General features: G+C 42.8%; 1 long non-coding RNA gene and 1 pseudogene across 1 annotated transcript; one reads left to right on the top strand and one right to left on the bottom strand.

The window, feature by feature from the left end:
* The first annotated feature begins 45,756 nt into the window (after positions 1-45,756).
* LOC122900079 lies at positions 45,757-49,976 on the top strand. The gene is made up of 3 exons (XR_006383171.1): positions 45,757-45,934; positions 47,788-47,902; positions 48,991-49,976. It is a non-coding gene; the product is annotated as an uncharacterized LOC122900079 (long non-coding RNA).
* Positions 49,977-55,247: 5,271 nt separating this feature from the next.
* LOC122907402 lies at positions 55,248-55,592 on the bottom strand (annotated as a pseudogene).
* Positions 55,593-72,089: the final 16,497 nt, after the last annotated feature.

Genomic DNA, 72,089 nt, shown 5'->3' with positions numbered 1-72,089 from the left:
GGACTGGGAAGAGATTATGCTGATTAAAATAAGTCAAACAGAGAAAGTCAATTATCATATGGTTTCACTTATTTGTGGAACATACAGAATAGCATGGAGGACATTAGGAGAAGGGAAAAATGAAGGGGGGAGAAATCGGACTGAGAGATGAACCAGGAGAGACTATGAACTCTGGGAAACAAACAGAGAGTTTTAGAAGGGAGGGGGATAGGAGGATGGGTGAGCCTGGTAATGGGTACTAAGGAGGGGATGGTTTGCCTGGAGCATTGTGTGTTAAATGCAAACAACTAATCATGGAGCTCTACATCAAAAACTAATGATGTACTGTATGGTGACTAACATAACACAATTAAAAAAAAAAAGGAGTTACCAAAAAAAAAAAAAAAGAAGTAACCTGTGTTCTTACCCTCTAGGCTATGCTGTCCCCCCTGCCCCCTTCCACAACATTTGTTTGCAAATTCCTTCACCTTTTCTGCCTCTTGGTAAGATCCTTTATGGTGATTTTTTAAAATGATCTAATTGGCTTTATTCAACAGTTCATGAGTAGGGCAGCATCCCACTCACAAACAGAAAGGATCTCCACTGCCCTATCCTGCCACCACCCCACTCCTTCCACCAGAAAGGTCTTTTTTTTCTTTTTTCTTTTTTTTAGTGTGCTCCTAAGGCTTTATTTAATTTATTAATTTATTTATTTATTCATTCAAATATTTGAAGATCATTTATTTATTTATTTGACTTTATTTATTTACTTATTTAAATCCTTACGTTTATTTATGTTTATTTATTTATTTAATTTTTTGTTTATTTATTTATTTGAATTTTAAATGTCTATTTATTTTTATTTCTTTATTTAAATAATTATGTTTATTTATTTATTTAAATCTTAAAAACATTTTTACTTATTTAAATTTTATGTTTATTTATTTATTTAAAATTTTTAAAAGTTTTTTTATGTTTATTTATTTATTTAAATTAAAAAAAATTTTTTAAAATTTCTTTTCAGTCATTGTTTATGCACCACACCCAGTGCTCCATGCAATATGTGCCCTCCACAACACCCACAACCAGGCTCACCCACCCTCCCGCCCCCACCCCTTCAAAACCCTCAGATTGTTTTTCAGAGTCCATAGTCTCCCATGGTTTATCTCCCCCTCCAATTTCCCCCAACTCCCTTCTCTTCCCCATCTCCCAATGTCCTCCTTGTTATTCCTTATGTTCCACAAATAAATGAAACCATACGATAATTGACTCTCTCTGCTTGACTTATTTCACTCAGCATAATCTCTTCCAGTCCTGTCCATGTTGGTACAAAAGTTAGGTATTCATCCTTTCTGATGGAGACATAATACTCCATAGTGTATATGGACCATATCTTCCTTATCCATTCATCCATTGAAGGGAATCTTTGTTCTTTCCACAGTTTGGTGAATGCAGCCATTGCTGTTATGAACATTGGGGTATAGAGGGCCTTTCTTTTCACTACATCTGTACCTTTGGGGTTAAATACTCAGTAACGCAAATTGCAGGGTCATAGGGAAGCTCTATTTTTAATGTCTTAAGGAATCTCCACACTGTTTACCAAAGTGGCTGCAACAACTTGTGTTCCCACCAATGGTGTAAGAGGGTTCCGCTTTCTCCACATCCTCTCCAACAGTTGTTGTTTACTGTCTTGTTAATTTTGGTCATTCTAACTGGTGTGAGATGGTATCTCAGTGTGGTTTTGATTTGAATCTCCCTGATGGCTAGTGATGATGAACATTTTTTTCATGTGTCTGATAGCCATTTGTATGTCTTCATTGAAGAAGTGTCTGTTCATGTCTTCTGCCCATTTTTTGACATTATTATCTGTTTTATGGGTGTTGAGTTTGAGAAGTTCTTTATAGAGCCTGGATATCAGCCTTTTGTCTGTATTGTCATTTGCAAATATCTTCTCCCATTCCATGGGTTGCCTCTTTGTTTTGTTGACTGTTTCCTTTGCTGTGCAAAAGCTTTTCATCTTAATGAAGTCCCAAAAATTCATTTTCACTTTTGTTTCCTTTGCCTTTGGAGACATATCCTGAAACATAAGCAGTAACCTCTTCGATATCAGCCACAGCAATTTCTTTCAAGATATGGTGATTTTCAAGGCCACTGTAAGTGGCCTGTTCTCTGTGGGCTCTTTCCCAAACCTCATTTCTTCCTATTTCTGGCCTCTAAGGCATTCATTTTTCCCTTCCACATGACCTCAGAGCACTTGGTTCATATGTACTGTTGATGCATTTAGGATGTTACAGTTATTTATTTATTAATTTGTTTGAGAGAGAGAGAAGATGAACAGGGGGAGGGGCAGAGGCAGAGGGAGAAGCAGGCTCCTCGCTGAGCAGGGAGCCCAACATGGAGCTCAATCCCAGGACCTTGAGATCATGACCTGAGCTGAAGTCAGACACTTAACCATCTGAGCCACCTAGGCACCCCAGGACGTTATATTCTCAGTGCTAGATTACAAGTGTCTTGATTGAAGAAACCATGTTTTACTTACCCTCAGTGCTTGAAACAGCACTGGTAACTGTGGTAGATGTCCCTCCCTGTTTCCTGCCTGGCTTTAGACTACAGTCTACTTTACTTTGGTGCTGTTCGGGACCCCTATGGCATTGCAGACTATGGAAAGAAGGGGAAGGTACAGGAAATTATGGCAGTGGTTCATGGGGTCCTGGACTGCTGCTTGTTGATGTTCAAGATCCAGCAGAGGTTGGAGGGAACTGATAGCACCTCTGGTGACCACACCCTTTGCTTCTTCCCTCGAAATAGGTGTTGTCTTTACCTCAGTGACTTCACTCACCTTGGAAACAAATGTCTCCATTCTCTTCTGTTTCTGTCTGTGTTTTACACATGGATGGTTGACTCTCTTTAGCCTAGAGTCAGACTGTTGAAGAGGAGATCTGACTGCCTTGGTTAGTCAGTATGCAGTGCAGAGTGTCTCTCTCAATGTACTTCTCATGCCTGGTTCCCTCCCAGACCACTATGGCCCAGGCATCTATTCCTGGATTTGGTGAGTCTTGGCAGAAGATAGAATTTTCCTGGTGTGTGTGTGTGTGTGTGTGTGTGTGTGTATGTACATGGAGAGAAATATTTGATACAATTTCTACTTAGTTGAATGTCCAATTTACTAATCTTCAAACCCATCAACTTTCATCTAAATATTCAGACACTAGCTACACAATGATTAAATGAAAAAGAACTTACAAATTTAACAAATTAGATCTTCCCCACATTTAAATATTGATTACAAATTTCATTTAGGTGCTCACAAATCTAATATTATTAAGTGCTCTGGTCATTTTAAATGACTGAAGAAGGCGACAAAACTTGCAAACAATATTTCAAAGATTACAAAGCTAAGTGGTACTTGATTTAAAAATGCCTATCCCCTCCAAAAAATGCCTACCATAAATGCTAATAATATGAATTCAAATTTGCTACTCCACTTTATTCCTTTGTTTTATTCTTATTACCACCCTTACCTATTATTGTTTCATTACTCACCAGGACTGATAATGAGCCAGTACTTTTGTGTGAATGAGAGAGCAGTGGTCATCTCTTGAGAAAGAAAAAAAAGTAAGTATATTTCTCATTAATAATAATTACCAGTAATACTTGCAACAAAGTCATTTTAAGCAAATTACACAAATCAGATTATTGAACATAAAGATGGCTCAAACTTTAAATTATAATAATTAGACATTTTTGAGTTAAATTCTTTGTTTATAAAATAGTTACATGTCTCGCTATCACGAAAACCATTTCTGTGGGACATTTTCAATGTTTACTACTTTCAATATTTTGCTTTCTGTAGAAATGGTTGCCATCTTTTATAGTCTTTCTTAGGACATTGTAGACCTTAAGTCATTTTAAAATGCATTTTAATGTTGAGATGCTTTTGTTCTTCACTGATGACATATGTTGGCAAAATTAAATAAAGTCTGAGAGCTACAAAGTTTTGTAAATATATACTACTGATTATTGCTGGAAATGAATTGCAGGACTTGAGTAGGAGACATCCTAGGTTTCAGAAAACAAGTTAAGAAGTCCTATCAACATCCTATCCCTCCCTATATTCCTCAGTCAATTTCAGGGCTGTATTTTTGTGTAGTTGTCTCACATGCTTTTGTTGTTATTCTTTATACTATGTAAATTACTTAAAACACTGAAAGGGTCACGTTATCCTATGGATTTAAAAAAAATTTTTTTTGTTTCCAATATAGAAGAAAATGCTTTTAAGATATTTTTATTTTGGGGGTGCCTGGGTGGCTCAGTGGGTTAGGCCTCTGCCTTCGGCTCAGGTCATGATCTCAGGGTCCTGGGATCGAGCCCCGCATCAGGCTCTCTGCTCAGCAGGGAGCCTGCTTTCCCCTCTCTTTCTGCCTGCCTCTCTGCCTACTTGTGATCTCTGTCTGTCAAATAAATAAATAAAATCTTTAAAAAAAAAGATATTTTTATTTTGTAATTTCAAACATACAGAAAAGTTGAAAGAATAATACCATGAATACCAAAAAACCTTTTACCCAGATTCATCAGTTGTTAACATCTTACCTCATTCACTTCTGTCACCCTATTATTTGTTGAAACATTTGAAAACTGCAGATGTCATGATGTACCCTCTTATTCGTTTCGACTCCTACATGCTAAGAACACTGACAGTCTCCCACATGTCCTCAATGTCATGATCACACCTAAGAAATCCAGTAATTTGATAAAGCCTCATGTACACTTCATATTCAGATTTTCTTAATTGTCTCCCAATGATCCCTTGTAGATTTCTCTTCTAGAATTCAATGGAGTTTCATTCCTTGTATTTGATTATTACATTTCCTTGCTTTTCTTTGATCTACATTATTCTCCTCCTCTTTTTTGTTGTTCATGATACTGACATTTTTGAGAAGTTCAGGCCAGTTGTTTTGCAAAATGCACCACAATGTGGATTTATCTGACAGTATCCTCACAATTAGATTCAAGTACAACAGTTTTGGCAAAAATACCTGTGAGGTGAAGTTTGAATTTCCCAATGAGTCACACCAGGAAACTTGTGATGTCAGCTTCTCTCTTGGTGATGTAACATGTGACCAAGAAATCTATTTTGGAAATCAGCTTGGATTGTAATTGGACAGAACATGAAATTTTCAATTGAGATGAGTCTTCTTTCTAGAATTTTCTACATTGGAGAAGTTGGCATCAACATCAAGAGACTCTGAGGTTTGGGACGCCTGGGTGGCTCATTCGGTGAAACCACTGCCTTTGGCTCAGGTCATGATCCCAGGGTTTTGGGATTGAGTCCTGCATTGGGCTCCTTGCTCAGCGGGGAGCCTGCTTCTCTCTCTGCCTCTGCCTGCCACTCTGCCTTTTCTGCTCTTTCTCTCTCTCTGACAAATAAATGAATAAATAAAATCTTAAGAATAAGACTCTGAGGTTCATTGAGTGTCTTCATAAATGGAAGTGAGAGAGAACATTATGGGATATCTTATAGACGGGCATGGCAGACAGGAAAATAGTAAGCGCAAAGGCCCTGCAGCAAGACTGTGGTTGACATGCTTGGGGAACAACAAGGAGGCCAGGGCTGAAGAGCCATTTTCAGGGAGGAGGGTTATGGATGAGACCAAGAGTAAGGAATCAGATCCTGAACGCCTGGAGGCCCCAGTAAGAACTTTAATTTGTGGCTCGATATGATGGGAAACAACTGAGAAGTACTCAAGAGAGAGAAAAGTGGTCAAACTTACCTGTTTTTCTTGTCATGTAGAATTTTTTGTACTTATTAAAAGAGATCCTTCAGACCAGAACAGATTTTTGTGATATATTCCTCTTGTGAATACATAAAATAGGAAGCTGTTAGTGACAGAAATTGGATAAGGTATTTCCAAGACAACACAAGTACATTACAACTGCCTCCTGGCTGACAGCAAATTAAAGACCATCCTGACCTCAGGGATATTAAAATGTAAAAAGATATGAGAGGAAACACCTGTGTACCAGCACTTTGCCTTAGAAATGCAGTCCCCAGCTCTGCTGACGCACTTGTGTGTGCCTCTCTGGTCACGTCTCCCTCCTCCCAGTCCTGCAGACGTCTCCACTCTGGGCTCCTATGTTTCCTGTGCCCTCATTTCCTCTCTGTAATTCCAAACATGGGCCCTTGACATACATTTTCTGTCTGAACTGTTCTGTGTATTTTTGTATTTTCTTCTGTGACTTGCTTTTTCACTCAACGTTTGGTGAGGTGCAGCCTGGCTTCTGTGTGCGGCTGTGCTCAGTGTCATGGCGGTCTGTGTCCCACTGCATGTGTTTCCCTACTTCCTCTGTCCTTCTCTTCAGGGATGTTGGTGCTCCCAGGTTTTGTCACCATAAACTACTTTTCAGCGAGCATTTCCCACTGGTCTCCCAGAGCATGCAGAGCATTCCTCCAAATCAGGACTTCTGGAATCGCTGGGGCTACATGAGAGATGATTTGGTTCTGTCTGCTGACAGTTCAGATGCACCCCTTCCCTCCCTGACCATCTCAAGGGGACAGGAGTCCTGTCCTTGCTTGTGGCCTGAATGTCTACGGTCAGGGGCCCCGGGACAACGAGGAGGAGGAGGAGAGGCAGTGTGGACGGGTCTTCCCACCAGCAGCCCAGGGAGGCAAAGTGGGGACAGGGAGGCCAGGTGGGGCCCTGGTGCCTGCTCTCAGACTAGCTGGAGACTGGGGACTTGGGCAGCAGTGTGGCCACATCATGGAATCCACAGTGTGGTCACCGCTGGGCTGTGGAACACGGACTCCCACCGAGGACGAGTTCCATTCAGAGGTTCTTTGACCTCGGTTCCTTCACGGACCCACAGTAAGGAAAGTGGAGTGGCTATGGGGACAGTCTGACCCCAGTCGCCGCTGTGTCCGACTCTGGCTCCTGTTGCGGGGTCCAAGGTCACTGCCTCTGATCCCAGATGTCAGCCCTGGCCACCCTCTGCTGTCGCTTTGCTGGCCTGTGTGCAGTCACCCAGCCCCCAAGCTCACAGTGGGCCCATGAACGCTTTGCCCTGGACTGGCTTTGACTTTCCTCGAAGAGGAGCTGGTGCTACTGGCCTGTCACTGGCAGAGCCTTGATGGGTGGTGTCAGCAGCACCCCTCCCCCTGGGGCTGGGGAATGGCCAGACTCAGGGGGCAGGGGGAACTGTGGACAGGTGAGTCGTTTCAGCTTTCCCTGGGCTGCTCCAGCCTTTCCCTTTATCATCATTGAGGGGGCAGCCAGAGGAGGACTTCATGGGTAGTGTGCACCCCTACCCTGTGGCTGAGGGGAGCTCCCCATCCGGGGATCCCCATTTCCCCCTGCTTCCCTCCTGGGCCTCGGCTCTGGGCTGAGACTCCTGGCTTCTACCTCACTGCTCTGGTCGCCTCCCTCTGCTAGGGGTCATGTGGCTTCCGCTCCTGACCTTCAGCTGTTTCCGCCCAATGTCTTGCCCCATCTTGCTGCCCCTGTGGAGGGCCTGGTGTGCAGCCCATGGCCACCATGTGAGGACCCCTGGCAGTGCTGCCTCAGCTCCTTCCTGGGCCTGGGTGGCTGCCCTTGTCCCTGTTGCCCTTTTCCATCCTGTGTGGGCCGAAGTGGGGGCCAGGGGCCCATGGCCGCTCCTGCTGTGGCTCACGTGTGGACCCATGGCCATGTACTCGGTGATAGCAGGTGGGGTGGATTTGCTGGGCATCCGTGCGCAGAGTCTGTGTGGGGGCATGTGGATTCTCTCACTACAGTGCTCCCAGGAAAGGTGGCCCCAGACACGTTGGGAACATGATGATTCCTCAAGCTGACCTGATCTTGACCCTTCTCAGGGATGCTGGTTTCTTTCCAGCGTCTGACGCAATCCACCTACGTCCATCGAGTCCCTGACTGGGGTGGCCTTGGTTCTGCTGCACTTACCTCAAGGTCTCAGGAGCTCATGAGGTCTTTCTTGGTGACTGAAGGGGACACAGCTGAGGATAAAAGGCACAGCCAGCGGTTAAGTGTCAGGCATTGCTCCTGTTTACCCAAACCATGGGCAGACCTGGACCAAGTCCTAGGGAAGGGGCGTCTTGTCCTGTCGCTGGTCGCTTGCACTGTACTGCTCAGGGCGGGGTCTGGTCGGGCTAGCAGCATGAACCTGTGTGGGCGACGGGGCTTGCCATGCCTTGTCCGTGGGATTCACATCAGTCTCTTCTCTGCTGATCTAGAGAAAGTCAAACACCAGTAAGTACATGAAGACATCAGTCTCCCTGGAAGGGCTGTCATTGCTGGTCCTCGGGGAGGTGCATGGTCACGGGGCCTGAGTGATGCAGCAACATCCATCCATTGCTGGTGCTACTTGTGCTGTTCTTTTTGTTTGTTTGTTTTGTTTTGTTTTCCTTTTATTGTAAGGATACCTCTGTCCCTGGTGCTTGATTCATGTGGAGGTTTCTCAGAATGCAGCCCAAGCAAGAGGAGTGACTGCAACCACTTGTGTCCCTTGGGGCTGCTGCCTGGGCTCAACATCCCCTTTTACTCAGCCACTTTTCTCCCTTTACTGTCCCCTGTGATCTCCAATCAACACTAGCCCCTTTGTCCTTGTGTCCTTGTCCTATAGCTAGCTGACCCCTCTGAACAGGATCACTGTCCCCTCCTCCAAAATGCACCAACACCTTCACCGGGGGCAGACCCACCCTCTCAGGGGAACAGATGAGAGACCCACTTATATTTTAATAGCCTTGTTGTGGCCGCTTCATGGGGAACAGACGTGGGGGAGTGAAGTGAAAGGACGGTTATCTGGGAGGCTTTGCAATAGTCCAGGAAGGAGATGAGGGCAGCTCACACTCAGAGCTGGTTGTGGTGCTCAGGGAGGTGCTGTTGATTGGGTTGGAAATCTATTTTGGAAAGAGCTCAAACTGAACTTGCCGGTGGACTGGATGGGGGTGAGTGTCCAAAGTCAAGGATGACTCCAGTATTCTGACTCAGTAAATGGATGAATGGTGGTGGTGTTTGCTGGGACATGACAATTGGAGTAGGCACAAGTCAGAGATGATGTGGGATCCGGAACTCAACAATGGACAACTGAAGCTTGAGCTGCCCATTAGACAGCCAAGGGAAGCATCACTCAGCCTTGGCAGCCTGAGATGCAGGGACGGGTGCAGAGTGGAAATACAAATTTGGGGCTCTTCGGTGTATAAATGGCATTTGAATGCATGAAGGATTAAGACCATTTAAGTGAGTGTAGATAGAGAAGAGGTCTGAGGATGATCCCAGGGGCACCTCTGATCCTGAGAGGTCAGGAAATGGGAAGACCCAGCAACAGGAGTCTGATAAGGGGCAGCCATCAAATTAGGACAGAGTCAGGAAGGGGTGGTGGCCTGGAAGCCAAGCTAAGCCAAGCCAAGCCAAGCCGCTTCAACTCGGAAATGCTGTGGAGAGCAACGCACACCACATTTGGCCATTTGGAGGTGCTGGAGTCTATGTAAGAGCAGGGCTAGGAGAAGCCCTGGCTGGCGTGGGCTGGGAGAATGGAACTGAGAGTGTGGGGTGGTGGGTTGCATAGCACTCTGGAGGGGTTTGGAGCTGAGAAACAGGGGGCGAGTTGTAGAGGAAAGGGGATTAGCGGAGATTTTAAATACTTTAAAAATCATCTTTTCAACACAATATAATTGTGCTTATTTTATTTTAAACACGTCTGATGAGGTATTCTTTGCATACCGTAATATTCAACCCTTTTAAATGTGCAACTCAATGACATTTAGTAAATTTATCCTTTTATTCAACCATCGTTGAATCAAAAAATTGAAAAAAATAAAATCTAAGCTCATCTTAGCATATTTCTGACCCTCAAATAAAACCCTTGTACCCATTTACAGTTAATCCAGTTCCTTCTTTCAGCCTCAGGCAAAACACTACTATGCTTTTTGTCTCTGTAGATTTGCCTTTTCTGGGAATTTCCTAGAAATGAAATCATACAATATTGTCTTTCACATTGAACTTCTTTCACTTAGCATAGCACTCATTCATGTTGTAGCATGTATCGTTATTTGTTTCTTTTTATTGCCAAATGGTATTCTATCGGAAGGATATACCGCATTTTGTTTTTCCGTTCACCATTTGCTGTGCATTTGGATTATGGAAGATGGTTACCGAAGACAGGGGATTGTATCAATGTGCTCAGGCTGCTGTAACAAGATACCACAGCCAGGGTGGTTAAACAACAGAAATTTATTTTCTCACAGTTCTGGAGGCTGGAAGTCTAAGATCAAGGTGCTGGAGAGGTTGGTATATGGTGAGACCTTTCTTCCTGACTTGTAGATGCCACTTTCTCATTATGTCCTCATGTGACCTTTTCTCTGTGCAGAGAGAGAGAGAGAGAGATCTGGTGTCTCTTTCCCCTCTTATAAGATAGCTGTCCTATCAGATTATGGCTCTACCCTTAGGACCTCATTTAATCCTAATTACCTCCCTAAAGACCCTATTTCCAAATGCAGTCATATTGCAGGGGTTAGGGCTTCAGCATGTGAATTTGGGGGTGGGGAGCATGATTCAGTCCATAATAGGGAAATTACATCATATTTATGTGCTGAATGAGAATGATCTAAGACAGGGTTTCTCAACCTTGGCACTCTTAACCCCCCTATATCCGAGTAGCACTCCTCACTGGTCATGACAACCAAACATGTTCCCGGGCATCTTCAAATGTTTCTTGGGGGGTGAACAATCACTCTTGGCTGAGAAACACTGATAGAGGAGTAAGAAAATTGATCATTCAGGAAAGAGAAGAGGTAACTGCAAGAGCAAAGTCCTTGAGTAGGCAAGAGGAGATGGGGTTCAGCAGTGAGTGGCCCTGGATGGCAGCAGAAAGAATTCATCCACTGGGCAGGAGGGAGGACACAGAGGCAGGTTGGGTGGTAGATTTGCTGATGGAAAGAGGTGCTAGTTTTCTCCTTACACTTGTCTTTCTCAGTGAAATCAACCATCTGTGTGGGGGCAGGATTGTGTAGGACATACATGAGTTCTGGAGAACCAACCATGTTCTATTGAGAACATTCCAAGAGAAAAATTTATTTTCTTAGGAGCTAACGCCTGCTGCATTCTTCTTTCTTTGAATGCACAGCACATTGTTTAACCCACCTACCATAGTTCAACACATGTTAGAATTCTTGATGTATGCACACTACGTGATTGTAAATTACTCAAAGATGGAAAGTGTCTTGTGTATATTTGTATGTCCTACAACAAACAGCTCAGTCCACAGTACTCAATAAATGTTGATTTAAATGAATTTTCATCAGAACTATATAATCTTTACTTTCTAATGAATTTGCCTTATAAAAATAATAACATTCCAAGAACTGACTGGTAGAACTAGAATGTGGACAAAAACATAGATGCACTATTAGCTATGATTCAGTAAACATTTCCAATTTCTTCCAAAATAGATTATATCAATAAAACTGTAATATAAACCAGTACCTTTCAAACTTCAATCTCTGTATGAATCAGCTGATAGCATTGTTAAAATAAAGATTCTGACTCAGTAGCTCTGGGGTGGGGCCTGAGATTCTGCATTTTTCACAAGTTTCCAAGTAAAGAGGATACTTTTTATCCATGGACAACAATCTGACTAGCAAACTTCTAGGTCCACAAAAGATTGTGTCACATAAAGAATTGAAGAGCTCAGACAAAGAGCTAACAAGGTCATTGCTGAAGGTGGGAGTGCATTCTCAGGGAGAAAGTGGTAAAAGAGAAAGCATACCTCACAAGTACCATGTGACTTCTGCAAGTGGGGATAGGGGACTTTAAGAATCAGCATCATGTTATGGGTTCAGAATCCAAAGTGGCCTTGGTAGCTTGGAGACGTGGAAAGAAACCAATAAAAGCAAAGCTCAGAAGTGACAAAGGGCATTGTGTTTGTAGAGGAAAAAACCCAACCTGTTGAATCTATGGTGAACAATGATAGCGTAGATGCATGTAGAGCTGAAAAATATCTAAAAATCATGTGGCTCTTGGGTTGATCATGAACTGGCAAGAGAAGTGCTCTGGTTTTGAAATCAGATAGAAGAGTAGACCACAGAATCAGAAACCACAGAGCAGGCCCCATTACATTTAGCACTGTTCAGAACTGGTAGAATACTGCATCTAGAGTTGAGTTGTATGAATCGAGAAAGATGGAGAGAACACAGAGAAGTTCAGGTAAGAGCTTCAAGAATGATTAAAGGATTGAGAAATAGGATTTAGTGGTTAGAGGAGAAGGCTGCATGGTGATTTAATAATAGTGGTTTTTTTTTTTTTTTCCAAAAAAGGGATGTGTTTTGCAGGGACTGGTGAGTAGTACTTCCCTATTTCTCTTGATTGACTAAGACAAAATGCCTTTGATCTGCTCCAAGGGTGATTTTGGATATGAAAATAATCCCTCATAAAGCAGGAGGATTGTCAAGCATTGGAATTTGCTATCAAGGGAAGTTCTTGAATATTTTCCTCTTAGAAGACTTTTCCTGTTGGTTTGGAATTTCTAGTGGAGCCCAACTTGAAGACAGAGAGATGGCAAAGCTGAAATTGTGAGTGCCTCCACCATTGGCGCTCTGGGCCCCTGAGGACCAAAATGGTTCATAAAGTTCAAAAATGGTTACATTCCTTCTCAGGAGGTCCTGGGGATTCCTGAAGGTCCCAAGGATAAGGGAATACTCACTGGTGTCATTGCTGAGAGCTGCTAAGCCTGTTGAGCACAGTCAATGGGACAAGGACTATGGGGTATGTGTGATAGAGTTCAGGTAGGCTTTCAGGTGCTTCAGACTTGTGATCTCTGGTCTGGTGTCTGAGAGTCAGCCAACAACATCCCCCCAGTGAAGTGGAGTCCTCCCTGGTGGACAGCTCACCTGAAACACGGAGACCAAATCAGTGTTCCATGGCAGGATTTACATACAGTATATTCATATGGGTACACAGAAAGTAATGCACATGTATGAAATGGTCAGATGGGTGAAAAACAGGGTGTGGTGTGAGATGGAGAGCTCATTCTAAAGGAGATAACAACTTATCAGACCCAAATGGTTGCTGCTGTTCAGGAGTGATGGCCCCCACATCATCAAATCTCCTGAGCCTTCGAGAGAAGTCACATGCTTTGGATATTTAATACAGATACCTTAATTTAAAAAGGTATCTTCAAATAATATGGGGTGCCTGGGTGGCTCAGTTGGTTGAACATGAAGCCCTTGATTTCTGCTCAGGTCATGATCTCCGGGTCTTGGGATTGAGCCCTGCGTCTTGCTCCAAGCTCAGCCGGGAGTTTGCTTGAGGATACTTTCTCCTTCTTCCTCTGCCCCTCCCCCTCTAAAATAAATGAATAAATCTTTTAAAAAACACATTGGTAAATAATAATATTCTGGAGATCCCCACATGGGCCAATATTGGGCAGACCAAGCAAATGCAGCTGTATCTGGATTTGATCTATAGGCTCTGGGTTGGATGCCTCCAGAGTAAACTGAGAACTGATCTGTGATTCATAAGAGACAACCAAGGGTAGCTCAAACCCAGAGGGACAGTGCCAGCCACAGTATCATGGTTTTGTGCATGTGGCTCGCCCAGAGCCAATATTACAGAGGTTCTCTGGTATGATGACTTTTATTAGTTGGGTGAGGTACTTAAACCACATGTTTCACTCTGAATTAACTGGATAGGGACAGCTGTGTAATGTGTCTTAGAGTTCACCCCTAAGATGTCACCCAACTGCCCATTCCCACATAAAAGACACAAAACAATGTCCAATGATCAGAGAAATCCAAGCTTCGGTCTGCTAACATCATCTTCTCTTTAGTTTGGTCATTGTCATGGCAACATGCATCAGGCTTCTTCTTGAAGGCCTGTGGACATGTTTGGGATGAGAAAGCCCCACCTTGTCAAGAGAAGGCTTTTCTGAGCAAAAACAGGTAGAAGCTGAGGGCTGCTCATCATCATAAACTGAGTGCCTTATGGGAGAAATGCTGCCAAGTTCTTGCTCATAGGACATGTTGAGGTGGTGGTTGTTGGCTGCCTCTCTGGGTATAGGGTGCACTGGGGAAGAGGTGTGAAAGGGGGAGGAAGCTAAGCTTGCTTTCTCAGGGCTCTTGCATACAATGGTGATGCACTGGTTTTTGTTTGTTGTTGTTTTATTTTATGAATGGCCATTAAATACTGAGATTTTACCGAGGATTGCTTCTTGAGGTCTATGGTGGATTGATAGTTTGCTGGATGCTGGGAGTCCGACGTCACAGGAACTCCATGATTCCTGCTTCCAAATTATTTGCCTTGGGAGGAACTGGACAAGTGAGACAACAATTTCTATTCTGCTCGGTTCTTTAACACAGTTGGAGTTCATGGCAATGGAACATTTGAAGTGTTTTATTTTCGTTTGTTTTCTTTTCCACGTATTTTATGAAATCAAAACGAGGCAAAGAACCTGGTAGGATGTCTCTGAGTGTTCTTTCTTCTATTAGAAAAGAAATTCATTTTATTTCTGAGTTCAGTAGAAATAATTGTAAATTCGGATCTGAACGGAATGCTCTCACAAATGACAGGTTCAAGAATAATTCTATCATGGTTACATAGTTTTCTTTGGCCTGAAAAATATCTAATTAGTTAAATGCTAGCCTGTTGCTAAAATGGACATACCAGTGGATGATTTTTTGGGAAGAAACTGTTCCGCACAATTACATAATTATAGAATTATTTCTTTATTCACGAAATATCTGAGTGTCTAGACATTGACCTGTATTTTCTGAGGACATAAAGTCTTTGTTCTCAAAAGTATATAGTACTAATAACTGTTATTATTATTATTATTGAAGTCTTATCTTATGCCAGATCCTATACACACAATTTTGTTTAATTGTCCCAACAACCCTTTTTGAAATAATCAAGGTTATTATTTCCATTTTATGTATGAAATCTGAGACTGCAAGAAGATGCCTAAGGCCACATAACTAGCCAAGTGGCTGGACATGGATACTTCGCCATCAAGGCTTATAATTCAACCATTGCTCTATCCTGTTCCCTTTAGGTATAAGATGAGAGATGAAATTTGCACACAAGTAGAAACAAAGCATGTCTGTCTGACAGGTCCAATCATATGTAACCTCTTGTTCTCAGAGTCAGATTTTTCAGCTATCTTCGAAACTGGCAGTGTTTATCCTCTGATGGGGATCTTGACTTTTGAAAACAACCCAACGTCCTTGGCACCAAGCCTAGTGAATATGATGTTTAATACCACTTCTAGTTTAAAATGTGGTGAGACTGAAGTATTATCACTGGCTTGAAAATGTTGCCAAATGAGGTGTTTAGAAATATTTTATTTGATGATAGAAGGAAGTCTCAACTCTCTGGAGGCAGCTATTGTGAAGGGAATTTGAAGATGTATGCATGGTCCATGCCAGTGAGGGTTTTCCCCTTTTTGCTCCAGCTTCTTCACATCCCTGGCCTTAAAGGACTGAATGACCTCTCCACGTGCTGGGTACAGCATTGTGGTTCCATAAGCAGTGTATTGATGGATGGATTGCGTGTTGGCATGACATCATGTGAGTCAGAGAGTACTGACTCACTTCTTTTTTTATTCTTTGGAGCAAGATCTGGGCTCTGGCCCAGGGTTCAAAACTTCCATATTAGCCTGTGGTTCTCATAAGTCTCTCCTGCAGCTCCTTCTTACTCGCATTGCCTGGGAGTCAGGGCTCTTTCTAGACTTCTGAAGCTGCTCTAGGGTCATGGCAAAAGGACAGTGCTAATTGTAGTTTTCCTTCCCTCTGCATCCCACCAGAGAGAAACAAATACTTCAAGTGGCAAGCCAGATGTGAAGTCTTTTGCTTCAAAAACTTCCCTACAGGTATGCCTTACTTGGGATGTCAGAGCATCTACCTTCTGTCCTGACTTTTTGTCAAAAGTTCTTAATCTGTGATTCACATGGCTTATGGAAAGTTTCTTAAACTTCCAAAACTATACCTCTACGACTTCATCTGTAAGATGGTGGTGGTGATGGAGGTGGGGTCATAATGATATCTATCTCCTCTAGTTGTTTATATGAAATGTACATATTTGGCTGCTTGGCTTGGCTGGAATCCACCTTCTAATTTGGGCAAGCAACTTTTTCTGAACCTGTTTCCTTATCTATATAATTGAAACAATGCTTTATATATTATTGTTTTGTTGTAAAGATCAAAGGAAAGAATATATGGACCGAATTAATTCAGATTCTGATATACAGAAAATGCTCAATATTAATTGTGTTCTCTTACATATCCATTGATAGCTTCAGAAGGAAACAATCCATGAATCTTCTGAAATTATATGCAAATATTTATGTGTGTATTACATGTACATTTTCTGAGACAGGTTTCCTTAACATTCATCTGATTCTCAAAGAGTTCAAACGTTTTCCCTCTAGACTACTGAAGTTGAGAACCACTGCTCTAAATGGTTAAAAATGAAAAGCTCCCAAATAGCCTAGTCACAACCTCCAGAATGGGGTTGAAAATCGACCCTGTCCATGTTCTCTCTTTTGTGATTGAACTTAAAACCTTGATATTCATTCCATTCTCAGCCTATGTCCAGCTCCCAAGTCAATGAATTTTCTTTGTGGCCATTTATTATTTGGGTGTCTATTGTGTATTGTGACCATCTGCCTTTCTGATGAGACTATAAGCTCCTTGAAGGCAGGCACTTGGTCATCCTTGTGTTCCCAACAAAGGGAGGCTAAGCAGAGCTCTAAACCAGGTGGGTACTTTGAAAACCCATCTAAGATGACTGAAGGTGATGTAACCAGAGGTCTGGGTTCATCAGAGCATGGAGAAACCTCCAGGAGCCATCACTCTATAGCCCGAGTTGAGAGAAGGATTGAGAGAAGACTTGAAACATTCAGACCCAGATTCCAGTTTTAGGCTGAACTAATTTCCATTCCCTGGTGGGACAACAAGTTTCTCTCCAGTGTGATCGCTGGTACAGGTTGAGACAGGTTGGTAAAATGATGAAATAACAACTTGACTTGCAGATGCATTGGCTAGCTTTGCTTAGGCAATTTTCGTGGAAAGAGAAGAAGGCAGAACAAGTAATGCCTGTTCTGCATTGAAAAATACAATGGTAAGTTGGGCTAAAAGGTTATCTTTTTCTTGGGTTGCCTAAATGATTCAGGGGAAAGTGGTGGCTTTTTGGCCAGTAAATCTGGATGTTGCCATAGTATTCTTCTCAACTTTGGGACTTAAGAATTTAAGTAGAGGGAAAAGAGCTTTTTAAGGGAAAAGAGCTGTTTAAGGAAAATAGTTTAAATTAAAAGTGAATGCTACTAACTTGTGTAAAATTCAGAGCAAGCATTACCTTTTCTGTTTTTATCTCTTCCTACCCTTTCTTCTGAGCCATAGCAGTGAAACGACTTATTTCTTGTTATTTTTTCCCCCAGAATTTATATCTCACAGCAGGAAAGGTAAATTACCTCATGAAACCCTTGATTTCCCTACATTTTTGAATTATAAATTAATTTTCCACTAAGAAGCTATATAAACATTCATAAAAATCTGAAGACTAAGAAAAAAATTCACTTAAAGTCTGACCACCTATAGTCATGTAATTTCTTACTCACTATTAACATTTTTAAAGTATTTCTTCCTTGTGCATTTAACTTAAATATTGTAATGATAGTTTATGTATAACTTTGTATCTTGCAATTTCCACTTAACCATTCACCAACACATGTTTCTTGATGAGAAATGGTCTTTATAACCATCATGGTTAGTGGTTGTATAACATTTTATTGAGTATAAATACCATATTCTCTTACTGATGAATATTTAGACTGTTTCCCTGGTGTGCTCTTATATCAAATGCCACAATGAACATCTCAGTGCATGAACGTTTTCTGCAGTTTGAATGATTTTCCTAGTATGGTTCCCAGAAGTAAAATCGGAGTCTTGGATCAGTGAGTGTAAAGGTTTCAATGCTCTTGATGTGACTTCCCCACTTCTTCCCAAAAGGTTTGTTCCAGCTTATCCTGGCAGCAGCAGCAGATGAAGGTTCCAGGATTTTCAGCAGAGTTTTTATTTAAATGGTGATATAAACTACCTGAACTGGTCTCCCAATGAGCTATGCCCTGTAGGGAACAGGTAGGAAGAGATAGGAATACCTCATGGGTCACCAAAAAATCTGGAATTGTGACCTCACCTTCTTTCCTCCAAGAGGATCCTCTTTGCTTGTGGATCAAAGTTACAGCATTCTAAAGCACTAAACCAGAGAAGGAAGGGGGAGACTATAATTCGGGCTGCAATTGGGCTCTTGAGACAAGCTGTTACCCATTGTTGCTTCTTGTGTGGTCTCCTGAATGAGGAAGGGAAGCCTCTGTTTTGTATCAGCTCTCAGTTTTTCTAGGACCACTTTATGGGGCTAGTGGTCCAAGGCAATCAATATTTATTGTTCTGCCAATTATATCCATAGATATGTAGTACTGCATCCCAGTGCCAGAAGACTGTCTGGAGAGAGAAGGCATTCAACATGTATTTGTTGAGTGCAAGAATGAATGAATAGTAGAATGGGAACTAGCAGGGTCCTTATTTCTCTTGAGGTATGTGGCTGACATTGCTGTTTACCAACCAAACATATATTTCCCTCTTCTTCTTTATCAGTTGAACTTCCATTTTATTTGTGGCTACAGGGTACCAGTGAAATGGCTCATTTCCCCAGGATCCTTGCATCTAGGGAAGGTGAGTCTGAGGGCCATGTGACACAGTTTGGATCAATGCGTTGTGCAGATGTAATCTCAGAGTTTCTGAGGAAGCTGTTTTTCTTCTTTCTTGTTTTTCTCCTCTTTCTTTTTTTGTGAGCTTGGAGGTGGAAGGGCTGGCTATCTTACCACCAAAAGATGACAAAGGTGAGGATGAAGTCATGAGCTAAAGAAGACAGAGAATAGAAAGATGGCAAGCTGGGATGTCATTGTGTGGTAGCTGCAGCTGCCCCAAGTATAATATTTTTGAGAAAGTTAAACCCTTTCTCGATAAGCCAAGGTGGTTGGGTTTTAGTGACGCATAGCTGAATGCCATGGAGTTTCATCTTGCCTAAGGTCACAATGACAGTGTAGGACAGAAATAGGACCAGAATCCAGGTCTGCTTAGTTAAACCAACCCTCTGATTTCCCCCAGCACTTCTTTCTGGTGGTACCAGTTTTAGATTGGAAGTGCTCTCAAAAGTACATTGAGATTAAATGATTAAATGCATTTTCAAGTATTTTTGGAAGAGATTTGATAACTATCTTGATAAATATTGATTTCTGATGGATTTGGTGGAGAAAGCGTATGTGAAGACACTTCTGAACACAGAGTTTTATTTTTCTAATATATGCTCTAGTCTAACTGTAAGCTCTTCATCAAGGGCTATTTACTAGTAGAAGAGAAAATAAAATACCAAGAGTGTTTTCTTTTTTTTTCTTAAGAGTTTATTTATTTATTTATTTGACAGAGGGAGAGTGAGCACAAGCAGAGTGAGCAGCAGGCAGAGGAAAAGTGGACTCCCTGCTCAGAACCCTGGGATCATGACCTGAGCCGAAGGCAGACTCTTAACCTACTGAATCACGCAGGCACCCCAAAGGATTTCCTTCAGATTCCCATTACCTATGTTAACTCTGCCCTCATCTTTCATAGAAAATTGGAAATAAATTCTGATAAATTTGATTTGGGATTTTGATATTTCAAACTTTGACAAGGCCTTCCCTATGTTTTTTTTTAATTATTATTTTTAGAGAAGTCAGAAAAGGCTGGGGCTACAAGTGTCAGTGTGTATTTTCTTGATCTCCCACTGTGTTAAAGTATGGGCCCTTTGGCAATATTTCTTGAAGAGTTGCTTTTAAATGACATTTGAAAAGCACCTACACTGTTCACAGAGTTTAGTGCCTGGGTAAATAGTCCTTTACCTTATGGAAGTGACTTATGGAAGAGAACAGATAAAAGAGAGAATGAGGGTCAAGTTCATGTGTGTCTTATACGCTGAGATGACCCAGCAGGGAAGCATTTCCATAAATCAGTGTTTATAAACCACAGAGAAAACTGCTCCTGAGTCTTGCACTTGGTGCATTTGTCAGCAACAGGTAATTTCCCAAAGGTAGGATAAAGAAAACCAAATGTTTTAGTCCATTCTTTGGGAGTCATACTAAATTTTGGAAAACAGTGTAAGAATGTGGTGCAGACAGTCCCATTAACACCTTACTCTTTACTATAGTCATTAATCAATTTCAATTTTTAAAATGTACTTGCAATCATTTGCACTGTGAGGGTTTGTATATTAATACGTATGTCAGATAACTTCTTCCAGCTGCATGTTTAGTCAATCTGTTCTTCTTTTCTTCTTCGTCACTGGCCACAAGTCCAAAGTCATGGGACACTGAATAACTCTTTATCTTTGTCCTGTTCTTCCACTATACCTGAGATATTGTGCCAATAATGAGACCATGTTTGGGAGTGACACTGGTGTTGCTGCTGCCATCTTGCTCTCAGCCATGGATACAGTTAACATGGAGAATGGCAAAGTGCACAAGCAGAAAACCTTGAGGACATACACCACTGATCACACTGCATCTGGAACATGGCTTGTCTCTGGATTCCCAGTTATGGGGGACAATAAATGTTCTTCTAGTTAAACCAATTGAATCAGTTGTGTATATGTGGCAGCCAAGAGCACTGATACATTTAGGAAGGGATGAACAAATCCTTGAATCAGCCCAGCCAACCATCTGTGATGTCACATTATCTGGCAGCCCACAGGAACAGCCTGTCCAAACCATATCCATTCCTTACAACTTAAAAAATGACAACTGCTGGTAGCCCTGCAGGCTAGGGCCCCCAGATTTAACAGGTAAATACAGAGAATGCCCAGTTAAACTTGGATTTCAGATACACAAGGAATAATTTTTATAGCATCAGCATGTCCCAAATATTGTATTGGACATGCTGATTCTAAAAAAATTATTCCTTGTGTACCTGAAATCCAAATTTATCTTTGCATTCTGTATTTTGTCTTTCAACCCAACTGCAGACTCCTAGGAGAACTTCTGAGATGCTTGAAGGGTGCATGAGTCCTGGCCATCCTGGGGTCCTAAACCCATATTTGTCTGGGACTCATTTTTAAAGACCATTCTCTAGGTGAGCCATTTCCCAAGTTAACAAAGAATGACAGTGTTTCTCATTGGACATTGGGCCCTTCCTTGGTGGGGCCAAGTGAGTCTTCTGCTTCCTGTCCCTCCTTCTCTGCTCCACTCTTCACTTTTTGTCACATGCCCTTCCCCAGTTTCCAGGAACCTAGAGCTTTTTCTGATCTTCTTCAGCCACAGAAACTCTCTTGGGCTCCAGCATTACTTCTTTCTTCCTTCCTCGCACAACCTACCTTCATCTCAGATGATCACCAGGGGACATGAGGCTGTGAATGGCAGACAGATGGACCAGTCCCCTCTGGGAGTATCTTCTCTTTGGCTTCTTTGTGGGAATGCTTCACCGACTGGCCTCATGGAATGCAGCATGGAAAAGTGAAGCCTTCTGGGCAGTAAGTGGGCATTTTATTGCCCCCAAAACTCTCAGCCTCTGGCATCTGATCCTGCATTCTAGCATCTTACTCTGCTGATGATCTTGGCTTGCGAGGTGATTGGGACCCAAGTCCAACTCTGGAGTCATTAAAGGGGGAATGGTACCCTCTCCATAGCAACCTCAGCCAGCCTTTCACAGAAATGAAGGAAGTTTCCTTATCTCTTTAGTTGAGATGAAAGCACACTCAAGAACTTTCCTTGTAAGAAAATGGAGGAAAAGTATAGCAAAGCCAAGAATCCAAAGCATAGAAATGGCTGTTTGCAGAGATCACTTTCTAGTCCCCAACCTCCACCATCACAGAGCAGCCTTCTTGGCACGTCAAGAGGATGTCAGCCTTGGACTTTATGCATGTCTTCAAGTCTCCTGGACCCAATGAACACCCTGAGATAAAATCAGGTGGTGCTTTCTGAGGTGTGACTCTCACTTGCTCCCTGTACCTGTTCCCACCTCTTACAGTGGGTCCCACTGCACCACCCCAGCCCTCAGGGACTTTTTGAGTTGAGGATCCACCCTACTGCGTAGAGGAAGGACTTCCCTTTCTTGCTCCAAAGGACACCTCTCTCTGGTCCCCTGCCTTCTTGGGATTTTCAGTCCTGTCCTTGAGAGTTTCCATGGCTCCATTTCCCTTTTGATTTGTCTGGCTTGGTCCTTCCAGTGAGGGTTTGCCTCCTCCCCAGAAAACTCCAGGGCTGCCTGGAAGTCATACAGCCCTGAAAGCAACCTCCATCTCTCCTGGGTTGAATCTCATCCTCCCAGTTTCCTGCCTCAGCCAGGAATATACTCCCCACCTTCCCATGTCTCTCATCAGTCCCGCTCTCCTTTGGCCCACCCACTAGGTTCCCCTACTTTTGGTTGGTGAGAAGTTCTGGCCCTCAGTTCGTTTGTTGCAAAGATAAAGATCTCAATTACAGATGTCACAATCTTCAAAGGGCAGCACTGAAGTATTATGTTATTTGGTTACTAAACATGTCTGGCTCCCTTCCCTGGGGTGATAATGGTAGTAAGACAGTGGCAAGAAAAACCAGTTTGTCAACAAGAGAAGTTGGGAGATTCTCCAGAGTTCTAATTCCCATTTGACTACCATATATTGAACATCTACATAGTGATCTAATTTACTCCTTTTGAGATTTTTTTTTTAAAGATGAGGAAACTGAAACATTCATGTATCCCTTACCCCTGACCCATGGAGCAATCACAATCACGTGTGTCTTCATTACGGGTGAATTATGTCTCTCCCCAAATTCATATGTGGAAGCCCCAATGCTCAGCTCAACACCTCAGTGTGTGACTGTAATTGGAGATACTGGTCTTTAAAGAGTAATTAAAGCAAAGTGAGGTCATGGGTGGGAACAAAACCAATGTGAGTGGTATCTTTATAAGACGAGGAGATCAGCACACAGACACTCACAGAGGGAAAATCATGTGAAGACACAAGGAGAAGGTGGCATCTACAAGCCAAGGAGAGAGTCCCCAGAGGAAACAACCCTGCCGACAGGTTGAGCTCAGATTTCCAGCCTCTAGAACAGTGTGTGAGTAAATAGATTTCTCTTGTGTAAACCACTCAGGCCATAGTACTTTTTTTGACAGTGCTAACAAACTAATATGGCCTGTTATCATGTGTCAGGGTAATCATGCAGTCTTGTATGAGGCTTCTGGTGGTAGACTGTGAGGGAAATGGACAGGGGCTAGGGATAACCCAAGGCAGCATTCTATATGGCGTTGCTCTACCCTTGCCCAAGACCTCTTGCCCTCCTTTCAAAGCCCTATGTCCCCATAGTTGCTGCCGAGTCCCAATCATAGAAAGGTCAGGTGGGAAGAAAGATGAGGTCGGTTTGAACAGACATGCTAAAGATGTTCTCTGAGCAGTGTACCAGTGGTGTGGGATCTTGCTTCCCAAATTTTATAGAGGCTACACTCAAGACTTAAAAAAAAAAAATCCATAGAGAGAATAGAAGAAACAAGGTAAAACAGAGGGAAAGAGGGAAAAACTCTAATTCGTAGTTGTAATATCACCTCCTATTTGCAAAATACACTACATATTACCAAGAACTTAACAGCGATGGCCATTTTCAGTCCTATTTGGTGAACAGAACAGCCATTCTTCTCCCCACTCTACAGGTGAGGCAAGTGAAGGTGAATGTCTTGCCCAAAGGCATTCAAAGGGTAAGACATAGGGATGGAGCCCATGTTCGGCCCTTGGAGCTGCATAGTGTTCAGTGCATATGTTCCCGCTGCCCATTTCTCCTGTAGCCCCTCCCTTGGCAAAAATCTTGAGTTTCCTCACCCCTGGCCTGATGGGGGTGAGCTGAGTGCTGGGGTCCCAATGGTTGTGCCTGCCTCTGGGAACATACCCACTGTTCCCTGAGCTCTTTAACTTTCCCCCCTTCTCCACAGAGAGAAGAATGTGATTTTGCCAGGTCGACAGCAATAACACCCACTTCTGACAGCCCTCAAGTCCTCCCAGCCAGAAGCCAAACAGAAAGTCAAAGCCGGCTGTGTTTCCACCACCCCCAGGGTGACTCCATTTAAAATTAAAGCTCAGCATGTTTTCTTTTTTTAATTCACAATTTATTGTAAGGGGAGAAGAAAAGCTCTTGCCCTAGCGATTAAGTTTTCAGAAGGATCACCTTTTAGCAGGGCTCTAGCAGGGCTGCTGCTGGAGGGCAAGGGTATTTAAAGAATGTGAGCTGGAGTTCTTTCTTCTAAGCCCTTTTTATTTCATTTGCACGGTGTGAAGGCATTTGTCGTGAGAGGGACATCTCAGAGCTATCAGGTCAAGTGTAATAAACTGGTAAGCAACAGCCTGCCATTGAGGTGAACTAATTTCTGACACTTAATGGTTATTAATATGGAAGGCTGTCCATCACCATCCATGCTTCTTGCTGCTCAGGGCTTTCTGCTCTTCGGCTATAGCAGAGAAAATAGCTGGGTTGGGGTTTGGAAGCTGCCTCTGCGAGCCGCAGTTAGGTATTACCTGGTTGCTAAAGTTGCTTCTTGGTTAAGTGCTAGTTCCAGTCTTCGTGGGGCCATGTTTCCTTTAGGGAAACACAGGAAATCCTTGTCCTCCTCACAGCCATGTGCCCCCTCCCTGCCCTGCCCCGGGCAACTATGTCCTTGCAAATCAGGACTTTTTGTGATTGGGGTGGAAATCTGGGAAGGCTCAAGCTCTGGCTCAAATAAATCACATAGGGTAAATCCTCCGTGCTAAGAGCCATCTCCCTCTCAATTAAGTTGAAGTTCATGATTGCCTAGGCTAGAATGAGTTAGATGCAAAATAAGATGTGGTGGACAGACTCGAAGGTGGTCCCCGTGATTCCCTCCCTTGGTGTTTGTGTCTTTGCCTAACCCATTCCCCTTGAGCGTAGGTGGGTTCCGTGATGTGGCACTGACTGAGAGACTATGCCTAAAGGGATGATTGTAAGACTATGTTATGACTCCGTCTTCCTAGCCAACTCATCTCACTCTCCTGCTGGACTTGAAGAAGCCAGCTACGTGTGTGACTGCCTATGGAGGGCTCGTGGCTAGGAACTGCTATGGCCTTTAGCAATGGACAGAAGGCTCCAGCTGGTTGCCAGAGAGCAATGTGAAACTCTCAGCCTACAACCACAAGGAAACAAATTCTTCTAACAACCTGAGGGACCTTAGAAGCAGATTGTTCCCCGGTCAAGCCTCTAGATGAGAACACAGACTGCCTGTCACCTTGACTGCAGCCTATGACCCTGAGCAGGGATCCCATTAGATCCTAATGCCCAGAACCCTAATGCCCAGAAACTGGGAGATAATAAATGTATGTTGTTTAAAGCTGCTAAGTGGACAGTCATTTGTTATGCAGCAGTGGGTGACCAGTATAAGGGATTTGTGGAGTAAATGAGTAAAGAACGCAATGTCCCAGGGGTGGCGTGTCGCTACTATAGAAGACAAGCCCTTTTGGAAGCACCATTTGCATTAAGGAAGAAGCAAGTGTTCGGACTTTAGAGAAGTCTGAGCTTCTTTAAGCTTGCCCATCCTTTAAAGAAGATGTGACAGAAATGCTTCAAGGAGAATCTGGGGAAAACCATGGGTTTGTCACTTCCTGGATGGGCAGTCCTATAGAAAGAATAATCCCAGCAAAGACCGCGGTAAGTGCTGTGGCTGTGCTGGGGAGTGTGCCAGCCCATTGGATTCCTGGAAGGGGGCCACTGTGGCTGGAGTGGAGTGGGCCTAGGGGCCAGTGGTAGGAAGGGGGGTCAGGGAAGTTAGGGAGGGAACTGGGGAGGTCACAGAGACCCAGGAAGCCACCATAAGGACTGGTTTTGAAGCAGTGGCGTGGGAAGCTGTTCAAAGTGTTTGAGGAGTGGTGAGGGGAATGACATGACCTGACACATTCTAAGCCCACCTGTACTCTCAGCCCCAACTAGTGAGTGTGGGGGAGAAGACAGAGGCCTGGTGGCAGAGAATTTGACTCACTTCTGTGCCCCTCACATGATTTAGCATGACATCTGTCATATTAGCTGTCCAGTGTTTGTTGGATTGAATTGAATGGATAAATCATCCATTATTGGTGTAAGATTTTTAAAAAGATTTTATTTGCATTTCTTTACCTTTTTTTTTGAGAAAGAAAGAGAGAGAAAAACAGAGAGAGAAATGAGTTTGAGGGGGGAGAACAGAGGAAGAGACAGAGAAAAAACCCCAAGCAGACTACACACTCAGTGTAGAACCCAACACAGAGCTTGATTCATGACCTTGAGACCATGAGCTGAGCCAAAATCAAGAGTCAGACCTTAACCAACTGAGTCACCCAGGCACCTCACTGTAAGATTTTTTTATATTCTGAGGACTTTAAGTCCAAACATTTGCATGGTGTTTAACTGATTTACCAGAACCGTTATCGAACACCCAGTGCTCCATGCAAGCCGTGCCCTCTATAATACCCACCACCTGGTACCCCAACCTCCCACCCCCCCGCCACTTCAAACCCCTCAGATTGTTTTTCAGGGTCCATAGTCTCTCATGATTCACCTTCCCTTCCAATTTACCCCAACTGGAAATTGGTGAAATCAAAGGCAAAGCTATGTTGATAAATATGACATTTTTGGTTTTTTAATCCTCCCCAAATTTCATGGTTGAGAAAAAAACGAGCAGATATTATCTCAGGTTGGTGAAGAGCACCCCGTCCCTTGCCAGGTGTTGTTAAAGAGGATGGGATGAGACCTTTTCACCTTGCATGTTTTGGGAGGTATGGGGTGTCCTCTCTTATAGGGCACTTGTGAAGCTTTGCCCATAGCATCTGCTACTGAAACCATTCATCAATTTACCTTGTAACTTCCACTCTATTGTTATTTTGATTGCTACATTTGTTTTTTCCCCCAAGAAGGGTCAGGATACTAGAGGGTCCCCTAGGACCGGTAACATATTGAAATGTATGAACAGTTGAGTAACTAAGGTATGTGCAATGATGAATTTTACCTGTTGACTAGGATAAGCCATAATACCGGAGCATTTGGTCAAATACCAGAATAGATGTTGCTACATGGTATTTATTGGATGTGATTAAATCAACACACATGGAGTAAAGCCAATTACCCTCTGTATTGTGGGTGGGTCTTGCCCAATCAGTTGAAGGCCTTAAGAGAAAAGACCTAGGTCCCTAAGGAGGGAATTCTTCTTCTGCTCTGCTCTCAGATATAAGACCGCAGTATTACCTCTTGCCAGATTTTTCCAGCCTACAAGCCTGATTTGCAAATTTTGGACTTGCCAGCCCCCAGTCTTATGAGCCATTTCCTCAAAACAACTCTCTGTATATAGATACAGTTATAGACATATAGATACCCTATTGGCTCCATTTTTCTGGGAATCCTGACTCAGGATTCCGACTGGTGTGAAAATTCCAAGACTGGAGGTCTGTCTACTTCTCCCCCTTTCCCTGAAGATTGCTCTAGGTGTCTTGTGTCAATCTGGAGTGAAGCACAGGCTGTCTCCTATGCGAGGAAACATTGTCTGAGTGAGGGAACGTTGAGGTGTACCATCCCCAAAGAAGTCTTGGTGTTGCCAACTTTGTGAGCATAACCCTCTAAGGCAAGCTTCTCAGGGCAACATCCTGGCCAGTGCTGGAGCCCTCAGTAGTTTGGTCCCCTCACCTCCCCTGGTCCTGACTCTTGGAAAACCAAGGGCCTACTCTTTCCTCAGGCATGAGCTTCCCTAAGGACCCATTATCTTTGCCCTCTACCCCCTCATTAGTGGTACCTCAATTCAGAGAAGATCTAGTCAAGCCAAGGACACAAAGGTATCAGAACTTTGCATTCTCAGCATCTGTCCAGGGGAAGAATGTATAGGTGAAAAGGGTATCGCAGTGATTAGTTTACATGGAGGCATTTTGTGAGCACGTTTAGATCTCCTGGCTCCCTTTATTCCCCAGTATCCAACCAGGATGAAAAGGCATGGAAAAATGTTGGTTATATTCAGGACTACCTGCATCTAGTTATGCCCTCCCTGGGGTCTTCCCTTTCTTTAAGCTCCAACTTCAATGGGTGACAACAAGGAGATGTGGCCAGCCCAGGCAATGCTAGAAGCTGGGGTGTCAGGGTTCTAGTCTGGAAATGGGTGATTTCTCGTGGGTCCTCAGAACTGAGCTATACCAACAGCTGCAAGCTCCACTTACACTTCCTAGGGAAACTGTCCCATACCAGCAGGGATCCTGTCCCCAAGTTCTTTCTGCCTAGTGATCATCCCTGGTGGCAAGAAGCATGCTAGTTGGAGGAGAAATCTGTTTTCTCTTTTTAGAAAAATGTTTAATAAATGATGAGACCAGTAGAATCTAACAAGGTGAAGGATCCTGGAGTTGGCCCACACTCTTACCCAGAAGCATTTCCTCCCTGTTGGTAAAGGGACTGGCCAGCTGGCAGTATCCAGGTAGTTCCTGAAGAGCAAAGAGTCCTGCCATTTCCCTAGGATGGACTCATCCCAACAGAGCCCTCCCTCATTGTCACATCATCATCACTGGAAAAGAGTCAGAGACCTGGGTTATAGATTTTTTGATTCTTCTCCTTCTCCTCTGGGGCCATCTTGTCTGTGTTCCTGTGACTTAAGGATCAGTGTGCCTGAACCTGGAAAAAGGGAGTTGGGGTAAATTGGAAGGGGAGGTGAATCATGAGAGACTATGGACTCTGAAAAGCAATCTGAGGGGTTTGAAGTGGCTGGGGGGGGTGGGAGGTTGGGGTACCAGGTGGTGGGTATTATAGAGGGCACAGCTTGCATGGAGCACTGGGTGTGGTGAAAAAATAATGAATACTGTTTTTCTGAAAATAAATTAATTAATTAAAAAAAAAGAAGATACAAACAGCTTGTTGCAAGAGAGCTATCTGTAAGCCTCTCTCAGACAGTTGTTTGTTAACTGTAGAGTGATTGACAAAATTAAATACCCTTTGACCTAAAAAAAATAATAATAATAAAAAAGGGATATGGCTGTATCTGTCCCTAGCATTGTGGCTGATGTGACTTACACGAATCACTGAGTCACACTCATGTCCAAGCTGCCAGTGGGGCATCTTGCCAGTGAAACGTAACCACGTTTTCCATCTGAAAGGACAAAAGTGACTCTTCTCTTCATGGATTGACATAGATCAACCTATTCGAAATGCTAAAGGATGATGCATCTTCGCAAATTTTTGTTGCATTATAAAGCTAACTCGGCTCTTCAGTGGCTTCATTAGTACTCGGCACAGCACAGAGGACAGAGCAGAACATCCAAATAGCCAGCCAGCTAACCAGCAGTCTGGGAGAGTCTTTTGCCTCTTGAGTTATGGTAGCACCATTTATAGGAAAAGGGGAGAGAGACAGAGACAAAAAGAGACAAACCAAGACAGAGACAGAAAGAGAGAAACCAAGAAAGAGAAAAACGGAGAGTTAAGGAGAGACAGAAGGAGGAAGAGACAGAGATGGAGAGAGAGGGAAGTAGAAAAGGAGGGAGAGTCTCACTGTCAGGGATGGATGGGGAAAGGTGAGGACGGGGAGCTCCTCTACTCCAGTAGCTGTAGTCCAGGTAGGAGTCCCTCCATTTCTCCTTTTACTCAAACCAACCAGGGAAGAATCCTTGCTTTTTTCCTATCATATCATGGCTCTTTCAAGTGAGCTTTCCAGCATGGCCGTGGGACCCACAGGGCGGCTACTTCTTTGCCTCAGGGACTAGATTGTCTCCATCTTCACTACAGGCAAGGGCCAAATGTGCTGGCCCTTGTCACTGTGGGATAAACAGGCAGCAGAAGCCAGGGAGCCTTAGTACCAGACCCTGGGCACTGTGGCCTCAGTGCCCAGGGCCTGGTACTCTTCCCATCAGGCCGTCATGTGCAGTGCTCACCATGTTCTTCTGGCATGAGGAACCCACAGATCACAGCTCCCCTTTCACTCCTCCAGCACCTGGGACAGCTCGCAAAGGCAGCACCCAGGGCTCTCCACTTCCATCAGAGACCCGCCATTTTGCAGAAGTCTCTGACTTCTTCCAGCTGATGTCTCCAGCTACCTCGATGCCTCAGTACATGTTCTCCTAACTTTCTTGCTCTCTCTCCTTGCCTTCCCCCTTTTACCTCCTTCCCACTCCACCTCTTCTTCCTCCTTTATCTTCTGAAGCTCAAATTTTCACTTCTGAGGGTAATTATTTCAGAGTCCTTAATTTGGAAACCATTGTTTTGTCTCCAACAAGAATCCTATAATCAGGTTTTGGGGGGGATGTAAAATGAACTTCCACCATTCATGTGTTAAGAATAAAATGTTCCCTGAGTGCCTGGGTGGCTCAGTGGGTTAAGCCACTGCCTTCGGTTCAGGTCATGATCTCAGGGTCCTGGGACTGAGTCCCACATTGGGCTCTCTGCTCAGCAGGGGGCCTGCTTCCCTTCCTCTCTCTCTGCCTGCCTCTCTGCCTACTTGTGATCTCTGTGTGTCAAATAAATAAATAAAATCTTAAAAAAAAAAGAATAAAATGTTCCCTAACCCTTCCTCCATTTTACATTTAATAAACTGACATGCTTATTACACAAAGGAACCAGAGGTATGTGTGAATGGTGGGAAACAGTACTCTGTGTCTGTATGCAGCATAATAGAAGGGCATACTTCCTTTGCATCTGAAAATACACAGTACAACTGCAGTCCATTAAGTCGTGAACTGTGCCTTCCTCCCTAGTTTATCCATGAAGAGACAGGCAGGGTGGGGCAGGGAGTGTGCACCCCCAAACCATTGCAGAGATAAAGAACACAACTTGATTCACTTATAATACTGTGAGCACAGGAGTGAGCACATGGGTGTAAACTGCGTATCTCCAGGACCTTCTTGTTTCCTCCCAACCTGTTCACTGCATCTCCACGAAGTAGGCCAGGGTCTCTGGTTATCAACTGTAGCTGCCTGGGGAGTACCAGCACAAATGCCAGGCATATTTCAGTCATTTCTCAGCCTCCTCTGGATCCATGGATTCCCAGGGCAGTGAAACAAGTGGGGCAGTCAGGTGCTAAGCTACCAAACTCAGTGAAAGGAGAGTGGGCCTGGGAGAGAGCACAGGCAGTTAGAGGCTGCACTGCGAGAGAGAGACCGGGCATGCACAAAGGGGGCTCCTGCCCTTACACTGTGCATGTTCATGGTCCCCTCCTTGCTGGGCTCTAGGAGTTAGAGGCCCGAGTCCCAAGAGGAAAAGTGCCCCCACTTTGCTCCACCTCATGTGCTCATCTGTAAAATAGCAATATGCATTGCTTGCCTGATAGGAGGGGCCTGGACCCAAGTCTCTGAGCATGCCTGAACTCAGTCTGGAGGAGAGAAACTGTAAAAATATTGCATTATTTAATATCTCCTTATTTTTACTATCATATTTCCTTATGTCTGCCTTTACGCAATCTCTATTTCTCTATATTACAGACCTAAAACTAAGCCCACATCTTTTCCTATCTCCTTTCCTACCAGCTGCAACTGAGCCCATCCCATGTCCCTACTCCCAGCTCTCTGGCTGTCAGAGTCCCCCAGCCAAGCCAGAGATGGATCTACCATGGAGCTCTCAGGAGTTATACAGGCTGCAGAGCACAGAGCAAAAGGTCCACTTAAAAGGCAGTATCTCAGAAGAAGGTAAATCAAGCGACGAGCTGAGCACATTGTTCTTGGAGAGGGGCCAGGCAGAGGGACATGTGTTAACCAACAGGACAGGAACCATGCAAACCAGAAAGAGAGATATTTCAAAGCAGAGGCTTGGAGATGGAGCCTAAGAAAGTCCTCCCATAAAGAGAATGTGTCTAGCAATTGATTACCACGAATGTGCTAGTCACAGAAGATCATTCCTGCTGCATACCTAAGATGTTATCCCTCTGGGGAATGTAAGCCCTAACGGGAAATGCAGCGAACCTCCTTTGGACCGCACGCTTGGGTCCCTCTGTCCCCAAACTCACATCTTGAAGCACCAACCCTCAGTAAAGGTATTTGGAGGTGACATCTTTGGGAAGCAGGTTTAAATGAGGCCATGAGGGTGGGTCCCTAGTTTGTCAGTGCTGGTGCCCGTACAAGCAGAGGAAAAGACCAGAGCCCTTTCTCTCTGCACCACAGGAGCACACAGGGAGAAGGTGGCTGTCTGCAATCCATAAAGAGTCGTCACCGGGAATTAAATTGGGTGGAACTCTGATCTTGGACTTCCCAGGCTCCAGAATTGTAAGCAATAGCTTGCTGTTGCTTAAACCACCCAGTCTGTGGTATTTAACAAAGGCAATGCCCAAAGGCCGTGACACCTGATACCATTTACTGTGTCCTAAGATTCCAAGTGCTTTACATAATCAGCTCATTCCTCCCTATCATTTTAACCTCACAAACCAATGAGGTAAGTAGTTTTTTATCAGAGTGCACAGACGATGGCAGCAGGTATAAAGCAGTCAGGAGATACGTGCCAGTTCATGAGGCTGGGTGGTGCAGCGCCTGGATCTCACACTCCCAAGGTCTGGTACCGCAGCCTGGACAGTGAGCCGCTGGGGCTCAGTGCCTGGTGGGATTTTAATCTTAGTCAAGGACAGGACACTTCCAGGTTCCCCTGACTTGTGGCCTGAAGCTGCGGTCACCTGCCCCTCTGTGGGGTCATCCCTTTCAGGGCAGGTCAGCGGGCAGAGGAAAGAGAGAGTCTGAGGAGCTGCTGATCTGGGCAGCCAGTGAAGGTAGAGAAAGTTTGGGCCTCCCGGTGATTCATTCTTTTCTCTCTGTGTGCCCTTCCTGGCCTTTTTTGTCCCCACTTCCCCAGAAAGGCTCTGCCGCCATTTCTAGGACGGACAAGGGTGGAGCCTATGACTGGGCAGAGCTCCAGAAGTAGGGATTCCTGACCCATGGTTGTTCTGAGGGCGTCTCTCTGAGCACAGCCAGCAGATGGTAAACATTCCCCACCTGCTTCTCAGGAGAGGGGTATTGCACTGCTGTCCTTGGGTGACCAAGGTGAGTGCAAGCATGCGCCATTGGCCGAGGCCACATGGGGTGGCCAACTGCTCCGTGCATGGGACAGTGACAGCTTCTGTCACAAGGGCTGTGATGCTGCCGATCCTTCTCACACCGGAAGTAGTCATTTTGAAGGGAGAAATCACAAGTCCAGAAGGAGCACATCAACAACGTGAGAATATCATCTGTGCCACTGGGGTTCCCCCAGAGGCTTAAGATGGCTTTTGCTGAAGCAAACAAGTATTTGAAGGTACCGCCTTTCCTCTGCCGACAAGTGGAGAAGGAAAGCGCCAGAGTGGCTTATTACTTCAGCTCTGATAGGGGAGTATGTGCACGAGGAAAGGACCACCGGTGGAAGGAAGCAGCTTTCAACAGTGGTTTTCTTCTTTGCTCTTTTCCTCGTAGTAGACTTTTAATGTGGATTTACAACTTTTTCTAGCCACAGTTGTGTGGTGTACATTTCTAAATCATAGCTAGTTAATAACATTTCATTTTACCAAACACTGAAAATGGCATCTCAGAAATGCAGCTAGATGATGCATTCTAGTCCATGTTTCTACATACTTGATCTGCATAGTGAACCGCAAGCAGTAGGGGCCACGATGACATCAGGGTCTCTAATGCTGCAAGTGGATGGTGAAGTATCAGGTACGTCATCAGGCCATTCGTATGCATGATCTCTGTTGGGCCTCCAGACAATGCACAGGATAGATACTCTTCTGATCCTTGTTTTACAGATGAGGAAATGGAGGGACAGAGTAACTTGCCCAAGACAGCTGATGGGCATTTAAGAGACCAGAAAGAGAGATCATATGTGGTATGGTATCTGCCCTGGCTGAAGACTAGTAGGAAACCCCCGCTTCCTTCCTGGTAACTTCCAAGATTGGGGTCACTGAACTGTCAATTGGACATTGACTTAATCATGATCAGTAGATCTGTGCCTCTTCTCCTTCTGTTTTCCTCCATCGCTGTAGATGTAAACACTTGTTTACATCTACTAATCAATCACTTCTTGTTGTGGACTGAATTACGACTCCCCCCTCCCACCGCCCCAAATCATATGAAGTCCTAACCACTCATATTTCAGAATGTGGCTGTATTTGGAGACAGGGTCTTTTAAAAAGGTAACTAAGTTAAGGTCACCTGAATGGCTCAGTCTGTTAAGCATTCAACTCTTGGTTGCTGCTCCGGTCATGGTCTTAGGGGAATAGGATCAAACCCTGTGTCGGGCTCCATGCTCAATGTGGAGTCTGCTTGAGATTCTTTCCCTCTCTCCCCCCAACCCCTCTTCCTTTTGTGTGCATGTTCTCTCTCTCTAAAATAAATATAACTTTTTTTAAGTTAATTAAGTTAAGATGAGATCATTAGGTGAGCCCTAACCCAATATGACTGGGTCCTCATAAGCAGAGGAAATGTGGACACTCAGTGACACCAGGGGTGTGTGTTCAAGAGGAAACACTGTGTAAGAACTCAGGAAGAATGTGCTGTCTACAAGCAAGGAGAGCAGCCTTGGGAGATGCCAACCCTGCTGACACCTTGATCTTGGACTTCCGGCCTCCAGAACTGAGCAAACAAATTTCTGTTGTTTATGCCCCTGGTCTGTGGTATTTTGTTATGACAGTCAGAGCAGACTAATACACTTCCAAAGTGTCAACAGTTGAACTTGATTTGGTCCTAGTCATCCACCACGACTCCCAGTCCAGTGAGGGAGACAGACCTTTTAGCAACTAATGGCAGGACAGTTTGATGAACACTCTGAGAGAGGGTACACCAAGACCTATGGGAAGCCATGGGGGCACTGCAGGTGGGCCCAGTGGGGAGGAGGTGAAGAAGGGTTGGTTTGAGAGAAGACCTTTGAGCAGAATCAGAAAGAATTTGGGTTAAGTAGGCTAATAAGTGAGAAAGGTACTCCACATAGAACTGCAAGAACAAAGGAAACTGGAGTTTCTGGCAACAGGTATGGTGGATTCTTGGCAATCTCAGATTTAATGTTCGCAGTTTTGGCAATACTTGAGTGAATAGGCAGGTCCTTGGCATGTACTAATCTGTAATTTTGGAAAGGCACAAGGGTGAATATGAGGGAGTGTGTTGCTGTTGTGGGAACAAGTCCCCTTAGCTGTTAAGTGAGCTTCTGCATTGAAATGAGTCATTCGACACAAAACATGATTTCAGTCTCATAAAGACCCCATGAGAAGTTATGTTGTAGATTAGGAAATGGAGAAAATTACATGTTACAGTCGTATTCAAGGCTCTCAGCATTTAAGAAAGTCTCCAGTTGACTCTCTTGTGGATGTTAAGGGTTCTTGTAAGTCTGAGATTACTATCACCCTGTGTTGGAAAAGTATGTTTTCATTTCTTGCTATTGTTCCCTCCTTAATTCAGCCATTCACCTATCATTTATTTTTTTAATGAGCATTTCTACTTTGTGCCAGCCACCATGATGGCCCAACCACCATGCTAGGTATACAGTGGTGACAAAACATACATGCCTGTCTTCTTGGAGCTCACAGACTTTTGGGGAGGGATAATGAACAAAGAAACAGACATATATGAGTGTCATTGATGAGAAATGTTACTAAGAAAAAGTGCCAGTGCTTTGGGAGAGAACAGATGGTGAGGGGTCAACAAAGGGCTCTTTGGGGGAGGCAAAGGATAAACATGCCTGCTGTCCCTGCAGACAGAGGGAGGAGCATGCCTGAGGGCTCTGAAATGGAAGCAAGGTGTGCTAGGGGAATGGCGGGCAGAGAGTATGGGGTGTTGAGAGAGAAGGAAGGAAGAGCAGCATAAGGTGAGTGGGAGGAGTGGGTGGGGCAAGATTGAGGCCTGTGGCCATGGTAGGAATTTGAGTTTATTCCACATGAAATCAGGAGTCTCCGAGGGCTCTTAAGCAGGGATCACCAGGCTCGTCCCTGTGGCTCTAATGGGGAAAATGGACAGGAGGGGGCACACGTGGATGCCCAATCAAGACACGGGTTCCCAGATATGGCTGTGGATTGGAATCCCTTGGGAGTGCAAAATCATACTGATATCTGGGTCTCCTGCATCCCAGACATTCTGACTGGGGTGCAGCCTGGAATTTTATAAATCTCCCCAGGTTATTCAAATGGGTAGCAAAATTTGAGACTTGTCTGAATCTAGAAGGTTCAAGAAAGGATTCAGTAGAGATTTTGAGGGTGAGGTGTACTGGGGTTATGACCAGGAGAAGCAAAGTCATGAACAGATAAATGAGATGCATTTCAGAGACAGAAATAGCAGCTTAGCAGGTACCTTGGCTATGAGTGTAGAGGAATAGGAGATTTATAGATTACACAGAAGTGAGTTCTGAGCCACTGACAGACATTTGGGAGCCATTGACACTTGGGTTGGTATTTAAAGCCATAAATAGAAGCATGGGAGAAAACATGGGAGAAAATATGAATAGAGAAGAAGGGTGCAGCTTTAATAAGTTGGGGAGAAAGAGGTTAGATTGGGGTGGGGTAGGGTGTAAATGAAAGCTACGGTGCCACAGAGCTGTGTGTGAGGAAGGACTAGCCATTGACAAAAGGAGCAATGCACCCTCCATTTCAGCAGGAGGAATGAACAAGAAGACGGCGGTTTGAGTGGCTTTGTAAATTAGTTATGGGAAAGTGAGGGCACGTTTAGCTGATAGATTTCATTTTCTCAATTGAGTTTAAGCAGGAGGAGCTGAAGGTGAGTGGCAAGGGTTGAGGTAAGGAGGAGGGGTCACACTTTTGAGGAGTTTTCAGAAGATCTGAGATAGTCACGGAGTTGAGGGTTAGAGAACACACTTATTGGAGAGTGTTGTGAGTTTAGGGCAGCCCTGTGTGTCCATCTGAGGATGATGGTCATGTCTTTCTTGTGACCGTATGCCTTTGTCTCCACCAACAAGGCTTGGAGGCACAGGTGTAGGCATGGAGAGATGGTGGGCTTCATTCCAGGTTGGAATTTGTGCATCTTTGGTTATTTTAAAAGTTTTAATAAAAAGTTGGGGGCTGACTGGATTATGGGGTCAAGTATATAAATGAGAGGTGTGGGGGCCTTCAAGGAAACCTGTTGACAGCACCCTTTGGTTCCTCCTGCACCCTCAATAAGACTCTGCTCCCCTGGCTTCTCCCAGCCACGACTGCAGGTGCCAATGTAATGGCGGGGCTACCGGATTTACTTTGTATTTTCAAAACAATGTTTGTTAATAGTTTCCTATTGTGAATTTCTTCTGTGAAAAATTACTACAAAATGGTAATTTTTTAAAGGATTTTATTTATTTATTTGACAGATAGAGATCTCAAGTAGGCAGTGAGGCAGGCAGAGAGAGAGGGGGAAGCAGGCTCCCCACTGAGCAGAGAGCCCGATGTGGGACTCTATCCCAGAACCCTGAGATCATGACCTGAACCGAAGGCAGAGGCTTAACCCACTGAGCCACCCAGGCACCCCAAACAGCAATTTTATATAACATAATGTATCATCTCAGTTTCCATGGGTCAGGAGTCCAGAAATACTTAGGGTCTCACCAGGCTGTCATCAAGGTGATAGCTGGGGCTGGAGTCCTGTGACAAGTGCAGATGTTTGTTGGCAGAATTCAGTCCTTTGCAACTGCATAACTGGTGGCAGCTTGCTTCCTCAGAGCCAGTGATGGGACAGAAATGCTGGGCTTCTCTCTGATTCTTTCTTCTCTATATATGCTCTTCTTGGTCTTTGTTTTCTCTTCTAGAGCCCAGGACAGCTCTCTAGTCATTTCGAGGGCCACAGGGGGTAGAATCTGTGTTTTGTTTTGTTTTTTAAACATTTTATTTATTTATTTGACAAACAGAGATCACAAGTAGGCAGAGAGGCAGGCAGAGAGAGGAAGAAGCAGGCTCCCTGCTGAGCAGAGAGCCCGACTCGGGACTCGATCCCAGGACCCTGGGATCACGACCTGAGCCAAAGGCAGAGGCTTTAACCCACTAAGCCACCCAGGTGCCCCTAGAATCTGTGTCTTGACTGAGTTTCAGAACCAGAGATTCTGGAGGGAGGAGAACCTCTCTGCTGCTCCTCTTCTCTTATTTCCAAAATAAGGTCCACCTCCTTACGTCGGGCCCACCCAGGATAATCTCTCTTCCAATTAACTTAAAGCCAACTGATTAGAGACTTACTTCATTACATCTGCAAAATACTTTCACTTTTACCAGATACCATACATTGGTATTGGTGATATTCACAAGTCTGATTGACCCTCCAGGGGAAGGGATTGCACAGGGCAGGTGCGCCAGGGAAGTGGAAATGTTGGGGTCATCATGGAATTCTGCCTACCCCAGCATTAACGTCAGGTAAAAATTAAAAAAAAAATAGTGTTTCCTTTTCTGAACGTAAAAATAGTATAAGTTCATGGGGTAGAATCTGGAAGCTATAGATATGTACAAAAAGGGGGATTTAAACCCACTCATTACGATATCATTTCTGCCTTAAAATATAAACCTTATTGTCATCTTTATTTTTCTTTAAATAATGAGACCACAGTATAGAATTTTTTAGCTTTTCTATTAGATTAAGAATTCTTTGAGAATATGAATATGACTCATAGTACGGCCTGTGTGAATATGAATTCAATTTATTTACTGTTTTCCCTTGTACACTCTGGTTGCTTCCAATTTTTTTGCTATTATAAATAATCTTGATGAATTTACTCCAGCATCTCTAAGTGCTTATTCGGAGCTCACTATTCACTTGAAATTTTGAGGCAGAGCTTGTTAAAGTGGTAGGACCAGATGCCAATAAAGAAATCATTCAAAAACGGAAAACATCTCAACCTGAATGGGTTACTTGGAAAATAAAATCAATTTTTATTTGGGCACAGCTTTTCCCCCAAAAGCATTTATTGGGGAAAGATACTGCTAAAGTGCTCTGGTATGGGGCTTCATGAACATGAGGATGACATTTATTCCAGGTTACCCAGCCTTGCACAATAACTGCTCAACACAAGGATTTGGTTATGCCATTACCATAGTTGCATAACAGTCCCTGAAGGAAAGGATGTGACTGTGGGGAAGGGGGAGGGAAAGGAGGGGAGATGAGCTGGGATTAAGTAGGAAGGTGGAGTGGGAGGATGCCGAGTCAGAGGGTCCATGACTGCAGAGTTAAAGAAAGAGAAAGAATTCCCTTTGTCTAGGAGATCTGGTAGCCAAACAGGCTGCCCTGGGCTGGCATGAAAGCTGCCTATAGCAATGAGTTCAATAAAGTGATTTAAAACATATTGATCTTTGTGTGTTTGTGGGTTTGGGCTTACCCTTGGTGGTTGGCTTCCTTCAGGGCAAACACTTGGTCTTTTGTGTGCAGTTGGGAAGTCAGAGCTCACCAGAGGCTTTGTCATTTGGGGCTGAGTTTGGTGCATTGTGAGGAGGTCTTGGATCCAGTCTGAGGATGTTTAGTCCTGGAGGTGCCGGTAGGGCCTTGGGCCTGTGCTCCAGGGGTAGGAGACTGCAGGAAGGCAGTTATGTTGCTTTTACTTCCCAAATTTTCTGGGAATGTATTTGTGTGTTGGGGGAGGGCAGTGGAAGGGGAAAGAGCAGGGATGATGAGCTAGTTGGTCCCTGTAGTGGGCCACTGAGAAACGCTAAGGAAGCTGGTCTTTGGCTTAGTTATGCTTGACAAATGAGATGTGTTTCTTTCCACCCTGGGCAGCACACCTGTGTTCTCTTTCCAGGTGCCATGGGAGCCATGTCTCCCATGACAACTGTGCCCAAGCCTTTTACTGTGCCGTGTCTTCTGGGAGTAAATTGTGATTTTCCTTGAAGAGACTATGTCTCCTTTGCCAAGCAGCTCAGTGGGCTCCCTCTCTCCTCTGCCAAGAAGCTCTCCTATGGAGTAGTTGTGAGTTTGGTAGAATGAATTTTCATGTGAATTAAAGGCCAGGGAATCCAACTCTAGCCACTCCCTCAAAGGAAGTGCTGCTTTCTCTTTCCCTTTCTGTAGTCTCAGTGAAGACCCTAAGCCAGGCGTGGGGAGTGTACGTGTTTTGGAAAAAGCAACTCATTTGTGGTCTGTCCATAGTAAATCTCCTGGAAGTGGCTTTGCTCCTAGGACTTTTAAAATCCTGTGCTTCTCAACTTTACAGTTATGATACTCAAAGGACCAAGGATACATATAGATCAGTGGTTCTCAACTAGGGGTGACTTTGCCCCTTGGGGGACACGTAGCCATGTCTGGAGACATTTTGACTGTTAATGCCAGGGGCAGAGGAGTGGGAATTGGGTGGAGGGCACTACGCATCCAGTGGATAGAGGTCAGGGATCTTGCTAATCATTCTACAATGCACAGGAAATATCCTGCCCAAAATGTCAACAGTGTCAAGGTTGAGAAATCCCGGCATAGACCAAAGTATTACCCCTACTAACAGGAAGCCTGGCTTACGAGTTTATAAGATAGACACCAAAGTTTGCATGGCAGCTGTATGCCTGAACTCTATTTAGGGAAAGAACCATGACCTACTTTTCAGCACTTTCCCTAAAGCAAGATTAGCCAAAACATTTCAAATATCCCTAATGTGGGAGAAAACAAACAAACAAATGTCCAAGCCTATGAGTTAAAAGACTCATTTACATAACAATGAGACACTTGAAGCGAAGGCAGATCTGGGCTAGAATTGCCTCCCTGTGAGTGTTGATTGAGAAAGAGAGCTAAGCTGGTGAAAAAGGAGCATGTTCCATCCTTCACATGCCTCTATCATGCCAGCATTCAGCAATGCTTTCAGTCAGAGGCAGTGCTTACTGGGCAGGAGACCTAGAGATGGCCTCCCTTTGGGCAATTTATGCTAAATTAGTTTTGTGGATGCTTCGGGTACCGATTTCTCTAGACTTTCTTCATTACAGACAGTGCCTCTGGGACCAGTAGTGTCTTGAATTACCGGGTCATAAATTTAATATTGGAAACCATCTTCCCTTCTTAGATCAGGTACCTATAGCAAATAGCTTTTAGTGTTTTCAAAAATGTTCACACTGTAATGTGATGTCTGGGGTTTGAAGAGCCCTTAGGTCAGAGGATGGCCGCCATGAGCCCTGAAACTGTCATGCAAAATTGTGAGTTCGGTTACCTGGGGAGAGAATCCACTGATTTCATCATATTCCCTGAGGAGTCTTTATTCCAAATATTAAGAACCACTAATACGGATTCATTTGTTCATCAAATATTTATCGAATGCCTATTCTATGCCAGTACAGTGTTATATACTGGAAACGAGAACTAGATGGTGGTGAATCACTGACAGAAATTTAAAGAAAACAGGAAGGAGCCCGAGGAGGAAAGTCCAGAATTAGTCAAGACGCAATGAAGAAAGTAATTGAAAATTTTAAAGAGCTTAAAGATATCTTTTATTTGATATTGACAGACATTTCTATCTGTACATACACAATGGCATAACAATACTATGGCAATGGAAACAAAACAAAGGGAAAGTTATGGTGGTGAAAACTTAGATGAAGTGGATTTATATTAATAGGTAATTCACATCTCTAAGCTGCTGATTCTGAAAATAGAACCCAATTTGTTCCCCCAAAACATTTTTAAAATTTAATTATCAGGTGGTTTGATCATCTGTGTTTCCTACCTCTTGTAATTGCAGTGTTTTTGGAATGATAGTTTGCGGGTCACCTGGGTGGCTCAGCTGGTTAAACGTCTGCCTTCAGCAGGGTCCTGGGATTGAGCAGGCTCCCGGCTCATGGGGAGATTGCTTCTCCCTCTCCCTGCCACTCCCCTTGCTTTTGCTCTCTTTCTGTCCAATAAATGCAATCTTAAAGGAAAGAAAGAAAGGAAGGAAGAAAGAAAGAAAGAAAGGAAGGAAGGAAGACTTGCTTTCACAAATGAAGAGATAAACTCTTGGTCTGTCACACACATGACTTATCATGAGGGCTTCCACTTAAATTTTTTTCACCATAAACACATAATTTTCAAAAAAAAAAAAACATAATTTTCCTCTTTCTCATGCTAATTACAATTTGCTTCTTAACATTGCCCTGACCCTGAGATTTGGCACTGAGGGGATGGAGGTGGGTGGGGGTGAGGGAAGGTCACTCCCAGCCATCAGTGGGACTGTCAAGGACACCTGGACTCCACTCCACTTCATAGGGTAATTCCAGACTCCACCACTTGTCCATTGGATTCATGCCTCCAAGCTAAATGGTAATCCATGTTTCTTCATATGGAAGTTACCTTACTCCTTTTTGTCCTGTGAATAAAAACTTGCTGTCTAAACTGTGGACACTGTAAGTTTACCCTTGTTTCTTTTTCAATTTAAATAAGTCAAGTCACATCAGCCCACTGTTTCCTGAGCCTGAGGGGAATTCAGTTCATGCTGCTTGATTGGGTGTGCATAGAATCTCTGTTTCATAGCATATAGAAACACCTAATGGTTTGTACAGTAAATCTCAGTGTCTCATTTTATTTATTTTTATTTTTTTAAAGATTTTATTTATTTATTTGACAGAGAGAGATCACAAGTAGATGGAGAGGCAGGCAGAGAGAGAGAGAGAGAGGGAAGCAGGCTCCTTGCTGAGCAGAGAGCCCGATGTGGGACTCGATCCCAGGACCCTGAGATCATGACCTGAGCCGAAGGCAGCGGCTTAACCCACTGAGACACCCAGGCGCCCCAGTGTCTTATTTTATAGGTGAGGATGCCATGGTTCCTAGAACTCAAGCTTGAAACCAGCAAAACTAAAACTAGAATCTTCCATTCTGCGTTCCTTCCTGGAGCTCCTTTTATAATGTTAAATTTCTAGAAGACACAAAACATCAAGATTACTTTCCTTCAGTCCTTTCTGGGCAGAGTTTGGTGGCTCTAACAGTGCCCAGGTCACTGTACATTTAGTAGTTGTCTTACATGTATGATGGGACCCAATAGCTCAGAAGAGCCACTGACCCCCTCAGTCTTCTGAAAGGAAGTAAATGTACCCACAGGCCAGTTACTTGGCTGACAGGTAACTTGAGGGTGAATCCCAGTAGAGACAAATGCTCATTAGATGTAAACACAGGAGCAAGAGAAAAGTAGGTATAATGGTTCATTCTGCCCAAGGGGCTCCATTTCCTACAGTGCAAACAGGATTCCATCTCTCTCCAGTTAATACATTGTTCAGTGATTTCCCCAGTGCCAGGGAAACTATGTACTTCTCAGGTGTTCCCACCTTAGCAAAAAGGTCATGTCACAAAAATCTTTTTGGTTGCTGAGGGAAAGAGCAGGTTACACCCAAAAAGTTGTCTTCCCTTCTTTCACAGAAATAAAATTTTTCAAAACCCCCCAAATAATCCCATTAAAAAATGGACAGAGAACTCAAATAGATATTATTCTAAAGAAGACATATAGATGGCCAACAGACACATGAAAAGACGCTGATCACTCATTATCGGGGAAGTGCAAACCAAAAATACAATAAGCTATCACTTCATCTCTGTCAGAATGGCTAGAATCAAAAAGATAAGAAACAAGGGACGGTGAGGATGTGGAGAAAAGGGAATTCTCCTGCGCTGTTGGTGGGAAGGCAAACTGGTGCAGCCACTGTGGGCAACAGTATTGAGATTCCTCAAAAAGTTAAAAATAGAAAACTATATGATCCAGTAATTCTATTACTGGGTATTTACTCAAAGAAAGTGAAAGCACTACTTTGAAAAGATATGTCCACCCCTATATTTATCATAGCATTATTTACAATGGCCAAGATATGGGAGCAACCTAAGTGTCTGTCTATGAATAAATGGATAAAGAAGAGGATGTGTATGTATCTACAGTGGAATATTGCTCAGACATAAAAAGTATAAGATCTTGCCATATGCAACAACATGGATGGACCTAGTGGGTATTACGTAAAGTGAAATAATACAGAGAAAAACAATACTGTATGATTTCACTTATACATGGAATCTAAAAAACAAAACAAACAAGCAAAAGGCAGAAACAGACCCATAAATACAGAGAATACAGTGATGGTTGTCAGAGGGGAAATTGATGGGGGATGGGCAGAATGGGTGAAGGGAACTGGGAGACAGAGTCTTCCATTTATGGAATGCATAAGCCAGAATAAGAGGATATTGTCAACGGTATTGCAGTGGTGTTGTATTGTGACAGATGGTAGCTACACTTGTGGTGAACATCGCACAACACATAGAGATGCTGGATGACGATGTACACCTAAAATTACGTAACATGGGGTGTCAAGTATACTTCAAAAAAATACTCAGAAAAAGGAAAAAAAAAAGGTTTTTTTAGCCTCGTCACTGTCTGCCCAGGAAAAAAGATTATATTCTCTCACTCCCTTTGCTTTGAGAATGGTCACGGGATCAACTCCTGGCTGGTGGGACACAGGGGGCAGTGTTGTGTGCAGTTTGCCTCAGTGGGACAGACTGGGCTTTCCCTGTCCCTTTCTTCTTCCCTGTTGAGAGGAATGTCAATGTGACAGGGAATCCTTTTGGAAATGAGGGTGTGATACAGTGGTAAGGGAAATGCTGACAGAGCAAGAAGATTGTCGTAGTCACTCAAGCTGCCAAACAAAATACCATGGAATGGACAGCTTCAACAACAGACCTTTCTTCAGTTTCAGAGGCTGGGAAGTTTAAGATGAAGGTCCCGCTAGATGGTCACCTTATTACTCATGTGACAGACAGAAAGTGCTCCAGTTTTTCTTTCTGTTCTTCTAAGGACACTAATCTCATCATGGGGCCCCACACTAATGACCACATCTAAACCTAATTCCTTCCCAGAGACCCACCTCCCAATACCATTACACTGGGGTAGGACTTCAACATAGCAATTTGGAGGGGACGCAAAGTTCCATCCATAACATAAAGAAACCTCACAAGCCAAGGCCCCATGGCACCTTGGGCTTCTACAGGAGAAAGATGTGTTTTTCTAACTTGTTAAGCCACTTCTGGGGTCTCTTTCACATTCAAACAAATGTATGACACGTTAAATACAGTACTTTAAATTTCTTCTTACTAATTTCAAATAATGTTTTCTATCATCATCATTATGGTATATGGGATAAAGACCCACTCTGTGAGGACATATACAGATTCTTACCATACACAGCCTCGCAGGACACAGGTGGCAGAGTTTACTTATGACTCGCCACATGTGACTGACCAGAAAGCCGCTGTGGTTGGACCATGACTGGTTCACTGAACAACTTCACTGAGTCACAGACTGTGCAGAGCCCTGGGGGAGGGCACTGGGAACCATTAGATTGTGACAGAACACTCATTTGGTTCAGAAGTCTTTTATTTTTGCCACTGGAAGGGAGGGAAGGAGGAAGAGGTGTTGTGGGCTGAAGGAAAGGGTGCCATCTTCATTCGCTGGGGCTGCCCTCACAAAATACCACAAAATGAAGGGGAGGGGTAGTTTGAACAACAGAAATTTCCTGCCTCACAGTTGCAGAGGCCAGAAGTCTGAAACCCAGGTGTCAGCAAGGCCATGCCCCCTTGGAAGGTGCTGTGAAGGATCTGCTCTGGGCCTCTCTCCAAGCTTCCGCTGGTTCCTTGTCTCATGACAATGTAACTCCAGCCTTCGAGGGGTGCCTTCCCTGCCTGGAGAATGTGCCCACACTCTGCCTGTCTCTGTGTCCACATCTCTTTTAATAAGGACACCAGTTGTACAGGGTTCGAGCTCACCCAGATGATCTCATCTTAACCCAATACTTTGGCAACAACCCTATTTCCAAATAAGGTCACATCCTGCAGTGGGGGGGGGGGAGGGCCGTGGTTAGAAATTCCACATTTAAATTTTAGGGGGACACAATTACCCCCATCACAGCGGTATGAGCTGAAAGAATATCTTGGCTAAATTATTCCATCCCACCAGCATCAGGAGAAGGGAACCAAACTATCAGAGAGCTCCACAGGAAGCCCAGTGTGGGAGTAAGGAGGCATTTCCCCACCAGCTCTGCAGTGAAGCGGATCTCCCTGGATGCTCTCCCCATAGCAGCACAGCCTACGGCAGCCAGGACTGCAGGGTAAGTGGAAATCCAGGACCCCAAAGCCGGGGTGCCAGCTCCTCATCTAGACCTCTGTTCCTGCCTCTCAGCTACCCTTCCCTCCTGCCTGGGAGCCATGGATAAAAACAACTACCTGCTCTGTCTGGAAACCAACACCAGAGGCTGGTGATGTATTTTAAGAAATATATCTTATCCTTTCTCGATGATAAAAATAATGCATGCTCATTATAGCTCACTTGGAAATGACACAGAAGTTGAAAGCCCATAGGAAAATCACCCCTAATTCTAAGACCCAGTCAACCCATTAAATTTTGATTTCTCTTTCATCCATTTTTTTTCTTTTTCTATGCATATTTTACAGAATCTGGACCATGATCTCTATTTCGTTCTATGCTCTGATTTTTCACATAACATAATGTGAAATTTCCTGTTATTACAAATTATGCTTAAATATTCTTCCAACAGCTGAAGAATATTGATGGCCAAATAATAATAATACGGAGAAGCTGATATTTTCTGCATTCCAGACACAGTTTTAAGCAATTTATATACATTTTCCCATTTAATCCTGACAAGAGCCCAACAAAGTGGGAATTATTTTCAATGATACAAATTGTTAAAAAATATTGAGGCTCAGAGTTTTAGTAATGTGTCTAACATCACACAATTATTAAACAGCCAAAGAGAGATTTATAGACAAGTTTGTTTAAGGCTACTTTCCTTGCTTCTGATTACTGCTTAATTTCTCTATTCTTGGATATGGGGCTTGTTTCCACATTTTTACTGTTATAAATACTGTAATGTACATCTTTGGACAGAACAGTTTTCCCCCAGATAAATTCACAGAACTGGAATTACTAGAAGATTTGAACATTCAAAACCCCACATTTTTTGTTACAGTATCACTAATTTGCTTTCCAAGAAGGTTATGCCAACTTGCATTCCCTCAAGCACCATACTTGTTTCTTTATGCCGAGCATTGGACAGTCAGTCTTACTAAGCATTCCTGCTATTGATGATAGCTGAGAACAGATTGGTTTTGCTTTTTATTTGCTTTTTTTTTGGTTATTAAGTTACATGGTTTTTCATGTGTTTGAAGCCATTTATATTTTCTACTAATAGTCTGGGCCCACTTATCTGTTAAAGCTTTAGAATTCTGATGAGCCATAGGCAACTGACGTTTTTTTGTGGGTCAAAAACTTGTTGACTTTCAGCTCAAAGTTTTTTTCAAATGCATTAAGAATATTAATCTTTAGATATATTGGCTATAAATATTTTTGTTGATGTTTTGATATAGATGTTTTTATTTCCAAAATGAGCACTCAGTAATCTGGAAAGTATTTGAGTAATGAAAATAGCATGCTAATGAGTCCATAGACTGACTTTTATTTATTTATTTATTTATTTTGCTTTAGCATCTTATTTGCATTTCCTTCTCTTCCTCCGCCCTCTCTGATCTGAATCCAGAATGACATACCTGTATGAGGAAGATCACGGCTTGGCATCAACTTTAGAGACAGAATAGGAAATGTCCTTGAAAGAATTACAGGTGCCAGTTAAAATGAGAAAAAATAAATAAAAATTAAAAAATAAAAATAAAATGAGAAAAAAATAATGCATCTTCCCTATGGGCAATGATCTCTTAAAGAAAAAATAAAGATGAAAACTGTAGCTTGAAAGGCATGTGGAGGGATTACTTTGACTGTGGTAGCTCAGAGGCTCCTTCAGGGAAGAGTGATGGTGGTGTACGTGCAGAGACGCACCTTGCACGCCTGACAACTCCGAATGGGCTGTGTCGCATTCGTAGCCAAATGCCGAGAAAGCCAGACCATCTGGCTCTGCACCGATTTCATGTCTTCTCTTTCCTGTAGGTAGACGGAGAATCATTTGAAAGAAAACCTTCTTGGCTGCAGATTGCACACATATTTTTGAACATCTCAGAGTAAAAAGGAAGGGTTCAAGTTGCTTGTCACATCGAAGCGGGTGGTAAGAGAGACAGAAACACTGTTTCAACAGCCAGGAATCTTTGAAATCAAAGGTTACTGATAAGCATTTGCCTTTTAACATCTCCTGCTCAAGACCCTGTGTAGAAACAGTTTCTGTTTGCTTGTGTTCCTCTGGGGAAAGGGATAGCGTTGTATCCCAATCTGCTGCCTTGAGCCTCTGGTTTAAATGATTTACATCAACTCTCCCTTGGCCTTCAGTACTTTTTCATGTCAAGTACCGATGCTCTGACCCAAAGATGGGAAGCAAATCTTGGCTCCTCCTGTGTCCAAGCCTTTGATCAACCCGATGTATCTTGCTGCCTGCCTAAAGTGTAAATGAGATTATATTTTGTATTTACAGCGTGGCTCCTGGGAGGGTAGCTGAAGACATTACACACGGGGTGCTTGCAAAAACAATAAACCATTCTCCATGGGTGAGGATGACATTCCTGACCCACCCTCCGAGGGGAGGAGCTCACAGTTGCTTTCCCTGGGGAGAGCACCACTCCCGTCACCTGGTTGCCATTTGTCCCCGGCCGCCGGGTTGGGGGCGCAGCTAAGTGAAGAGAACAAAGTTTGCCTCTGTGCAAAGCTAACTGACCCATTCACCAATCCCACCAATCACACTCCTGACGTCGGTCTTCCTGGCAGGAGCCACAGACCCCACGTCTAACTGCTCCATAGGAACCAATGCGTCCGCAAACAGACTTCTGCCCCCCAGAGCACTCTTGCTCTGGGGCTGGAGTCTGTGCACAGAGCTCTGCCCCCTGTCACCGCCCCCTGCACCCTGGGCCTCGCCTTGTGAAGATGGCTTACACACGCGACCCAGATGTTCCCTGTAACCGAGAGCCCTGGAAACCGCTGCATAAAAACACATGGGCTTGCTAAGGGCCGGACTGGAACGTGACCAGATGGTCCCGGGCTGTGGTCTGATTACTGGGCAGTTGAAGACCCAACCCTGTTTTCTCCTCTCTGAGCTGTGATGGGGCATGATTCTAACAGCTGCGGTTGTAGTGAGGGTTTCTTGTAAATATCGTGGATATAATGGTCATAGTACTACAAGAACATTAATTTTTTTTTTTTTTAAAGGGAGCAAGAAGAACACAGAGAGGAGGAAGCGGATTTGATAGCTGGTAATGAATATGTAGGAAATCGGATCATAGTTTTGGAATGATAATATGGTCTCCTCTTTGCTTTCCAGCAAAATTTATATATATGTGCCCACCTGCCTCCCCCACCACCGGGGTGTAAAGCTCTCCCTTGGAAGAATGTCAATAGTGACAACGAGGTCAATCTATGCAGCTGTGGTGTAAATCTTTCCTGAAATCAACTGCACGAATGTGTTCGTCCTCCCTGGGGGCCTGCGACCGAATAATGCAGGCTGTGTGACTGTGTCCCTGACTGGCTCCCTGCCCTCCACCCCCTCTCGGTGCAAACCTGTCCGGCAAGCTGCTGTCGCTCACATCCTCCAGGGGCTTAACCAGCAATAAGCCACCTCCGCAGAGAAGGACATGTGACAGCTTCGAGCTCCATCATGTGACATGTGCTGGGCGTGAAGAGCAGTTCTCCTTGGCTTTCGAGACCCTCCCTATTCGGTCACAATCCTGCCTTCCAAAGCCCCCTTCCCTCCACCAGTGTACCTGAGCCACCCCGTCCCCTTCCAGCTTCCCAGACCCGCTGCAACCTCCTGCTGTAAGCTTCCCTGTGATCTGAACCTCTTCTTCCCAGCCCTCTTCCCCATCCTCCTCCAGTGCGTCCTCCTCACTGGTTACCTGAAGTATCTGGCAGATAGGTGTTTGAAAATGTTCACTCACTGAAGGAGAGACGGCTTTAGCAGCCCAGTCTTTGAGTGTTTCATTTAGCTGTTTGCTCAACACAGCAGGATAGTTCTAGGCCAAGCCTAGCCACGGTTGTTTTCTCTACCTGGGATGCCCTTACCTCTTCCCCACAATCCACATCCTATTTACCCTTCCTACTGGGCTCATTCTCCTCTCCAAGGTCACCCCTCTTGCCTAACCCATCAGATCCAGTGGGAGTTTTCCCTCTTTTTTTTTTTTAAGATTTTATTTATTTATTTGACAGACGGAGATCACAAGCAGGCAGGGAGGCAGGCAGAGAGAGGGGGAAGGGGAAGCAGTCTCCCCGCTGAATAGAGAGCCCAGTGCGGGGCTCGATCCCATGACCCCAAGATCATGACCTGAGCAGAAGGCAGAGGCTTTAACCCACTGAGCCACCCAGGCACCCCGAGTTTTCCCTCTTCTAAATTCCTGGCGTTCTCATTGCTCAGGGACCTAGGCCTTAATCACATACTTCCCTGCAGGGAGACCTGAATTTTCCTGGGTTCCCTTATCAAATCTGCATCCACCTCCCCCAGTTCCTCAGGGTCCTGACAGTTGCTGAGCACAGACCAGCTGCTCAACACACGTCTGATGGCGATTGGGCACCTTTCTACCTCTCTAATTCCCCACATCCTGTCTGTCATTCAAAGTCCCGCTCAAGCCCAGCTTCCTCCACAGTGGCTCTGTGGATGACGCCCCACACTGATCCACAGCTGGCCCCGAGGCCACACCTTCTGTATCTCACACACCTGTGGGATGACATGTCCGGGCACCAATCCCAGCATGTATGCATATTCCATAACTTGTGACCTTTGTGTGTGCCCAGCTGTGTCCTGGCTCTCTGGGTCCCCGGTGTACTCCCAGGAGAACACGCACCCCACACTGACTTCCTCTTGAGCTGACACTACTTTTGTTCACCCAGACACACCAGAACACTCAAGGCCCAGATTGTGTGACTGAGTGCCTACTGCCCTCTCAGGATGACCTTCTGTGTGAGTCAACTTCTGCTCCTGGAGTTTGATGCACACACTTCTCAGTGTGGAAGGCTGACAGCGGAGCTCTTTGAGAACAGGTCACCCACCACTAGGAGACTGAGCGTTTTTGGAGCACAGAGAGATGCTCTTAGTCCAAAGAAGGCTCACTGTGCCCGGCACATAGTAGAAAGTCAGCATACCTTGAAATAGAATAAAAACAACCATGATCCTTGAAGGCAAGTGTCCTACTCCAGCATCTTCAAACGTTGGCTTATATACACCTTGTAAAAGAGTTTTGAAAATCTATGTACTCATCCACGCATTTTTACATTGACATCTAAAATTTTTCACACGTTTTAAAAATAGGTTTTACTAACAGGAGACAGGAAATGTTAACTATTATGTATGTTGAAATGAGATGAGGATTGACTATAGTTTGAATCAATATTTTATATTATTGGATAAAATAAATTTTCATTACTTTACTGAATAAAGCCTGTATAGCTTGAGGATAGCAGGTGAAATTTTTTTTGTGTGTTTGATTGATTGTATTTCGGAAAATCCAACTGCCCTGCAAAAACTACATTTTAAAGGATCAACACCACGAGCTTATGCTACTTTGATATTCTGAATGATGAGCCCCCATGGGCCAACATGGCCTTCTTGCAGAAATATGTATAAGACAGGGAAGGACACAAAGCCTTATGAGCTGAAGGGATTTGGTTCATCATTAATTTTAATTTATCCCATTGCTTCAGGGGCCCTCCCGCAGCAAAGAACTAAAACAAGATTTGGGATGGGCAAGGGATATAGCCTTCTTTTGTAAATTGAGGAAGATACATTCTTTCAAGCAGATTACCATTAGCAAAGAATACCTGTGGGCATGGATGCCGTTATGGCTATCCTTGCCTGAGTATCTTTTGGAAAGTGTTCAGATTTTCCAGAAAGTGTGTACCCCCATTGGAGGAACACAGGCCCACTGTTGCGGTTTAACCATAAGAAAGCTGGAGTGGAGGGATGAGCAAGTCCTGGTCCAGGCTACAGAACTCATGCTTACCCTTTGGCTCCGTGGAGAGGACAGTCTTCATTTTCCCTGTGAGACAGGTTAATATGGAAACTGGAGAAAACTGTTAGGTGTTACACTGTCAAGCATTAGAAACAAAAACAGCCCCTGAGAGGTAGCTAAGCCAGAGAGGCACACCCGCTCTCAGAGGAGTCAAGGGCAGACAGTGGTAGCCAGGCACAGCTGAGGAAGGGGGGCAGGAGGGAAAAAAAGGCAGACAGAGGAGCTGGAACAGATGGGTGGTTGGTCTAGACCAATTCAAGTGCCCTGTGCTTCTTTTTGCCAGCCCTGCACCAGGAAACCCAGAGCTCAGGTTCCTGGCTCCCCAGCTTGCAGCTTTGTCTTACAGAAGGAAAGCTGTTTAAACTTTATTGAATGAAGTGCTATAAATATAGTCTCGCTTCAACGTCTTTGTGGCTCTGACACCTCCTGAGGTTCTCCAGGCTCATGTTCTGGTCCCTGTGTCTTATTTTTCTTGGACAAACCAAACCCCGCTGGTCTTGTGCACCTGAGTCACCTCCTCCCCCTAGAGCACCTTGCCTAAAGCACAAACGATTGCTTCTTTCTCCAGCATACGCACCCCACCTTACCCCATAGAGCAGAATTTGTCCAAGTGGGATCCACTACTGCATCACCATTATCTGGGATTTTTGTGAGGAAAAAAGAGGAGAATAGATTGCTAGGCAAATCTGGAGATCAAGATTTCAAATCTGTAATATCTGGAACCCCTAGGACAATACATAGGAACTTGCCCTCTCATAAGCTGCCCAGGTACTTTTCTGTGTTCTAAGGCTTGGAATCCATCACTGCTATGATCTGAATGTTGGTGTCCTCCAAATCATATCTTGAAATGCTAATCCCCAAGGTGATAATATTTGGAAGTGAGGCCTTCGGGAGGTGTTTGGGTCATGAGGATAGAGTCCTTATAAAAGAGACACCCAGAGATCCACTGCACTTTCTACCAGGGAAAGACACAGGAAGAAGACAGCCATCTGTGAAACAAGAAGCAGGTTCTCACCAGACACCAAATCTGCTGGCACCTTGATCTTGGTCTCCCAGCCTTCAAAGCTGAGAAAACAGTTTCTGCTGCTTATAAGCCATCCAGCCATCCAGTCTGTTGTTTTCTTTAATGCAGCCCCAGTGGACTAAGAGAAGTGGTGTGCCATCAGGGACTTTCTCGGAGTCCCTGGGCTTCCTTCACATGTCTACTGTAACACTCGCCATCACACTGCAGTTTCTTTGTGTACATGCTTGTTCCCACTAGTCTCTGAATTCTCAAGAAGAGAGATACTCTTCACCTTTGTTAACTCCACACCAAGCACAGTACCTGGTACCTAGTGCTACTTAATCATTGTTTTTCTTTCCTTCCCTTCCTTCTTCCCTTCCTTTTCTTCCTCCCTCCCCCCTCTCTCTTCCTTCCTTCTTTCCTTCCTTCCCTCCCTCCCCATCCCTCTTTCCTTCCTTTCCTTTTCCTTCCTTCCTTTCTCTCTCTCCCTCCCATTCACTTCCTTCCTTCCCTCTCTCCCCCCTCCCTTCCTTTCCTTTTCCTTCTTCCCTCACTCCCCCTCTTCCTTCCTTTCTTCCTCCCACACTCCCTCCTCCTTTCCCCTTCCTTCTTTCCTTCCTTCCCTCCTTCTTTCCGTTCTCTCTCTCTCTCCTTCTTTCTTCCACTCCCTCCCTCCCTTCCTTCCCTCCCTCCCTCTTTCTTTCCTTTCTCTTTTCCTTTCTTCTTTCCTTCCTTTCTCCAAAATAGCTTTTTATTAAAGAGTAAAGCACAGTTGCAACACAATTTTAAGTGTTTGTAAGTTAGGTCGCAAAAGGGGTGCAAAATGTTTGCAGTATAACTATTATATTCATGCAGCTAAAGTCATCCATCATATCTTATGCCAATACAAAAGTAAGTATTCCATGATTAAAAGTAACTCAAATCTAACAACCAAAATGATATTAGTGGATCTCTTATCCTATTTAACATTTTAACCTTATTTTTGATACTAAATTTCTTACCAAATGGAATCTACAAACTAAATTTTTAGAAACTGTCAAAGTGATTAAACACTACAAACCAAGTAGTTACGTTAACAGAAAGTACTGGGAGAAATAGTGACAGAAAATACTGAGAAAGTATCGCTAGTATATAGGCGTTTTATTAATGATTTTGATACTAATACACTCTAAAGGGAGTTTGCAAAAGTTGAACTGCTGGCTTCTGCAGATAAACCTTGACACTAAACTCTTTGTAACTATTCTTTTCTAGATGTGGTTGACATAAGATTAGTCACATTTAATCTATTCTCAGATATACATTCCCCAAAAGACCTAGTCTGTGCCAGAGATCATGCAAATCTGCAGTAAAAACATTTGGAGTTGGTTATTACTGTATGCCAAGTACTTTTCCTATCTTATTTCCATTTTTCTCAAAATTTCCTATTACAAATATATAACCAGAGCTCATCTTTTTAGATACCAAGTGGGTTATTTTGTGCAAAAGGGAGTTTTTATCAACAAACCTTCCCAATTTGGCAATTCAGTGGCAAAGAAAAGTCTTCATATGTGTAGTCTCTGTTTTCAATTGAGTAAAGAGAAACCAACAATCCTGTCTTAATACTAAGGCAAGCCCTAACTGTAAAAGTATCTTATTTTGGTTAAGTTTCTACAGTTCAAGCTCAGGTTACTCTCACAGATGACTAATCACTAAAATTACTTCTACAAGTGTAAAACCAATATTTCCTTAGGGGAGGGGAAATGGGAAGGAAGAAGCAAATGGAGAAGAGGCACCACATGGCGGACAGGGTATATACAGCTATATGTTCGGTACATGATTTTGGTCACTTTTCACAACATGATAGCTATTTTCTTGTGTCTCTTCCTGCACCTACAATAAAAGAAAGTGCTAAAATTTATGTTGACTGACATAACATAATAGAAATAATAATAATAATAATAATAAAGTTAAAAAGAAGAAAGTGCTAAACCTATAAATCAAAGCAAATTGATAAAACATTCACTTTCAAGTTTCATAAATAAATGCTTTTTTTTTTTTTTAAGATTTTTTTCGTCAGAGACAGAGAGAGTGAGCACAGGCAGGGGGAGCAGCAGCAGAGGGAAAAGCAGGTCCCCATTGAACAAGGAGCCTGACGTGGGGCTCGATCCCAGGACTCTGGGATCATGACCTGAGCCAAAGGCAGATGCTTAGCCTACTGAGCCACCCAGGTGTCCTAATATACTCATTTCTAATTATAAAGTTTCTACAAGACATTTGCATCTTTACATAGACTAACATATATCACACAAACTCATGGATGTCTTCTGTTATGCTCTTAATTTTGCCTAGATCTGACATTATCTTCATAAATATTCAATTAAGCCACAAACAAAAAAACTAACTTTTTGAATCTATCCAAGTTTTAAACAACAACAACAAAAAAAGATCAGCAGCAATCCTATAAAACAGAAAACAGAAGAGATGTCAATCCCTTACTTTCTTTGGCTTTTTGTGTCAGTTGTTTGAAAAACACTAGAAGCTGACATGAGGTTTTCTAAATATTATCTAAGAACTCGGTTTTCTGATTTTAGCTTCAGATTTTCTTTCTTAACTGCATCTACTCTTGCTCACAGATCTTCAAGTGCATGTTGACGTTCCAGCAGTTGATTAATAAGTTGCGTTTTTTTCTCTAGTTCCACCTGATTTTCAGCATCAACTGTATCCATGATGGCATTCATCATCTCCAGGAACAGACTTTTGGGCATTGAGTACAAAATCCTTGATGAATGGTCGGCCATTGGAGGTGCTGGGAGTGGGAGGGATCTAATCATTGTTCTTCAGTGGTCAGGCGTCCCTAATAAAAGGCAACAGACAGAAGAGAAACATCCTCATTGTTCCCCTTGGGTATCGGTGAGCATAATGCTCTCAGATTCAAAGACAACAACTTTCTGGTTCTAGGATTAAGCTAACTGGGTCAGCAAGATGCAAAGAGTGGGCCCAAGGCAGAAAGTGGTGGTGAAATATCCTGCAGCATACGTCCAGCCTCAATCTATGGACTTCTGCCAGCTGGTCAGAATTGTTGAGGACAGTGAAGAGATAAACTATGGAAGCAGTGTGTGGTGAGGCGGCGTGGTTCTGGACCACCTCCCAGAGCACAACTCTTACAGTGAAAATAAGCATTCACACAGTCTAGACGGCCTCCAAGACTTGCCTGTAATGTGTGCAGTATATTGGATTCCTTGTGGGGCAGTGACAATAATGAAAGACCCATTTCCCCTTTCTTCCTCAGTATCTGAATTTTTGGAAGGCAACAAGGTATCCAGCTGAAAAACTGCATTTTCCAGTCTCCCCTTGTGGATAGGATTGGTTGATGAGATTTAGGCAGAAGTCACTGTGCCCGCCCTCTGCTCTTCCTTCTTGCAGCTTGGAACATGGACTGCAGCTGTGAAAGCCATTCTGTAACCATGAATGGATACCATCAACAGGGAGCCAAAAGCTAGAAACAGTCAGGGTCACTGGTGACATCACAGAACCAGCATTTTAGCCATGGATTGCCAACCTTTGGACTACTTTTACATGGGAAAGAAAACAAACAAGCACACAAAATCCTATATTGTTTAAGTTACTGATATATACATTTTTGGTATAACCTTGACATTCACATTGCTGGAATCATTTGGCTTATGAGCTGATTGATCAGTATGGATTTCTTGTTTGCCCTTCACTGACCTCTTAGAGAGGCAAGCTCAGCCTCCACTCTTACTATTGCTGCTCCCAGTTCCATGAGGTCATTGAGGCTCTCTGCCTGAGACTATTTAATCTGTTAAGTTACCTGAAAGCAAGCACCTGGGTACACTAGCCACTTGCGATGTCAACCCGATGGGTTTTCAAACTGTTGGCTGAGCCCACTGTGACTGGGGAGCTCTGAAGGATGCTTTCATGGACTCTTTAATTTGGACCCAGAGGAACCACACAACTGGGAACCTATTACTCCTGAGATTTTCTTCCTAAAAGAGGGTTGCTTTTGAATCTTAACTATATATGTTTAAATCTTCCAATTTGCAATAGACACAAGATTTCCTGAGTAGTAAATACCAAACTTATAAGGGAAAACTACAAGGAAAACCTCATGATACTCCCAGAGAAAGAAACAGCATGTACAAAATAATGTGTAATGGGGGGGGTAGGCATTTAAGGTATAAGACTTCAAGTCTTCCAGTATGAAGGAGATTTTACAGTCAATAAATCCAGATATCAGCACTAGGAAGATCTAGATAAATCTGTAATCATCATCCAGTGTTAATGAAACAAAGGCATGTCTTAAGTCTGTCCAGAATATTGTGTGTAAATCAAATCTAGCCAGGGGAAGATCAAATAATCTGTATGCAGTGACCAAAATAGTAGAAAAAGAGGTTTGGGGAAGTGCACCAACAGGGGCTTTGAGAGTCCAAGAGAATTGGGTTCAAATCCCCTTTTCATTAGAAATGAAGGCACAGGTGGTTATCTTGGCAGGGCTGTTGAGGATGAAATAAGAAGTCATGAGTAAAAGGGCCTGGCCAGGGCGCCTGGGTGGCTCAGTGGGTTAAGCCGCTGCCTTCGGCTCAGGTCATGATCTCAGGGTCCTGGGATTGAGTCCCGCATCGGGCTCCCTGCTCAGCATGGAGCCTGCTTCCCTCTACCTCTCTCTCTGCCTGCCTCTCTGTCTACTTGTGATCTCTCTCTGTCAAATAAATAAATAAAATCTTTAAAAAAAAAAGGGGGGGCCTGGCCATCAAAAACAGAATAGAAGCATGGGAGAGATGAACACAGTGGTGATAGGTAGGGGCTTTGCCATCCTAGAGCAGAGGATCTGAATCTAGCCTCCTTTATTTACTTCTCCATGACCTTGGACAATTCAGCTAAACTTTTCAGGTCTCAATTATCTGATTCAGAGAATAAGGATAATAAACTACCTTATTGAGTGTGTTGTTGTGGGAATTATATAACAAGTGGCATGTCATACAAGCACTTAGCAAAATGCTGAAAACAGAACAGTATTTATATGAATAACACTGCTGGGGGGGAGCTTCTTCCTCCTCCCCCCACTCTTGTATTTCCTAGCCCCTTAAACTTAGGTGGGCCCATATGACCAGTTATGGACCATGAGAGGTCAATAGAAGGGGTGTGTACCATTTGAGTCAGAGCATGGAGAGTGAGCACTTCTCCATGTGCTTTCTTCTCCAGCCTTAGCAAATCTTGGAGTTACATGTTTGAGATGGTCATAGAGTGCTGGAACCTCCATTAACTTGAGATCCTGAGTGGCTATGTGGACCCACCTTGGCTGTGTTTGGCTACTAGATCTGGAGATTGACTTGTTACAACAACATATCCTAGCTTATCCTCACTAATATAAATACTTGTAAGTGCTGTTGAGATGAGTTACACAAAAAAACACTTCAAGGTCAAATAAGCTTAGGAAGTTCTAGGTTACGAAATAGGGTTCCCCCCCTTCCCGGACTTAGTAAGCCCTTTAAATGTTACTGTCCCTTGTAAAGCTCTAAGGTTTTCCACAATAATTTGACAAAAGATTATTATTGTTATTATTTTAAGGAAGCGTGTTTCACAACTCCAGTGTTCCATAAAACACACTTTGGAAAAGTGTGTTTGGATAATTGACTGTTTCCTACTGAGACCCTACTCTTGTTTCTCTACCTCCACGTGAATTCAAGCAATGTATTCCTGCAGCTCCCTACTTAACCCATTTCTACATTGCATGGCTTCTTATCACTCTCCATCCTCTTCCTTACCTCTGAATTCCAAACTGCTGGGCTCTTCTGGAAAAAGTTAAGGGATGAAAACTGATTGAACCTCCAATGCTGTTGCTACGTACGCACTGTTGAGCTTCCAGAATCTGCTGTATTTTATTTCATTTTCAGTCAATCACCTACAAATCCCCCACCATAGCTTTTCTTATGGTTACTTTGCTCACACCTCAAACTTACCCTCGTGCCCCTCCTTTCAGCAGGAAACCTCATTGTCTACTTTATGGAAAGGATCAGAATCATCCAATGTAAACTCTCGATGCATGCGTTCTTTCCCCTTCCTGCTTTATGTAGATCATTACCATTCTGTCTTATTTAAAAGAAAAATTTGTTTTCTATTTTAGATACTCCCCAAAACCTAAACAAGCTATTTATTTTCTCTTCCCTGTTTCTGTTAAGCAGTATTTAAGCTTTTAGCAAATGAACACAGTAACCACCAAGGAGTCACTAATAGCTTCTTAAAAGCCCCTGACCCTCAAAGTTATTATTTCTCACCCTGTGTGCTCTCCCCTTGGCCAATTCACATCCTCTTGTAACCTTGATGTAATTCTGCAGGTATGTTATGAATCTTGGTTTTCTTCTTTCTTGTTCTTAAAGATTCAGATTTTCATCTGTCAACTGTGCACCCCCATATGAATGTCTCAGGTATCACACCATTCAAACAACACATTTTCTTTCCTCTGTCATGTACTCCTCCTCCTCTGCTTCTCCCAGAGTTGGCTTCCCAGGAAACCAGCTCAAAATCTCACAGATATCTGTGCTTTTTCCTTTTCTTAGCTCCCTTTACTGTGTAGATAAAAGACCTCTCTTTCCTTTTCCACATCTGTTGCTTTAGTCCTCATTCCTCTAATATGGACCAATAAAATAGTTCCTCAACTGGCATTGCCAATCCCAGACCCCACACACAATCTACCTCCTAATTGGTGCCAAAGAGGATTTTTTAAAAAAAGATTTATTTATGTAATTGTTTGATATATAGAGACAACAGAAAGGGAATACAGCAGGGAGAGTGGGAGAGGGCGAAGCAGGCCTTCCACGGAACAGGGAGCCCGATATGGGGCTTGATCCCAGGACCCAGGGAGCATCTCAGGTGTCTGAAGGCAGCTGCTTCATGACTGAACCATCCAGGTGCCCCAAAGAGGATTTTTAAAAAAATATTGGAGAAGGGAGTTGGGGTAAATTGGAAGGGGAGGTGAACCACGAGAGACTATGGACTCTGAAAAACAATCTGAGGGGTTGGAAGTGGTGGGGGGGTGGGAGGTTGGGGTACCAGGTGGTGGGTATTATAGAGGGCACGGCTTGCATGGAGCACTGGGTGTGGTGAAAAAATAATGAATACTGTTTTTTGAAAATAAATAAATTGAAAAAAAATATATATATATATATTTATTTATTTGTCAGAGAGGGAGAGAGAGAACACAAGGAGAGGAAATGGCAGGCAGAGAGTAGAAGCAGGTTCCCCACCAAAGAAGGAGCCTGATGTAGGGCTCCATCCGAAGACCCTCACATCATGAACTGAGCTGAAGGTGGTTGCTTAACCAACTGAGCCCCCAGAAATCCCAAAGAGGAATTTGACAGAATTAAACCCACTCACGACTCAAAAATAGTAAACAAGACAGCATGGTACTGGCATAAAAACAGACACATAGACCAGTGGAACAGAGTAGAGAGCCCAGATATGGACCCTCAACTCTATGGTCAATTAATCTTTGACAAAACAGGAAAAAATATACAGTGGAAAAAAGACAGTCTCTTCAATAAATGGTGCTGGGAAAACTGGACAGCTATATGTAGAAGAATGAAACTCGACCATTCTCTTACGCTGTACACAAAGATCAACTCAAAATGGATAAAAGACCTCAACGTGAGACAGGAATCCATCAGAGTCTTAGAGGAGAACATAGGCAGTAATCTCTTTGATATCAGCCACAGCAACTTCTTTCAAGATACGTCTCCAAAGGCAAAGGAAACAAAAGTGAAAATAAACTTCTGGGACTTCATCAAAATCAAAAGCTTCTGCACAGCAAAGGAAACAGTCAAAAAAACAAAGAGGCAACCCACGGAATGGGAGAAGATATTTGCAAATGACAGTATAGACAAAAGGTTGATATCCAGGATCTATAATGAACTCCTCAAACTCAACCCACACGAAACAGACAAACACATCAAAAAATGGGCAGAAGATATGAACAGACACTTCTCCAATCAAGACATACAAATGGCTATCAGACACATGAAAAAATGCTCATCATCATTAGCCCTCAGGGAGATTCAAATTAAAACCACATTGAGATATCACCTTACACCAGTTAGAATGGCCAAAATTAACAAAACAGGAAACAACATGTGTTGGAGAGGATGTGGAGAAAGGGGAACCCTCTTACACTGTTGGTGGGAATGCAAGTTGGTGCAGCCTCTTTGGAGAACAGTGTGGAGATTCCTCAAGAAATTAAAAATAGAGCTTCCCTATGACCCTGCAATTGCACTCCTGGGTATTTACCCCAAAGACACAGATGTCGTGAAAAGAAGGGCCATCTGTACCCCAATGTTTATAGCAGCAATGGCCACGGTCGCCAAACTATGGAAAGAACCAAGATGCCCTTCAACGGACGAATGGATAAGGAAGATGTGGTCCATATACACTATGGAGTATTATGCCTCCATCAGAAAGGATGAATACCCAACTTTTGTAGCAACATGGACGGGACTGAAAGAGATTATGCTGAGTGAAATAAGTCAAGCAGAGAGAGTCAATTATCATATGGTTTCACTTATTTGTGGAGCATAACAAATAGCATGGAGGCCAAGGGGCGTTAGAGAGGAGTAGGGAATTTGGGTAAATTGGAAGGGGAGGTGAACCATGAGAGACTATGGACTCTGAAAAACAATCTGAGGGGTTTGAAGTGGCGGGGTGGGTGGGAGGTTGGGGTACCAGGTGGTGGGTATTATAGAGGGCACGGCTTGCATGGAGCACTGGGTGTGGTGAAAATAATGAATAATGTTTTTCTGAAAATAAATAAATTGGAAAAAAATAGTAAACAAACAAACAAACAAACAAACTTCCGGGTAACCTAGAAATAGAAAGACAACTACAGTGATAAAGATTGTTTGTCTCAAACTTACAGCCAGCCCTATACTTATATGTGAAACATTGGGGCATGCTCATCAGGGCCATGAATAAGCAGAGATGCTTGCCATTATAATTGGCCAGAATCATAAGAAAAAAGAGACATAACTACAGTTACGAGTGAAGTAAAATTATCTTACAGTATTTTTTGATTTTTTTTTTGAGCCAATGGATGAAAGATTGAATGGCACGGGAAAATTTTTATGATACATTGTTAAGTGAAAAAATAGTGACTAAAAAAGTATATAAAAAGTATGATCCTAAATTTATGGGGAAAATAAATGCATACTTATTTAGTGAATGAGGAAAAATTTCATGACTGAAGAGAATTAGTTGACAGAACACTTCTACACTATAATTTTATTATATGTTTTCCCAAAATAGATCTTTAAATATGTAAACCAAATTTTATTTTGTTTTTTGGGGTGTATTTCATATGTTCTATAAAGAAATAGATTCTTTTGAAATCAGCTAAATTATAGGTTCTAGTCTAGATACCAGGTGCATTTTAATATCCTACCATATTCCTGTGGCTTTCTAAAGATTAGCTACTCTTCACCCCTTTGCACAAGTTCTAATCCTCCCTCTTAAATATAGAATGCCTTAGTCTGTTTTAAAGACAGTCCTAGTCTGTCCTAAATGCTCCTAAGGAGCATTCTTTTCTGTCTAAGAACTCCCAGGCATAAAATACCCACAGGGAGGATTTTCTATTTAGAAGTGATTTGTTAATTGGTTTCTCTGTTCTTAGAAATTTGTTGAGCAAATCATAGACCCTAGACCAGGAATTTGCCATTTGAGTGGGAAGACAGAGAAGAGCATTGTTGTCTTGTTTGAAGCAAGGGAATTTACACAAAACCTTGAGCTACAAAGAATATTGTCCAGCCCTGCTTCTGTTAAAAATCAGGAAGAATATTTTTGGTGCTTATGATCATTAACTGCCACACAAAAACCCAGTCTAATTAAAAACTAACGAATCCTTCTGATTCAGGAAATTTAGCGGCGCTTCTCAATGACATAAGCCTCCTTTGCTTGTTACCTAATTTATTGGATCCTCCTGTCCTCAACTTGACTTGGTCCTAGTTTTTAAAATTTCTGATTTCCTTATTGTGAATTCTGTTACTAGCTCCCAGTGCTGGCCCTCAGACCATGCACCTCTCCAGTTCTTTGGGGCCCATCTCTGGCTAGCTAGTGAGGTTAGGCATAACATTGCGTGCTAGCTGCACATTCAGTTAATAAATCTGGTCAGGCAATAAGCAATGGTAGGTGCTAACACAACAAACCATAGGGTATGTTTTCATGTATATTCTTGCTTGGGGTTTACCAAGTTTCTTGGAACTGTGAATTTATAATTTTTGTCAAAGTTAGAAAATGCCCAGCCTTTTTATCTTCAAATATTTTTTTCTCTTTTTCTCCTTCTGGGATCCAATTATGCATTAGATAATTTGTTATTGCCCCACAGGTCTCTGAACTGTTAATTTTATTCAGTCTTTTTTTTCTTTTTCTCCTGTCTGTACTTTATTTTTGGTAGTTTCTATTTCTATTTCTTCAAGTTCATTCACCTCTTCTTCTGCAGTGTCTAATCTGGTGTCAAGCGCATCTAGTGATTTTTTTTTTCCACCTGTTTCCACATGTTGTACTTTTCAGCTTTACAGATTCATTTGGTTCTTTTTTTTTTTTTAATTCTTCCACTTTTCTATATCTTATGGTCATGGTTCATTTTATATCCTGAGCATTTTTATGATAGATATTGTCATTTCTAGTTCTGATTCCATTGAATGATTTTGCTTTCTAGGTTGTGGATATGTGGGTCTCATTTACTATTTCTTCAACATCTAGTAATTTTTTACTGGATAATGGCCACTGTGTTATTGGGGTATTTATTCTGTGGGTTTTGTTGCTTTCTTATGAATAGTATTGGGCTTTGTTTTGTCAGGTTGTTAAGCTGTTTGCAAATCAGCTTGATCCTTTCTAGGACTGTTTTTAAGTTTTGTTACAGCAGGTCTAGAATAAGTTTTACTCTAGGGCTACATAAGCCCTCCCCCTCCATTCCCTCTGTGGTCTCTACTGAATGCTGTGGGTATTTGAGAATCCCCACTCTGGATTATTGGAACTCCAGTGTCTCCCATCCCTCTGTGAGCTTCAGGAATTGTTGAGTTTATAGCTTCCTGGCAATTATTATCTGGCCTTGTGGGGTTTCACTCTCTGTAGACTCAGGGGGACGCCTAATCAGTTTTCTCTGTATAGCTGTCCCTTTTCTGGTACTTGCCAATTGCAACTGAACTCTGAACTCTGACCTCTATCTCCTCAAATCAGAGAGCTTCCCTATGTTCTTTGGGTACCTTCTTTCCATCTTTTGGTATGGACAGTGTATCCAAGCAGAAACTTCTTGTGATTATAAGCCTTATGTCTATGTTTCCCCTCTCTTAGGGATCATAGCTCTGTGCTACCTTTTGTGCAGTGTTTTTAGTTGTTATAGTGGGATGGGAGTCTAATATCAGTTCTCCAACATGGCTAGAAGCAAAACTTCACTTTACTTGTATTTTTTATTTAAGTAAGTGGTATTGTGATAAATCGATCTCATTCTATATTTTACCATTGTCTCTTTTTAAAATTTAGAATTATGGTTGTCAGATTAATTCAGGTTGATATGCTTAAATCTAATTTTTTTCTAATTATTGCATGATTGGAACTTTATTTTTTAAAAATTAACTTGGCAGGGCAATCAGGGCTAAATTAGAGAAGGGGTTTGTTTATTTATTCACATTTCTATAGTTTTTCTAAATCTACTTTCATTAACAAAAATACCTTTGCTCATCCTCCCTGTCAAAATATGCTTGTCACTTACTTTTTATTATTTTTTTATTTTAGATTTTATTTATTTGTCAGAGAAAGAGAGAGAGAGCACAAGCAGGGGGAGTGGCAGGCAGGGGGAGATACAGGGTCCCCGCTGAGCAAGGAGCAAGAAACCTGATGCAGGTCTCCATCCCAAGACCCTGGGATCATGACCTGGGCTGAAGGCGGATGCTTAACAGATTGAGTCACCCAGGCTCTCTGCTTGTCACTTTCTTAACACTTAAAAAAATATAAACCATTTTCACTATATAGAAATACATAGATAAAACAGAAAACAGTATAGTAGATATATACACAGATATAGATATAGATCCCTATCATCTAGATTTAAATACACACACACACACACACACTCACACACACACACGTATATATATTTAAAGACTTTATTTATTTTTTGACAGAGAGAGACACAGTGAGAGAGGGAATACAAGCAGGGGGAGTGAGAGAGGGAGAAGCAGGCTTCTGGCCAAACAGGGAGCCCAATATGGGGCTCAATTCCAGGACCCTGGGTTTCATGACCTAAGCCAAAGGCAGATGCTTAACAACTGAGCCACTCAGGCACCGCTAGATTTAAATATATTAGTGATTCTATGTCTGCATTGTGTGCATGCTTTTTTGTAATGATGATAGAAAATAAGATGTTTCAAAAACAGCTAAAGTCCCAATTTCATACATTTCTCCCCTACTGCCTACATTAGGAAACCATGGAAGTTGCTGTGTATTTCCCTATGCATGATTCTGTATTTTTATTATATATGTGTTGCTTCATAAAGACATAGTGTTTCATGTGATTTAAGACTTTACAGAAATGGCATCATGCTGTGTGTATCTTTTTGCAACTTGATTTGTGGCTTAGTATTAGGTCTGAAATTTTGATTTATTGAAACTGATAGGTGTGATTAATAGATGTTAATTGTCATATGGGATTCTCTCAACTATTTCATCTGGAGTTCCTTTATCTATCCCCCTACTCAGGGAAATTTCACCTTTTATTCTTATAGCTATTTCCTTGTCCCCATATATCCTTATGCTCACTTCATCAAATTGGCAACAATTTAAAAATCCAGTAACACTAAGTGTGGTAAGAATACAGGGAAATGTAATATCTTATATAATGTTGATACAGGTGCAATTCTGTACACCTGTCTGAGAGATGGATTTAGTGATACTAACACTGACAGTGATCAAAGGCCCATTCCATATTTTGGTGAGAAAACCGTCAGAACCACTTTTATTAGGTTCTACTTCATAAATTTTGATGACAAGTAAATAGCTTATTATTCTAGCCATCTCAAGAACTGAAAACTGCTATAAGACTTTATTTTTTTGGGGGAACAAAGACCCCAAAGGATGGAAAAAATAGAGTATTAAAAATTGTTGAGTGAGTTTAGGTTCAGTTATACCTGGAATTATTAATAGAAAGTAAAATTATTGATCTTTCACTGTACCCTGCAGCAGTGATATTTTATGACTTTGCATAGTTATACAAAATGTGTTTTAAGTTAGCTCCCCCCTTAGCTCTAAATGTCCAGCATCTTTACTCTCCATCTCCTCTTTTCTCTGGTAGGGTTATCTCTCTCTCCCTCTGTCACTTAATATACTCCTATGCTCATGAAACAAAGACAACAGCAACAAAAACCCAGTGGTTCTCAACTCTAGCTGCTGATTGGGACCACCTGTATCAAAACACCAATCCCTGGGACTCATCCCCAGAGATTCTGATTAAATTGGATTTAGAGCCACTGAATTACACAATTCAATTTACCAGTATAGAGCTTTACATAAAACATTCAATTACGCAAAATATATCTCTATATAATGCACTCATAGATCTTCTTTATCTTTCACTTTCTTTTGGAGCCCATAATTTGGGCATATTTTTCACATGACCACCCCCTCCCAGTTCCTACCAACCAATTGTGTGAATTTGGAGAAACTACTTAATTTTCATGTAGTATTTTCCCTCTCATCTGTAAAACGGAAATAATAATCACAACGTACTTTTCAGGGCTATTGCAAGAATCAAATTAAATTATACATGCAAGTAAAATGGAAAGCAATTTACAAATGTTAATTATTATGAGTCTCTCTGCTCAACATTACCATATGCTGTTTGGATCACATCCACATATAATTCTGTATATGTTGAATTGTTGTAATTTCCTGTTTATTTTTATATGTATCCTTACACTTTCATAACTTAAATCTCAATTCAATTAAGACATTTTGGGGGAAAGAAGTGAATTTAGACTTCTTTAGTATATTTTATTTCCCCATTTCCAAATGCAAAAGCCTTTGAGTGGAACGTATTAACAGAAACATAGTTCATAATTTAAAAATTTTTTCTGTTACAGTACATATTAACTTTGGCTAATAGGAAATTGTTTTTTCACATAGGGACTTTTATTTCCTACCCATGTTACTCTTTTTCCTTTCTACAATTTCAATCAGATACTTGGTTCATTGAGAGTTGGTTAATTTTCTGATGAGAGGGTTGTGTCAAGCTCAAAAGCACAAGGGGCACCCGAGGGGCCCAGTGAGTTGAGCACCAACTCTTGGTTTCAGCTCAGTTTGTAATCTCAGGGTCATGAGCTCGAACCCTGAGCTGGGCTCTGAGTTCAGCAGGGAGCCTGCTTGAGTTTTTCTTTCCCTCTCCCTCCGCCCCTGCCCCCCACTAAAAAACAAAACAAAACAAAACAAAACAAAACAAAAAAAAAAAAACTAAAAGCAAACAAACATAAAAAATAATCTAAGTGTCTTTTTTACCTTTCCTTTCTAAAAGTCTAAACTCAGAGCAGGTGAGAAGATTTGGAGCACAGACAAAATGCCCCATGAAACCATGGAGAACACAGAATTTGTCCATCTCCAGGAGAAAAAAAGATTTACCTGAGTTTAAGAGAGAGGTGAACAGAAAAGAAAACTGCAGGGGCATGGCAAGATCTTAGAAAAGGAGACTGAGGGGGCATTGAGGCAGTTGGGCAGCCTTGAGCAGACTCCAGTGTCCCAAACATGACTGAGAGATTGACAGCACCTGGACCTGCTGTGACAGGAAGGTGGACATTCTCCATGGCAACTTTGTGGACAGACGGCAAAGAAAAGGATTTCCTCTGTACAGGATTTTGAAGCCATGCACAACTCTGGCTGTTGTGGTAGAGGCACAAACTCATGAAGAACCAGGTTAACATGTCTTAATAGCTTAGTAGCCAAACAGGAAGTAAAGTGCACAAGAAATTAAAGAATATTCTATTTCTTGCACATTTGGAAACGTGGGCTGTGATATCCACCACATATATGCATATGCATGTAGTTATTTATATTTTACATTTACACACACACACACACACACACACACACATACACACCACAGAATTCAGGGTATCCTGCCAGAAATGACATTTATAGTTTTCTCTTCTCTAGGAGGAGAAATGCCTCAAAGAAACTCAGAGGTCAGAGGTCAACCACATATATTCCTAAAGGACAAACTTACATCAGTGTTAACATTTTCCCATTGTTGACATGTTTTGATTGATAGGAGAGTAGAGATACAGTTTTTATGATAAATTTAAAATTAAAAAACTAATGTTATCTCATTAGCAATGACAAATAGACACAATGACACCCAGTGGCTAGTGATTTCCACAGCACGGCACGGCTGGGTTGTTTTAAACGTCAAAATGAAGGCAGTCCAGAGTTTCTCCCGCACAGCCTGGAGCGTACATCCTCAGAGACTCTGGTTTTTAATTCCTATGAGAAGGAAGGTAAAAAATGGGAAACAAAAAATTTTAGGGGGGAAAGAAAAGCTGCTCAAAACTTGGAATTGTATCTCTCTTACCACCCTATGCTCCCTCTTTGCCATGCAGCTGAGAGGTTAGTAATAGAGAACTTGTCGGGGATGCAACAGCAGTCCTGCGATCTTGAGACAAAGCTACTTGGTAAGTAAGAAAGGTAGAGCTGGAAGACAGAAGGAAACCGAGTTCTTGATGACTGCTGGAAGCCACTGACAGTGGCCCATGACTGCCTACCTCTAGACTTCTTGTTATGAGAGGAAAATAATCTTCTGTCTTCAGCCACTGTGGTTGGATTTTCTGCTCTTTGCAGCTGAATGCTCCCTCATCTCAAAGCCATGTAGACAGCTGTGATCGGCTAATATCCTAAGGAACAAGCTATGCTTAGAACAGGGCTCCTGTTAATAATAGTAAATGTCAACCTACATTTACAAGACAGGGAGCTGTCTTGAAGATGTTTGGCCAGGCCCTTGTTCAATTATATTGTATTATCACTACTTTTACTCACAGTGGGGCTATTTAGAGCCCAAGCCAGGAGAAGAGGTGCCAATTCTGCCACTATCTTGCTGTCCACTTATGCTTACAGTATTAGTATTATCTTTAGTTCAAAGGAATTTTTGTTTTAATAGGAATCTTTAGAAGTCACTGCTGTATCTTAGGAAAATGAGCTTAATTAAAAGATTGTAATGCATATGCAATGTAATTCTCTATATTAAAGAAGGGGATGCACCCATGTAATAGTCACATAAAGTGCCAAAGGAGTTTTGATTCTGATACCAACCAGACAGGGAATTTTCGCAACCTTCTTCCATCACCAGACATGAAGGTCTTGCCCCTTGGGAGCTGGTGGGCCATATGCAATGTGTACATGAGCAGGAACGATACTGTTAGCCTCAACGCCTGGCAATAATGGGACTTACTTATTTTACTTGTTTGTTTGTTTGTTTTTAAGATGTTATTTATTTATATGACGGAGAGAGTGAGGGAGGGAACACAAACTGGCAGTGTGGGAGAGGGAGAAACAGGTTTCCACCGAGCAGCGAGCTCAATGCAGACCTCGATCTCAGGACCCTGGGATCATGACCTGAGCTGAAGGCAGGCACCCAACAACTGAGCCACCCGGGCCCCCAATTGACTTATTTTAGGAATTAAAATAGATACAGAGGAGATTATGCTGAGTGAAATAAGTCAAGCAGAGAGAGTCAATTATCATATGGTTTCACTTATTTGTGGAGCATAACAAATAGCATGGTGGACATGGGGAGTTAGGAGAAGGCGGTTGGGGGAAATTGGAAGGGGAGGTGAATCATGAGAGACTATGGACTCTGAAAAACAATCTGAGGGGTTTGAAGTGGCGGGGGGGGGGGTGGGAGGTTGGGGTACCAGGTGGTGGGTATTATAGAGGGCACGGATTGCATGGAGCACTGGGTCTGGTGCAAAAACAATGAATACTGTTATGCTGAAAATAAATAAAAAATAAATTTAAAAAAATAGACAGAGTTTGGTGAATTGGATACTCTAAAGGGACATTCAAGCAAACTTCTTCTATACATCTTGGATACCAGCCCTTTATCTCTGGTGTCACTTGCAAATATTTTCTCCCATTCTGTGGGTTGTCTCTTTGTTTTGTTGACTGTTTCCTTTGCTGTGCAGAAGCTTTTTTTATCTTGATGAAGCTCCAGAAGTTCATTTTTGTTTTGTTTCCCTTGTCTTTGGAGACGTGTTTTGAAAGAAGTTGCTGTGGCCGATGTCGAAAAGGTTACTGCCTGTATTCTCCTTTAGGATTTTAATGGATCCCTGTCCACATTGAGGTCTTTCATCCATTTAGAATTTATCTTTGTGCAAGGTATAAGAAGATGGTCACGTTCCATTCTTCTGTATGTAGCTGTCCAATTTTCCCAGCACCATTTATTGAAGAGACTGTCTTTTTTTTTTCCATTGGGTATTTTTTTACTGCTTTGTCGAAGATTAGTTGACCATAGAGTTGAGGGTCCATATCTGGTCCATATCTCTATTCTATTCCACTGATTTATGTGTCTGTTTTTGTGCCAGTACCATGCTGTCTTTGTGATCACAGCTTTGTAGTAAAGCTTGAGATCAGACAATGTGGTGCCCCAGCTTTGTTTTTCTTTTTCAACATTTCCTTAGCAATTCGGGGTCTTTTCCATTTTCCATACAAATGTTAGGATTGTTTGTTATAGCACTTTGAAAAATGCCATTGGTATTTTGATTGGGGTGGCATTGAAAGTATAGATTTCCCTGGGCCGCTTAGACATTTACACAATGTTTATTCTTCTGATCCATATGCATGGAATGTTTTTCCATCTTTTTGTGTCTTCAATTTCCTTCCTAAGTGTTCTGTAGTTTCTAGAGTATAGATCCTTTACCTCTTTGGTTAGGTTTCTTTCAAGGTATCTTAAGGTTTTTGGTGCTTTTGTAAATGGAATCAATTCCCTAATTTCTCTTTCTACAGTTACATTGTTAGTGTATAGGAAAGCAACTGATTTCTGTGCATTGATTTTGTATCCTGCCACATTATTGAATTGCTGTATGAGTTCTAGTAATTTGGAGGTGGAGTGTTTTGGGTTTTCCACATAAAGTATCATGTCATCTGCAAAGAGAGAGAGTTTGACTTCTTCTTTGCCAATTTGAATACGTTTAATTTTCTTCTTGTTGTCTGATTGCTGCTGCTAGGACTTCTAGTGCTATGTTGAACAGTAGTGGGGAGAGTGGTCATCCTTGTCGTGTTCCTGATCTTAAGGGAAAGGCTCTTCACTTTCCCCCATTGAGAATGATATTCGCTGTGGGTTTTTCATAGATGGTTTTTATGAAATTGAGGAATATTCCCTCTATCCCTACACTTTGAAGAATTTAAATCAGGAAAGGATGCTGTATTTTGTCAAATGCTTTTTCTGCATCAATTGAGAGGACCATGTGATTCTTGTCTCTTCTTTTATTTATGTATTCTATCACATTTATTGGTTTGCGAGTATTGAGCCACTCTTGCATCCCAGGGATAAATCCCACCTGGTCATGATGGATAATCCTTTTAATGTACTGTTGGATCCCATTATCTAGGATCATGTTGAGAATTTTGGCATCCATGTTTATCAGGGATATTTGTCTCCAATTCTCCTTTTTGAAGGGGTCTTTGCTTGGTTTGGGGATCAAGGTAACGCTGGCCTCATAGAATGAGTTTGGAAGTTTTCCTTCTGTTTCTATTTTTTTAAAAAACATCTCCAGGAGAATAGGTATTGTTTCTTCTTTGAATGTTTAGTAGAATTCCCCCAGGGAATTCATCAGGTCCTGGACTCTTGTTTTTTGGGAGGTTTTTGATCCTTGCTTCAATCTTATTACTGGTTATTGGTCTATTCAGGTTGTCAATTTTTTCCCATTTCAGTCTTGTTAGATTATAGGTTTCCAGGAAGGTGTCCCTTTCTTCCACATTGCTTAATTTATTGGCATATAGTTGTTGATAATAATTTCTAACAACTGTTTTTATTTCCTTGGTGTTGGTCATGATCTCTCCTCTTCCTTTATAATTTTATTAATTTGGGTCATTTCTCTTTTCATTTGGTTAAATCTGGCCAGTGGTTTATCGATCTTATTAATTCTTTCAAAGAACCATCTTCTAGTTTCATTGATCTGCTCTACTGTATTTCTGGTTTCTAACTCACTGATCTCTGCTCTAATTTTAAGTGTTTCTCTTCTAATTCATGGCTTAGGCTTTATTTATTGTCTTTTTCCAGTTCCTTAAGG

Source organism: Neovison vison, chromosome 1 (genome assembly GCF_020171115.1).
Source record: "Neovison vison isolate M4711 chromosome 1, ASM_NN_V1, whole genome shotgun sequence".
Classification (NCBI taxonomy): Eukaryota; Metazoa; Chordata; class Mammalia; order Carnivora; family Mustelidae; genus Neogale; species Neogale vison.
The sequence above is the reverse complement of the archived record's forward strand: the minus strand, read 5'-3'. Positions and strand labels throughout refer to the sequence as shown.